This window comes from Ahaetulla prasina, chromosome 6 (assembly GCF_028640845.1).
Source record: "Ahaetulla prasina isolate Xishuangbanna chromosome 6, ASM2864084v1, whole genome shotgun sequence".
Classification (NCBI taxonomy): Eukaryota; Metazoa; Chordata; class Lepidosauria; order Squamata; family Colubridae; genus Ahaetulla; species Ahaetulla prasina.
In genome coordinates, this window is record NC_080544.1 from 30,840,619 (window position 1) to 30,899,210 (window position 58,592).

At 39.9% G+C, this 58,592-nt stretch overlaps 1 protein-coding gene across 1 annotated transcript; it reads left to right on the forward strand.

The window, feature by feature from the left end:
• The first annotated feature begins 7,833 nt into the window (after positions 1 to 7,833).
• MINPP1 (multiple inositol-polyphosphate phosphatase 1) lies at positions 7,834 to 38,386 on the forward strand. Its single transcript, XM_058188133.1, has 5 exons — positions 7,834 to 8,564; positions 21,021 to 21,218; positions 23,297 to 23,394; positions 23,862 to 23,995; positions 37,039 to 38,386. Exons 1-5 carry the CDS (start codon positions 7,937 to 7,939, stop codon positions 37,433 to 37,435), a joined length of 1,455 nt encoding a protein of 484 aa, XP_058044116.1. The 5' UTR covers positions 7,834 to 7,936; the 3' UTR covers positions 37,436 to 38,386.
• Positions 38,387 to 58,592: the final 20,206 nt, after the last annotated feature.

Below are 58,592 nucleotides of genomic sequence, written 5' to 3' on the forward strand. Positions count from 1 at the left end.
GCTCTTTTCAACCAATATATATTCTTCACAACAGATCTTATTTTCTATTAACATTTACGTGCCTTCAAGTATTTCCATTTTCCATCTTTAGTAAACATTCTGCCTGAATATACAAATACAACTACTTCTAGATGCTCTAGTTTTTTGCTATTTAGGCATATCTTGTAATCTGCCAATCTTCTTACCTGTTTAGTAGTGAATCACAGCTCTCTAAATACTTTTTGAGTAGTCTAGACAGAAGACTTCCAGACATGATTTAACTAGAACAAACCTCAACACAATAATTACTTAACCACTGCTACACAAAGGACTTAGAGACTTTATATATCTAGCAGTAGTGGGTTTCAATTTTGGCTGCTAATGGTTTGCTTGTGGGGGTGTGCACACGTGCCGCTTCTGTGCATGTACAGAGATGTGTGGGTGGGCGGGTGGGCGGAGCCTTCCCCCTCCGCTACCGGTTCGCCCAATTCAGGGCAAACCGGTAGCAACCCACCATTGATATCTAGGTTCCAGACTAAAAACCTCCCATTCTTCCAGAATAATAGATGATGGATAGCATGTTGGTTGGTGAGCTTGGGAGGTAGCCAGAGGTGGTATTCAGCTGGTTCTGACTAGTTGTGGAGAACTGGTAGTGGAAATTTTGAGTAGTTCAGAGAACCAGCAAATATCACTTCTGACTGGTCCCGTCCCCATCTATTCGCTGCCTCGCTAATCAAGTCCCAGCTGATCGGCTGGGTTTTCTTTTGTTGCACAAGTTGGAAAGCAGGTTAGTGAGGTGGGGAGGGTATCCTTCCCCTGAGTGGGGTGGAAATGGAGATTTTACAGTATCCTTCCCCTGCCACACCCACCAAGCCACGCCCACCAATTCCATGTCATGCTCATCAAGCCGTGCTCACAAAACCAGTAGTAAAAAAAAATTATTCAATTTCTATTGCTTCCCATCCCAATGACTCTGGGCGGCTTATATTGCTCACAACAGATATGATTTTGGATATCTGTTGAATGAATTAGTCCTGCCTGAAAATAGCAATTACACTGTTTGTTGCTTTCATTTGAATAAACAACATGGAACAGAATTCAGGAGATAGGGCATAACTTCCTTCCCCTCCTATTTATGTCGTCAGATGTATAGTGAGATGTTTGAAGCTTCTATGTTAAAAAAAATACTCCAGTCATTCCTATCTGGTGGCATTAAATCTTGTCTGGAAAATTTAAGAATGAAGTCTTGCATCCCTGCTCAGGTTAAGAATGAAGTCTCGCATCCCTACTCAGATATATGGCTCGCTAGGCAAACTTGGGCCTCTTTTATTTTCAGTGTAATCTCTTTCCTCAATTTGTTGAAAAGACAAAAACGAGAAACATGCTCTACCCTGCCTTGATTATACTACCTGAGACTTCTCAGGAAACAACAACTGAATGAAAAACTGCTGGTGACCTTCTACGGCTGCACCATAGAGAGTATTTTAACTTACTGCATCTGTGTATGGTTTGCCAATTGCACAGTGGCAGATAGGACAGCACTCCAGAAGGTCAATGTCATTGCCCAGAGGATCATTGGTTGCCATCTCCCCTCCTTGGAAGAGAGGAACTCCTTGAACTGCCTTAAGGAAGTTCAAAACATTCTTAAAGATCCATCTCATCCTGGGCACTCCTTTTTTTAAAAAAAACTATTACCTTCTGGCAACCGGTGCAGGGCAATAAAAACAAGGACAAGGACTGCTTATATCCCGCAGCAGTAACTATATTAAACTATACTGTATAGTTTAATATTAATGCAGTATCAGAGGTTTTCAATTCAATTGTACAGAATTTGAAGTTTGTGTGTTTTTGTTTTATTTTCATAGTTTTCTTATGTATGATGTACATTGAAGATGGCCTTTAATTTTGTTGTACGAGGTGCAATGACAATAAAGTAAACTAACTTGACATCTTGGAAGAAAAACAAGTAGATACATTCCTCTTTCATGGTTCAATTATCCCTGGAATTTTGCGGTGCAAACATTCAGATGTTTCCAGAATATATATACACCCAACTCTATGTTTGTTTATTGGACTCGATCTTCATTCAGAGTCACAGGAAATGAAATGTGATGATCTTTTCATTATATTATAAATGTGAAGATGATCCCACAGTAGTAACTGAATGGGAAATAGACATGACTCAGAGCCACATGAACACCCAAACAGATGATAATGTTTTCTCTCTCCTAAAAAGCCTTATTCCGCTGAGGTTGCAACTTTTGTGTTGTTGATACTTTATTTGCGATTATCTCCTCCTACTCGCTCCTATCGCACAGTGTTTTCTTCCCTGTGCATTAATTGTCCCATTATCTGAAACCCATATATTTGAGCAAATCTATTGAAAGGCATCTGCTTAGTCATTTTAAACCTAGTACTTTGTTGAGTTCTGGCACAGGTCAGAAGATACCAATTCTTTATCTTTCAGCAGAATTCGCAGGTAACATTTTATTGAGCCACGTAATATCTTAAATGAAAGCCACAGGATCCTACAGGAAGACTTCATTCCATTCTTGGAATTTCATCCTTGGAATCTTTCCACATCCTGGTATCATCTTGGACTTTGCCTGCAACTTATATCTGCATCACCCAGCGTGCCTAAAAGTCATGGTAATTGTCACTGTCATTGGAAAGCAAATTATAGTAACGATCTTGGCTGTTTCTGTTTGTTTTGTTTGGCGTTCTGAATATACCGAAACTTGGAATTGCCCTTTTTTTCACTTTCTAAAAAAATGAAACCCTGTTAATGAATTATAATACGTATATTGCAATTAAACAGTAGATGAGCCCTGGTATAAACCAAACAAGATTAAGGAACTGAAAAGATTTATTGTGGAACAACCTAGTATCTTGATTTAACCACTTCATTTCTTTAATGCTGACCTAACCAAGAATTCAAATATGGTTTAGTTTTAAGCCATCTGTGAAATCAATTTTTTTTAGGATAGGTCTTGTTTTTTGGGGAAAAATGTAATAGGCTGTAACAACATTGCCAAAAAGGCATTAAGAGTTGTTAACCTAATCTTGCGTAGCTTCTGCTCTGGTAATATTGTACTACTAACTAGAGCATACAAAACATTTGCTAGACCAATCCTTGAATACAGCTCATCTGTCTGGAACTCGTACTGCATATCAGACATAAATACAATTGAGAAAGTTCAGAGATATTTCACAAGAAGAGTCCTCTACTCCTCTGCTCACAATAAAATATCTTATGCCACCAGACTCCAAATTTTGGGCTTAGACAACTTACAACTACGCAGACTTCAATCTGACCTAAGCATAGTACATAAAATTATCTACCACAATGTCCTACCTGTCAATGACTACTTCAGCTTCAACTACAACAATACACAAGCAAATAATAGATACAAACTCAAGGTAAACTGCTCCAAACTTGATTGCAGAAAATATGACTTCAGCAACAGTCAATGCCTGGAATGCACTACTTGACTCTGTAGTTTCTTCCCCAAACCCCCAAAACTTTAAGCTTAAACCTCACCCCATTCCTAAGAGGTCTGTAAGGGGCATGCATAAGTAAGCTAATGTGCAAAACATTCTTCCTAAATGAAAAGTTACTTTTTGTCCTTGCTTGAATCTCATTCTTTATGCTTCAAATCTTTTTTCAGATTTGGATGATTCGGCAGAATGTATAAAACTTTAAAACATTAACGTGGACAAAAATTAACATGTAATGTTTAGTCAGCTGTTAAATTCTCCTCTCGTGTACTGTTAAATAAAAGAGTCCCAACTGAGATTATTTTGACAATAGGCATCTACTTCCTTAAAAAAATGCTAAGAAATGCAGTTTTAAGGACTAATTTTAACTATCGTGTTCTAGCTTTGCAGCAATCTAAGGCCTTTTGGGCATGAAACTATTTTCTTCTATAAAACCCATAGCCAAAATACAAACAGAATAGATATGAGATATAAGTTCTGCTGAGGACTTTCATTCTAAACAAATTTACTAAGATATCAGATGCACTACATCTAGTAAAATTTTCTTCCTTGTTGTTGTTGAAAAAAAATCAGTCCAAACTTACCATATTTTTTCGGAGTATAAGACGCTCCAGACTATAAGACGCACCTACCTTTTTTGGTGAGGAAAACAAGAAAAAGAAATCTGCCTCCCAGCAATTTTGCCTCCTTGCAGCAAGCAGCATATAACAGCCTGCTTTACTTTCATTTTCGTTTTCAGCATAGCTTGATTAGCACAAGAAAAAAAAAATCTGCTCCCAGCAGTTTACCTCCTTGCAGCAAGCAGCAGAGCCCTTCCCACAAACAAAACAGCTGAGTGTCAGGAGGCGGATCCAACAATCAACTTGTGCTGTTGTGCTGAAGCTGAAATGGGCTGTTTCTTTTTGCTGCTTGCTGCAAGGAGGTAAATTGCTGGGAACCAGAGGCCAGTGGGTGGGGGCCAGTGGGTGGGTGGGTCTACATTCAGTGAATAAGACACACCTAAATTTTCAACCCCTTTTAGGGGGGGGAAAGGTGGGTCTTATACTCCAAAAAATACGGTATGTATTGGGATTGACCAATACAATTAGAGACACCAATATTTTTTTCAGATGCACAAAAGCTTAATTCAGGGGTGTTTGGGTTCTTTACAGCTCCAGATAGCTGCGTCTTATCAGTAGATGCTCAAATACTACAAGATGCCTCCAGAGGCCTTCATCCCAGTTTCCCCACTAAACTGGAAGCTACAAAAAGACAGACTTCTATTAAACATAGTAATTATGTGACACATTCTGAGCAATACAGCTCTGCTGTGACCAGATTCCCACAAAATACTTAGGCGTATTCAGGGATACAAAAGGTAATATACATCTGTGTATCTTTCTAAAGTAGTTCTATGATCCTAGTAAAACATATAGCTGCTTTAAAGAATTACAGACAGATGCCATGTTCACATCACAGCACATGCAATTTTTTAAGCATCTTTTTTTAGTTTTACTGAACAATACAATTCACTTCCAAATAATTCTGTAAGACAGACTTTATTTATCTTTATTGGCCACCAAACTCCAGTAGACTCCGAATGGCAAAAATAACTAGAAAAAACATAAACATGGCTAAAAAGATTAAATCACATAGATAGCCTAGACCAGCTGTCACCAACTGGTGGTCCATGAGAAAATTTTGGTGGTCCGTAGAAAAATTATTTGCATTTTTTATATTGCACTAAATCAGGGGTCCTCAAACTATGGCCCCTGGGACAGATACATGCAATGAACGTTTGTGTTGCTGCAGTGTCTCCCCCTTTGGGGTCTTTGGGGTCTTCTTGTGTGGGTTAGAGGGGGAAAGAAATTTGACTTGGGATCTGCTTCAGCATCCTGATGAGGGGCTTTGGGCGAAGGCTGGAGGGAAGCGCCACTGGTGGCACAGAGCCGGAGGGCCTTGTTCCAGTGGGACTGTATCATGGCCTGGAACTGGCTGACCATCTCAGCCTGCTAAGCCTCCAGGCGCCTGTACCTGGCCTTGCACTCCCGCAGGTCTTTCTTCTGCTTTGTCGTAGTCCTCAGTGAGGTGCTTCTGCTGAGCCTCCTTCTCGGTCAGATCCAATTTGAACTGAGCCAGCTGTTTTGCCTACCAAAGGTGGTGGCAGCTTAGCTCCAACAACTGCTTCCTGTTGGGGCCCTAAGGAGCCCAGGCAGCCAGGCGAGGAGATGCTGGGAGGAGAGCGGTGAGTAGAGGCCAGCGAGGCACCCTCAACATGAGCAACATTGAGTTGGCCACCCAGTCATGTGACCACCTAGCTACACCCACACACCCGGTAATTTGGCAGATCATATTAGCGGTCCATGGAATTTAAAATTATGAATTTAGTGGTCCCTGAGATCCGAAAGGTTGGGGACCCCTGGCCTAGACCAGTGATGGCTAATCTTTTTGCCATCTCTTGCCAGGAGGGGTGGGCGGGGGAGGCATACCCACACCCATAATTCTATGCACTCCACCCCCGCCCCCCCAGCTCCTGGCACACGATGGCCCGGTAGGCCCGTTTTTCTCTCTCACCTGGCTCCAGAGCCTCTCTATGAGTCTGGGGAGGGTGAAAACGGCTTTCCCCATCCCCCAGGAGGCCCTATGGAGGCCAGAAACAGCCCGTTTACCAACTTCCGGTTGGACAGGAAGTTACATTTTTTGCTGTCCCCAGCCTCCAGATATTCCTAGTGATCAGACAACAAAACAAAATAGGGGTCATTAAACAGATAGTAAACATCAGCTTCAGACCTGGGACCAAACCAAGCTTTCAAGGCCCTCCGAAACCCACAAGCTCAGAGATTGAACCTTCACCCTCATCCTGGACCCGAGCTACAGATATTCGCCACTATTGCATAGCTAATACTCTTTCCTCCTCCTATTTTCTCACAACAATCCTGTGAGGAAAATTGTGCTGAGAGAGAATGCCTTGCCCAAAGTCATCCACTTAGTTTTCATGTCTAAGGCAGGACTAGAAATCTCCTGTTTTCTACGTCAACTCCTTCATTACTATTACAAATTGCTCACAGAACCGGTAGTAAAAAAATTTGGATTTCACCACTGCCCTGCCCCCTTGTATTTGACGTCATGTCACTGACATTTTAGCAATATCAAGTTAGCTTTTAGACCCTTCTCCCTGGAGGCCTGGGAAAAAGCCTTGCTGTTGCCTGCATTGGCCATACAGGACAAAAACTAAAGGTTTCTCACAGAGATGAGGCAGGCAAACTATTTGTCAAAGTACCAGAAGGCAAGAGAAGAACCAATGGATGGAAACTAGTCAAGCAGAGAAGCAGCGTAGAGCTATGGAGGAAGTTCCAAATGGTGAGAATAATCAACCAGTGGAACAGCTTGCCTTCAGAAGTTGTGGGTGCTCCATCACTGGAGGTCTATGGAGATTCTATGTACCCTATGGCTATCATTAAGTGTTGTACCTTAGAATTCTTGATGAACGTATCTTTTCTTTTATGTACACTAAGAGCATATGCACCGACAAAATCCTTGTGTGTCCAATCACACTTGGCCAATAAAAAAATCTATTCTATTCCTATTCCTATTCCTATTCTTATTCCTATTCTATTCTCAGCCATCCAGGTCACGGTTGTCCCAAAGGTGCTTTTTCAAAGCGGCTACTGGACTTTCTGGTTTTTCTTCGAAGATGTTTCGCTTCTCATCCAAGAAGCTTCTTAAGCTCTGCTCACTGGAGGTTTTCAAGAAGAGACTGGACAGCCACTTCTCAGGAAAGGTATAGGGCAGGCCCTATGGTCTCCTGCTCAGGGAGGGGGTTGAAGTAGATGACCTCCAAGGTCCCTTCCAACCCTTTATTCTTCTGTGTGTTATTCTATTCTATGTTTAAGTTGGACTGTGAGGCTGGGCTGCGTCATGGTTAGAACAGGGGTCCCCAACCGTGTTAAATTTAAGACTTGTGGACTTCAACTCCCAGAATTCCTCAGCTGGCTAAAGAATTTTGGGAATTGAAGTCCACAAGTCTTAAAAGTTGCCAAGGTTGGAGACCCCTGCTACTTAGAACAGGGATCTCCAACCTTGGTCCCTTTAAGACTTGAGGACTTCAACTCCCAGAGTCCCTCAGCCAGCAAAGCTGGCTGAGGAACTCTGGGAGTTGAAGTCCACAAGCCTTAAAGGGACCAAGGTTGGAGACCCCTGCTACTTAGAATGAGTAAGAAAACGATCCGGAGGAGGAGGAGGAGGGAGCGCCATGCTGACTGTGGACCAGGAGGCCTTCCAGAGGCTCAAACGCCATGCAGGAAGGCGGCCATTTTGGAGAAGGGCAGAAAACGAAGCCATGGACTGGCCGCCGCGCAGAGGCGTGGCCGCCGGTTTTTCCGGCCTCCAACCAGGGGAGTAAAACAAAAGGGAGGCGGGCGGCAGCGGCAGCGAGGATTCGCGCTCTCCTCTACGGAGCGGGTTGCCGTCCTTCTCCGCCATGTGGTGCCCAGCGACCCGCCCGCGCTTGGTGCCGATGCTGCAGCAGCTGCTGCTGCTCCTTTTGGTCAACGGGGAGCTGCCGGGCGACGCCGAGGCTGCCGAGCGAGCCGCGCTGCTGAGCCCTTTCTTCGGCACCAAATCCCGCTACGAAGAGCTGCACCCGTACCTTCAGCGGGACCCTCTGTCGCTCGGGCCGCCGCTCTCGGGCTTCCCGCTGCCGCCGGCTTCCTGCACGCCGCTTCAGCTGAGCGCCGTGGTCCGCCACGGCACGCGCTTCCCCACCCGCAAGCAGATCGAGAAGCTGGCGAGCCTGCACGGCCTCCTCCTACGGGGCGGCGGCAGCGGCGGCGGCGGCGGCGGCAAGCGCTGCTCGGTGGCGGAGCGCCTGGCGCGCTGGGAGATGTGGTACCAGCCGGAGATGGACGGGAAGCTGGCCCCCAAAGGCTCGCAAGACATGAGGATGCTGGCCAAGCGTCTGGCCTGCCGCTTCCCCAGCCTCTTGGCTCCCGGGCGGCGCCTGGCCTTCACCAGCAGCTCCAAGCACCGGTGCGTGGATAGCAGCCAAGCCTTCCGCGAAGGGCTCCGCGAGGCGCTTTACGGGCGGATGAGCGACGGCGGGAAAAACGGTGAGTCCGCTCTCCCCGGGTTTGGGAAAGGGACGATAACTCCGTGGCCGGACAATTTCACGATTCTATTTAATTACATTTAAAATATTTTTTTTAAAAAAAAATACTTATTTATTTATTTATTTTTGCCCTTCGCGTTTCATTATGTCTCTCCTTGGCTGCTGCTCCTTTCTTCAATGACTCTTATTCCACTGTTTTCTTCGCTATTAGAGTAACTCTTGTAGAGCTGACCCTGGTGAGTTAGCCTGGACAAATTGTCATACACTCCCCACAGACTTCCCCCAGGTCAGAAAGGAAGAAGAAGAAAAAAAACCCCACCTTTCCTCAGCCCCTTAAATTGCATGCTATTTCATAAAATACTTTCCCTCCCTCATTACATTGCGAATTTGTTTCATAGAACGCTCCCCTCCTTTAAATTGCACAATTTATGATCCAATTAGCCGGGACAAATTGTCATACACTCCCCCCAGGCTTCCCCCATGTCAGAAAGGAAGAAGAAAAAAAACCCACCTTTCCTCAGCCCCTTAAATCAGGGGTCTCCACCTTAGCAACTTTAAGACTTTTTTTTTTTTAATTTATATCCCGCCCTTCTCCGGGTGGCTTACATTGTGTAAGGCAATGTGGACTTGAACTCCCAGAGTTGCCAAGGTTGGAGACCCCTCCCTTAAATTGCATGCTATTTCATAAAATACTTTCCCTCCCTCATTACATTGCGAATTTGTTTCATAGAACGCTCCCCTCCTTTAAATTGCACAATTTATGATCCAGTTAGCCGGGATAAATTGTCATACACTCCCCCCAGGCTTCCCCCATGTCAGAAAGGAAGAAGAAAAACCCACCTTTCCTCAGCCCCTTAAATTTATTTATTTATTTATTTATTTATTTTATTTGATTTTTATACCGCCCTTCTCCCGAAGGACTCAGGGCGGTGTACAGGCATAATAAAACCGACAATACAATATACAAGTTTAAAATACGATTTAAAAAACTTATTTTAAATTAGCCCAATGATTAAAATTTACCATACTAAGAAAACCCCGTTTAAAATTAATAAATTTAAACATTAAAATCCCAATTTAAGCCAGCCTCGCGGATAAAAGATGAGTCTTGAGTTCGCGGCGAAATGTCCAAGGTCGGGTATTTGGCGAAACCCGGGAAGTTCGTTCCAGAGTGGGAGCCCCACAGAAGGCCTTCCTGGGGCCGCCAGCCGACATTGTTTGGCGGACGGCACCCTGAGAAGTCCCTCTCTATGGGAGCGTACGGGTCAGTGGGAGGCGTGTGGTAACAGCAGGCGGTCCCGTAAGTACCCAGGTCCTAAATCAGGGGTCTCCACCTTGGCAACTTTAAGACTTTTTTTTTTTTTTGAATTTACATCCCGCCCTTCTCCAAAGACTCAGGGCGGCTTACATTGTGTAAGGCAATGTGGACTTGAACTCCCAGAGTTGCCAAGGTTGGAGACCCCTCCCTTAAATTGCATGCTATTTCATAAAATACTTTCCCTCCCTCATTACATTGCAAATTTGTTTCATAAAACGCTCCCCTCCTTTAAATTGCACAATTTATGTTCCATCCTTGTTTCCAATACAGATACGTTTTCCGGCACCTATCCAATTTTTACTTTCCTTGAAGTTATATAATTCAACCCTGCAGAGGGGCGGGGGAAACCTATAATACTGTGGGTCCCCCCCCTCTTAAAAATATTTTAGACCTGAAAAGATTTTTCCAGTAGCTGGGTACATCTGGAGGTGGGGGTCTTTTGGGTTTTTTGGTCTACAGTTAGACCAGAACCTCTCTCCTCTCCCATGCTGTTCAGCCAGCCTGGCAGAAAGGCTGTGGATAATGGACCAGGTTATGTTTTAAAAAGTTCTTGATCCCCGAAGTCCCTTGATCTGGAAGAAACTGCATTTGGTAAACAGGAACAGATTTGCAGTTCTAGGGGTTCAGGATTCATTTGGGGTCCCTCCTTTCCCCAGTGGACTTTGCTGGTGTCACTTAAATCAGAATGGAGCTGGAAGGGACCTTGTAGGTCTCAAATCCAACGCCCTGATCAAGCAGGAGACCCATACCATTTCAGACAGGTGGCTCTCTAGTTTTCTTAAAAATCTCCAGGGATGAAGCACCCATAACTTCTGAAGGCAAGCTGTTCCACTGGTTAATTATCCTCACTGTTAGGAAAAGTTTCTCCTTAATTCCAGGTTGCTTCTCTCCTTGATTAGTTTCCATCCATTGTTTCTTGTCTTGCTTTCTGATGTTTTGGAAAATAAGTTGATCCCCTCTTTCTTCTTTGCCGCAGCCCCTCAAATACAGGAATACTGCTATCATGTCATCTCAGTCCTTCTTTTCTCTAGACTGGCCATACCCAATTCATTTTAGGGTATATGTGGGGAAAAAATACCAAGATAGAAATAGCTGAACATTATTAGGCAAGATAATAATTATTGTTTACACTTCTCTTCTGATTGTAATTAAAAGCATTGTTACTCCTTGACTGCTGAGCAATTTCCATAACATTTCAATTCTGGCTGATCACAAGCAAATCAAAGTCACTCGAATTATCAGTTATGACAGTGATAGGCTGGCTCAACAGATACTTATCAAACTTGTGTATGGCATGGCAACCACATCCAAAGACGTGTTTTAGCATGCTGCCCTCCAGCTTCTAGATACTGGAATTTCAGTCACTCAGTAACGTCATCATTAAAAACAAGATGTCACATGTTGGCTTTAAGACTGTAATCCTGTCTCTCCCTGTTGCACTTGTTAATCAAAAATTGTGGAGTGATAAATTGGGAAAATGGTAGAATATTGATTGATACACAAAATAATATATTATAATTATAATGAACACGTTAAGGCTAGAAGTTGGAAGACAAAAATTCTGTACATGTAATTGTATTATTATTGTGAGCACTGGGTGAAAAATATGTCAATGCAGTCATTACACTGTCCACAAAAAAATGTTGGTTGTTAAAGAAGAACTGTAAATAAAACATATACAAAAAAAATATTGTGGATTGTTAAGCAAGTATTCAAGCCAACCCATTCTGAGCTTGGTACCTCCCAGCCCTGACCCTCAGTACATAAGAAGCTGACTCTAATTGCCCCCACCTGCTTATCTTCCCCCATCTGTATCCTAATGTCAGGGTTCCAAGTAACACCCCCAACAAAAGAAAACTCTGAGGCTTGAGTTTCCTCATTTTATTAGAGAAGTCGTATTAGCACATCTGGGAAAACCCGAATCTGAAAGCTTCCAGGTTTTCCCCACCCACAGGAAAGTTCAAGTCCCTGCCCAACCCCCACATGCCCATCACATGGTCCAATCAAAGCACCATCCCAACTAAAGATGCCTCCCAGTTCCAGCCTTCCAGGTGCAGGGCAAGATGTCTTTGACTCCCTGAGAAAGGAATGTTGTTATGACTATATATCACCCATGCTCCATGCAATCCCCCCTTTGAATTTCCCACAGTAGTAAATGTGGCAGGCCTGAAGGCAAATGCAAAAGAGGGTTTCCAGGCCTGACACCTAGCTCATCTTAGTTTGTTGTTTTGGGTTTTTTTGCTCCCACGGTTGATGAGGCATGCCTGATCTGGCTACTGGGTCAGGTTGGACTAGGTTCAGCTGCACAGGAGTGAGTCAGGGAGTTGAAAGCAGTCCCTGGGTGACAGCATGCAAAAATGCTCCTTTTTCAAAAAGCTGGAGCATACAAAAACACCTCTTTGGATGTTGGTTGCCCTGCCACACACAAGTTCATTAGATCTCTGTTGAGCCACTCTATCACTGTCCTAATTCTTTATCTCCAGATGTCAGGGGAGGACATTCTCAAACAGTCCTAAAGCAAACTTTCATCTCTTACGTATACCTGTGTACCTTCTGTTTACAAACCTGACTCGTACCCTTCAATCAGCTGGGTTTCAGCACCCAGTCATTTTTTCCATCACTTCATTCTCCATGACAGTTTATCTGGAAGTCAAGAAATTGGAGCACAGCAAGCAAGAGAAGCATTTTGGGGATTAACTCTTGCCCTGTCAAAATCCACTTGGCCTCCTACAGGTAGTCCTTGGCTTACAACCACAATTGAGCAGAATATTTCTGTTGCTAGTTGTTAAGTGAGTTTTTGCCCGATTTTAAGATCTTTCTTGCCACAGTTTTTAATTTAGTTACACGGTTATTAAGGGAATCTGTCTTCCCTATTAACTTTGCTTATCAGAAGGTTGCAAAAGGTGGGTCACATGATCCCAGGACATTGCAACCTAAATCTAAATTAGTTGCCAAGCATCTGAATTTTGATCGCATGACCATGAGGATGCTGCAATACACACAAGTGTGAAAAATGGTCATAAGTCACATTTTCCAATGTAAGTTTAAATGGTCACTAAACAAACTTTTTTTAAGTTGAGGACTACCCTTGTTTCAGAGGTGGGTTTCAGCAGGTTCTGACCAGTTCTGGAGAACTGGTAGTGGAAATTTTGAGTAGTTTGGAGAACCGGTAGTAAAAATTCTGACTGGCCCCATTTATTCTCTGTCTCCCATGTCCCAGCTGATCGGGTAGAAATGGGGATTTTGCAGTAACCTTCCCCTGGATTGGGGACGGAATGGAGATTTTACAGTAGCCTTCCTCTGGAGTGAGGTGGGAATGGAGATTTTACAGTAGCCTTCCCCTGCAAAACCCACCAAGCCATGCCACGGCCACCACAGAACCATAGTAAAAATTTTTGAAACCCACCACTGCCTTGTTTCATCTCTAGCCATCCTCTGCTTTCACATTGCTTTCTAAATCCTGATTTGGGGCTCATCTTAATGAATATGTGATGCTCCTCTTTTCCATGCTTTCCATACTGATCCTTCTTTAATTGCCATCTCTTTCCTTTAAGAAAGATGATGTGTCTTTGAGTACCTCTTAAATTAATGCGCTGAATATGCTATTAATTTAGGAACCACCGAATTAGTTCTTTTGTATTTATACTGCCTGCAGGCTATACATTGCCGTCTAGCTGTGCAGTTTAAAAATGTTAATCATTCTAGCTAAATGCAAGCTCCATAATCCAAAGTATTCTATCACAGAAACATTCTCAATGTTCTCATTTGCAGTTATCCAGTGCTGGGAGAAAAGGTTAGATAAGATGGAGTTGGTTGGTTTTGATGATCCTCAGATCCACCTTTGACCATTGCTTTCCTAACACTTGTGGTATGATTTCTTGTAAAACAAAGAAAACAAAAATCTGCAGGGTATGTTCTAAAATAGGTCAATATAACGTACAAACACGCCCTGAATTCCCTTTAAAGCTTAGAGGGAGGAGGAGAGAGAAAATTCTGATTCCATTTACTTTGGATCATCACCCACTCATCATGGCTCTCAGTCACCCACAATATTAAATGCAGTCTCCTGCCAGCAAAAAGTTGACTTTTCTAACCTTATGTTATATATCATAGCTTTGGAAGCTGAGGTAATAGTCGCAGAAAATACCGGCATGGTATAGTAGTTAAATGTTGACCTGTGTTGTGACCAGGCCCGAGTAGATAGTAATAAACTTAGTCCGTGGAAAAACAAACTTTATTTGAACAGCTGGGAATTACTTCATTCCCAGCATCGTTCAATTCTTAAGTAAAACAAATGCCTCCCAACACAAATTCCTCAGTTATCTCACAAACCTTAGTCCAATTAGGCAAACTGCCGAAGGCCCTTCCTGGCAAACATCCAGAGGCCACAAAAACAAAGACGTATACGAAGCAGAAGACGCAGCTACGACGTTGTTTCCCTGCAAAACTAAAACGCCTGTGCTGCTCTGTTTTAATGGGAGGGGCCAATCATCTCTTGGCTCTACTTCCGAGTTGCCCTCTGTTCGTGCTGGAGCTGCTCTTGCCTTCTGGCAGCTGTTCTCATGTGTGCATTAGGAACAGGCTCCTCCTGTTCCTCTGCCTCACTACTGTCAGTCTCTGGAGGCTCTAGAGTCCGTACCTCACTTCCTGATGGCCCTGGATTCACCTCAGCCTCATCACTGTCTGACTCTGTTGCCAGCTCCATAGGCTGCTGACGGACTACAACATCTGGAACACAGAGTCCCAGATCTAATCTTCCTTCAAATGCATTTCACATTACACTTTCAAAATTTAAATTCTCCATGAAGGGAGTTATCTGGCTACTAGGGAACAGAAAAATATAGTGTTTATATGTCTATATTCACTTTTTATTTATTTTGTCCTGTTAACAAGACCTAGAGTGGAGAGGATTTTATGAGATTCGTGTATATTTTCATACATTCTTATTACACTTTATTTAAGTAATAATTATAAAGGTATTACTGAGCAGATGTTGAAATAATATTTAGATGTAGGTTGGAAAAATGCATATGAGTGAGCAGTGTGAGGTGGCTTCAATAGAAGTATTTATGTTGATTTTTATCACACTTTTATTATATTTTTATAAATAATTCAAGATGGTGCCCATACCTAGTTCTCAAACTGGAGAGATTCTCAGTCATCCAGAGATATGGTTGTCCCAAAGGTGCTTTTTCAGGAGGCAACTGGACTTTCTTGGGTTTTTTTGAAGACATTTCACTTCTCATCCGAGAAGCTTCCTCAGCTCTGATAGAATAGTGGGGAATGCAAGAAATATAAAGGAATATAAATCCTTCCATTCCCCACTATCCTGTCAGAGCTGAGGAAGCTTTTTGGATGAGAAGTGAAACGTCTTCAAAGAAAAAACAAGAAAGTCCAATTGTCTCCTGAAAAAGCACCTTTAGGATACCTAGTATTCCTTTTTCTTCCTGTTTTATCCACTACAGCGACCCTGTGTGATGGGTTAGACAGAGAAAGAATGCCTGGCTCAAAGTCACCTAGGCAGCTTTCATGCCTAAGGCAGGATTAGAACTCACAGTCTCCTGGTTTCTAGCCTGATGCCTTAAACACTAAATCCAAACTGGCTATTACAAACTTCCGAACCTGAAGTATGGTTTCTAAGTCTCAGGAAAGAGTACTTCAATATATTCTGTGCTGCTTGGACTTCAACCTTTGAATACTATTACCTATTCTTAGAGCAATCGAGAAGAATGATCGGGTGACTTGAAAAGAAGTCCTCTGAAGAGAGTACATTTAGCCTTAAGAAAAGACAAATGTGGAAAGTTACAGCAACATTTTTTGTCAAGTTCATTTAGAAGGTTAAGATTTGTTTTTAATTGTTCTGGAGCATAGTAATGTTCTTAAGTTACAGGAAGACAGATTTTAGCTAAATATTAAGAAACATCTCAAAGCATTCAACAGTAGAATCAATTTTCAAGGGAGACAATGGGTTCCCTTTCACTAAATTTGTTCAGACAGAAGCAGAGTAATCATCTGTCAGGTCTATTTTGATGTTAGAGCCTGTTGTTAGCTGTAATCAAGTTTTTCAAACTTGCAACTTTAAGATGCATGTACTTCAATTCCTAGAATTCTCCAACAGCCTACATGCCAAGTTTGAAAAACGCTGGACTAAATTATCCTTTCCATCTCTATAAGTCTGTGTTTTGTGTCGGGATGGAACAGGAAGGATATAAAACCTGTAACTAAGGTTCCAGCATCTTTAATCGTAGTGGCATGTCTTTGATTTATTTCCTTTGACGTATTTGGAAAAGAAGATAGAAAACAGCTGTAAGTTTTGAGAAACGGTGGCAATGACAGAATTTTGAGAGCAGGATTCAATAGCTACAAAATGTGGCAATGTATATCTAATGATATATTGTTAATTTCTTCACCAATTTGGCAGGTGACTGTATTTTAGGCCAATCTTTCATTTTCTGCTGTGCTTTGAAAAGTAGTCAAAAACATCAGCAAAAAGAATGTAATCCCTGCTTTGTTCCTCTTGCACATGGCAAGAGCTGGGGACAGACCAGGCCAGATTGAGAGATGACTAACAATTGCCTCTTTCCCAGCAACTGTGGCTTCATCAAGCAGTAATTAACATTAATTCAAGATAAACAGCCTTTATGACCACAACTGGGATTGGAATTTCCATCACTGAGCAAGGCAATCATTAACTGACTTGTGGCTGATTTTGCGGCCTTGATTGTTAAGCAAATCACCATGGTCATTACTGAATCATACTGCCATTAAGCAAACCTTAATCTTCCCCTATTGAATTTGCTTGTCAGAAACCCATCTGGGAGAGGGTCATAAATGGCAATTACATGACTCTGAGGTGCTATAATCATTGTAAATACAAGCCAGTTGTCAAGTACCTGAATTTTTACCACATAACTGTGGGAGATGCTGTAGTGGTCATATTGTGTGAAGACCAGTTATAAGTCCCTTTTCCCAGCACCGTGGTAACTTTGAACAATAGATAAATGAATGCCCTGAAATCAAGGACTACCTAATTAAAAGTAAAAGTGATTAATGTACTACAACCAGTGTTCCTTAAATATGTTCCAGAGGAGGCTACTGTTTTGCTTAAAACTTACAGATTGAGTTATGAGTGTGTCTAAGAATAGTTCAACTTTGCATTCCCATTCAGTCACCATGGCAGTGCAAATCATCAGAAACAGTACTCTTAAGACATTTCAAGCAAGGAAATTGTAACACTTAACCTTCAGCTCCATAAAGTATTGCAGCTTGAAGCTATATAAGTGGCTGCTGTATTGTGATTAAAAACATCTTTTGTACCTTTGCAAAATTTCCTGTAAGGTGCCACAAAGTGTGGAATTGATGGTTGCAGTTACCTAGCCCAGTCTACCTAGCCCTATCCAGGTCTGTAGGCCACAGAATGGCTAAACAGAGAATACTGAAAAGAATCAAATTGTAGAAGTACACCTAGTTCCCGCAGCCAACCATTGCAAATAGTAGAAGCAGATAGCTCCATGACCATATCACAGCGTAAAACCTGGTCTACCATGCAGCTACCAGGTTGTCCAATCCAAGAGCACAGTTTGAAAAAGTCCTTTTTTGGTCTGGCACTTGGCTCAAGTTGGACAATGCCAAGCTATCTGGACTTCTGGATAGAGGAGGGGCCAGCACCATCACATTCTAAGGCCTAGTTGCTATGTTAGGGCATTGTTCCATCCAATCAGTTGTTCAGTAGAGTCAGCCTGGTGCTTGGTCAGCTGGACCTGCTGCTGTTGCCACTTCTGATTGCATTCTTTTTGGCCAGTAGTTTCAAACCTGCTCCTCTCCTTCCAAGCCATTGGATGCCTATCATCCAGTCTTTGGGCCCGGAATTATTATTATTTTTTGGTAAACAATATTGCCTTCCCCAAAACAGGCTGATCACACATTTCCAACAACTACTCCTTGATAGCAGGATAATCCCCCCCCCTTTTTTTTTTTACAATTTCTTAGTATTCTTTCTGCTACCATCAATGCTTGATACATTCACAATTCGTAATAAACAGTCAAATCCCAAAGTTTTGGTATATAATTCAACATTGCACTAACTTTATTAACATTCAAAGATTTTCTCATAAATCTACTAATGTAGACAATGCACTATCCCTGTGACAGCCATATGATTATAAAGCCCAATATCACGTAACCACATTGCTTACTGTGTTTCCCCGAAAATAAGACCCTGTCTAATATTTTTTTGAACCCTGAGATAAGCATTTGGCCTTATTGCCATGTGCTCAAAAACCCCAATTGGGCTTATTATCAGGGGAGGTCTTATTTTTGGGGAAACAGGATAGGAACTGCAATCCCAAAGTCCCATTTTCTATTGCAACCCCAGGATCATACAGGCCATTAAGCAGGAAGAGCCAGGAGTCCAAGCAAGTAGAAGGAGTGGGGGTGCCACGGGTAGGCGCTATGGAATGTGGTCATATGCCACAGGCAGTGCTACAGACTATGGTCAGGTGAATAATTGGCAAGAACAAGAGCAACTTTCAACTTTCTGCTGGCTCCCCCATTGACATTACTTGTGGGAAGCTGGCTGGGAATGTCAGAAATCACGATCATGTGATCATGGCTCACTACAACATAATTGTGAGCCAGGATCAGGTGCCCAGATCATAAACACAGGTCTGCAGGGACATCACGATGGCTGAAACTCTTGAGGACCAGTTGTAAGTCCCCCTCATTCAGTGCTAATGTAACTCTGAACAGCCATTGAATAAGTAGTCATAATTCAAGGGCTACCTGTTCTAAATGATATAAGGTAGTTCAGTGAACCCCTCAAATTTCTTACACCTTCAACGTAAAATATCTGATCTCCATCTTTTTGAGTACTTTATTGTCTTTCTCGAAACAAACAATTTCATAAGATATTATGGGAGAGGGGTTGTTTTGGAGCTCAAGGCTCAGTTATAGAAGGTCTTATTTAAATCAAGTAATAATAAGCAAAAGATGTTCAATAATAGTTATATGCAACTGTTAAGTATCATAACATAATAACAGAGTTGGAAGGGACCTTGGAGGTCCTCTAGTCCAACCCCCTGCCCGGGCAGGAAACCCTACACCATTTCAGACAAATGGCTATCCAACATTTTCTTAAAAATTTCCAGTGTTGGAGCATTCACAACTTCTGCAGGCAAGTTGTTCCACTTATTGACTGTTCTAACTGTCAGGAAATTTCTCCTTAGTTCTAGGTTGCTTCTGTCCTTGATCAGTTTCCACCCATTGCTTCTTGTTCTACCCTCAGGTGCTTTGGAGAATAGCTTGACTCTCTCTTCTTTGTGGCAGCCCCTGAGATATTGGAACACTGCTATCATGTCTCCCCTAGTCCTTTTTTTCATTAAACTAGACATACCCAGTTCCTGCAACCGTTCTTCATATGTTTTAGTCTCTAGTCCCCTAATCATCTTTGTTGCTCTTCTCTGCACTCTTTCTAGAGTCTCAACATCTGTTTTACAGCATGGCGACCAAAACTGAATGCAGTATTCCAAGTGTGGCCTTACCAAGGCATTATAAAGTGATATTAACACTTTACGTGATCTTGATTCTATCCCTCTGTTTATGCAGCCCAGAACTGTGTTGGCTTTTTTGGCAGCTGCTGCACACTGCTGGCTCATATCTAAATGGTTGTCCACTAGAATTCCAAGATCCCTCTCACAGTTATTACTATTGAGCAAGGTACCACATATACGGTACCTGTGCATTTTGGGTTTGTGTTTTTTTCCTAAATGTAGAACCTTACTTTTTTCACTGTTGAATTTCATTTTGTTAGATAGCGCCCAATGTTCAAATCTGTCAAGATCCTTCTGTATCTTGAGCCTATCTTCTGGAGTGTTGGCTATTCCTGCCAGCTTGGTGTCATCTGCAAATTTGATGAGTTCCCCATCTATCCCCTTGTCCAAGTCATTGATGAAGATGTTGAAGAGTACTGCGCCTAAAACAGAGCCTTGGGGTACTCCACTGCATACTTCCCTCCATGTGGATGTAACTTCCCTCCATGTGGATGTATCATTCTGCATCGAAGTGTTACGGGATAGTCAACCACTTCCAGTGATCAGTCAGTTAATACCAATGGGTAGATTAAGATACCAATTATAATAGTTGCAACAAATGATTACTAGCTTCCAGTTCCCCTGGATCTTGCATGGAAAACTAAAATGTTGGACTGAGTTATGATTTCTTTGTTTTTGCCAGATGGCCATTGAGGTCCATGTGTATTCTCCTAATATTGAATATTAAATTGATATGATACCATTGCACTTTAATACAGATAGTTCTCAAGTTACGAATGTAATGGAGCCTGCCCATTCCATTCGTAACCCGAGGAGTCGTGGGAGTGAATTTCATACCTTGAACGCAATTGCTCCTTCCTTTCGCCCACGCATTCGCTAATTGAATGTGCGGCTTATTAAGTGCACATGAGGTATTTCATGGTGGGGAAGGCCATGGGTGGGGGGGCTAGTTATGGAACAGGCCATCTACTTAAGACCACCCAAGGCCTCCCCGACCCACTGAAATATCTCATGCTCCCCACAATTGCCTGCCCCCCCCAGCCTGCCACACTGGGTCACTTACCATGCAAAGATCTAGCAAGCTGTCTCTTCTCCAGCCTCTCAGTCACATGCGCCCCCCGATGCTCTGTTTAGGCCTCTGCAGGCCGACATTTTTCTGGCCAAAATGGAACTCCGTTTAGGCCTGAATAGGACCCGCCCCTCCTAACTTCCATTTGGCCGGCAAAGTGCAGGACGAATGTTGCAGAGCCTCTGGTTGTTCGTAAGGGTGAACAACTGCAGTAGTGCTGCAAGACTTATAGTTTCGGGACTTGTTCATAAACACTAGGGGGCACTGATCGCATAACTTCGAACTAAGGGAACACTCATAATCCAGGGATTAACTGTATCATACTATTTGTGCTACATCCAGCGATGCTGGAAATGCTTCAATGGATATATAGTGAAATCTTCATCACTAGGAGAAGAAATTTTTACATAACCGATTTAATGAAATTAACTCTCTTAAGTGTACACTAGTAGTTACAACAGCAATGTGATCACATAATGATGAAATAAAAAAAATTGCTAACAAGACTTCTTTTATTTTCAGTTACATTGACAGAAACATTTGAAATCAATGATAAATTGATGAGATTTTTTGATCACTGCGAAAAATTTGTACGAGACGTTGAAGACAACGACACAGCCTTGTATGAGGTTGACGCCTTTAAGGAAAGACCTGAGATGATGAAGATAGTGAATAAAACCGCACATACTTTGTGTCTACCAGCAGACGACTTAAATGCAGGTAATACTCAGTCTTTGAACTTTTGAAGCTTATTGTGTTTGCTATCTGTCTTTGGTTATTATAAGGATCAGGTGGACATGAAATGTTGAACATGATAATACCACTTGAATTTGAACCTCTTCAATACCAAAGTGTCCTGGTTCTGGGTACTATGTTTCATATGCACAAAGGTAGTCCTTTACTTATGACCACAACTAATAAGGAACTCCCCTCAAGAACGATGCAATCATTAAGTGAGTTATACATGATTTTATGACCTTTTCTGCCACACTTGTTGAGCGAATCACCCATGGTCATTAAGCAAATACGACTTTTCTGATTGACTTTGCTTGTCGGAAGCTTCCTGGAAAGGTCACAAGCGCTGATCATGTGATCCTAGGATGCAGGGATAGGATAGGATAGGATAGAATAGAGTAGAGTAGAATAGAATAGAATAGAATAGAATAGAATAGAATAGAATAGAATAGAATAGAATAGAATAGAATAGAATAGAATTTTTTATTGGCCAAGTGTGCTTGGACACACAAGGAATTTGTCTTGGTGCATAAAGACAATGTACATAAAAGAAAAGATACGTTCATCAAGAATCATAAGGTACAACACTTAATGATAGTCATAGGGTACAAATAAGCAATCAGGTACCAATCTATATCAATAGAAGTCATAAGGATACAAGCAACAAAGTTACAATCATACAGTCATAAGTGGGAGGAGATGGGTGATGGGAACGATGAGAAGATTAATAGTAGTGCAGATTTAATAAATAGTTTGACAGTGTTGAGGGAATTATTTGTTTAGCAGAGTGATGGCGTTTGGGAAAAAATAATTGAAAATACACATCAGTTTCCAAGCACCCAAATTTTGATCACGTACCATGGGGCCTGGTATAGTTGTCAGTATGAGGATTGCTTGTAAGTAGCTTTTTCAACACAGTCATAACTTTGGTCATTAAATGAATGGACAAAAATCAAGGACTACCTGCACACTTGCCACCAAGAGTAAAAACTGAAACTTGATTCATGTTTATGTGGTAGCCTGGAGAGAGGAGACAGATGTTTACCATTGAGTCCCACTGGTTGGAAAGGCTTTGTATGATCAGGTGTGGAGGACAGAAAGGAAGTAATCTATCAGCAATTTTCATGCAAAGCTCAGGTAATTCAATCCCCAAACATGTAACTGCTGTAGAACATTCACTGCTAACAAGCTGAGTAGCTAATAACTAATATTATCTTTGCCATCAGTCATTGTTTTTACTTCCGTTTAGTAAGGCTTGAGTATATGCACGCTACAGATATTAGGATCACTGTCTTTTCAAAAACCCGAATAGGAGAAAAATCTTAAAATTCATCAGAGTAACAACGTGGAACGTATAAGCAGTGGGCTTTTTAATTAGAATATCATGAATGACCGGAAATACAGTAAGTACAAAAGTAGGTAAATAATTATGTTGTCCTATATAGTATACATGCTTATTTTGTATAGTATGTTAGTGTCTGCCTACGTATGAGAATGTAGAAAAGATAATATATTAAGTTTCAGGTTTCACACTTTGCAGCTTAAATGGACAAGCATTTGAACCAAGTTTGCAAGCATCTCCAGAAAATAAGGACCTATCAAAATTCGGTTTTTGCTTATACTAATCAAACAAGTTCACTGCAAACTCTTAACAACCATCTGCATATCATTTATGAATAATATAGATAAGTTTATATTAAACATCTGCCAGTTCGTACTTTACATTTTATACATCTTGACATCTGACTGCAAATTGTAGATGCAGAAATTGTAGATAAACCAATAAATTCTGTGTGGCCCTATACATTCAGCGGAATTGCAAGTTGTCTGAGAAAAGATGTAACAACTTGGTTTGTGGTACTTTGTGTTCTACTATCAAGTTGTTTCTCTGTAGGGCTCTATCCCTGGATTAATTTTTCAGTTTCCTTTTTTCTTCACTGATATGGTAGTATTGTAAAGAAATGTTTTCTCCTTTTTTGAAGTTGAATTTTTCATCTTGCCATTTTTGAATAAGTATCTTAAAAACTGAGTTAGTTTATTGCTATCTTATTTTTTCCCTGCAGATTTGGTTCAAGTGGCATTTTTTACTTGCTCCTTTGGACTGAGTATAAAAAACATTAGCTCCCCCTGGTGTTTGCTGTTCAACAAAGAAGATGCCAAGGTAAGTGTTAAGTTCAGGTAGTCCTCAACTTATGACCACGATTGAGCCCAAAATTTATTTTGAGTTTTGCCCCATTTTATGGCCTTTTTTTACCACAGTGTTTAAGTGAGTCACTGCAGTTGTTAATTTAATAACACAGTTGTTAGATGAATCTGGTTTCCCCATTGACTTCGCTTGTCAGAAAGTTGGTCACATGATCCGAGGACACTGCAATCGTCATAAAAATGAACCTGTTGCCAAGCATCCAAATTGTGATCATATGATCATGGGAATGTTGCAACGGTTGTAAGTATGAAAATGGGCATAAGTCACTTTTTTCAGTGATGTTGTAACTTTGGTCACGAAATGAACTGTTGTAAGTTGAGGACTTACCTGTATTATCTCTAAGCCATGTAATGTGAAATGTCAGAATATCACATCTAAACTGGCATTTTTAATTCAACAGAATGTTTAATATTTCTTTCTAGGCACTTGAGTATCTGAATGATCTCAAACAGTATTGGAAGAGAGCCTATGGATATAATATTAACAGTCAGTCCAGCTGCGTACTTTTCCAAGATATCTTCAAAAATTTGGACAAGGCAGTTTCAGAGAGTAAAAGGTATTTTTGAAGGGGAGGGGAACATTACTTTGGGACTGATAATTGGTAATAATAGATGGGCTGATTGATACTTGATAGCAATAAATTGGCTCTGACCACTTGAATGTATTTGTATCTAGAATTTCTATCCAACAATTAATAGCATTTTAAAGACTTTAAAAACAAAAGTATGATTTTATTTTTTTTGTGCTGAATAAGCCATAATCTAACATACAGGATTTTTTTAAAGTGCTGTTATAGCAGTTTCCCACTGTTTAAGCAAATAGGGGGTCTCCAACTCCTTACTCTATGCAGTCTTTAAAATGTATATAACAAATTGATTGATCAGTAATACCCTGTTTTCCTCAAAATAAGACCTCCCCTGATAATAAGCCCAATTGGGCTTTTGAGCGCATGGCAATAAGGCCAAGCGCTTATTTCAGGGTTCAAAAAAATATAAGACAGGGTCTTATTTTCGGGAAAACACGGTAGGTACTTATAATGACTACTTATGGTTGTATTTGCCTCATGGTATTTAATGAGGGAGGATGCGGTGGCTCAGTGGCTAAGACGCTGCACTTGTCGATCGAAAGGTCGGCAGATCTGTGGTTTGAATCCCTAGTGCTACGTAACGGGGTGAGCTCCTGTTACTTGTCCCAGCTTCTGCCAACCTAGCAGTTCGAAAGCATGTAAAAATTGCAAGTAGAAAAATAGGGACCACCTTTGCTGGGAAGGTAACAGCATTCCATGTGCCTTTGGCATTTAGTCATGCCAGCCACTTGATCACAGAGACGTCTTCGGACAGTGCTGGCTCTTCGACTTCGAAACGGAGATGAGCACCGCCCCCTAGAGTCAGGAATGACTAGCACATATGTGCGAGGGAAACCTTTACCTTATTTAATTATCACTTCTAATAAATTTGTTTCTTTGAAGATAAAAATGCCGCAGATCCAAATCAAGACAGCAGTAAATATCCCAACTGTAAACCCTTTAATGGCTTCCTTATTACACAGTATCTTCTTACGTTCAGGCACAAATACTAATAAATACATTGATCACCAAAATAAAAAATCTACTTTGGATTCCTAAGTTTTACCTAAATGGTTAACCAGCACATAACATGTTATTGAATAGTAACTATTATGCCTAATTGAAGCATTATTTGGTATATTTAAATTTCATGTGTTATTGCATGAACACTCCCTGGAAATAATGCTGCTAACAGTTTAAAGCTGATGCTACATGTCATGGTCAACAGTTACTATGGATGGATGGATGGCTAGAAGGATCAATCTTTATGCCAGTCAGTAGGCACTTAATCCTAAATAAATAGAGAAGATCAATAAAAAAGGACCTTGAATCATAAAAGGTAGTGGATATAATTTAATTAATTACATTTTTAGAAAAGTTTTTTAAATTACCTTTTTGGAAGTCTTTGAAATAAATATTATGACCAAAAATAAAAAGTAAATTGCCAGTGAGTGTGAAATAATTCACAATTAATTGATTGGGAAATTATGGAAATAAGGTCCATATGTTGGCATAATTGTTGTCCAAAGGATCTTTTTTTCCTCTGTGGGAATATATCTTATAAAAGACAAGTTCCAGAATTGTTGGGTTTTTATATAGATGCCAACATAAAAGTTGTTTATCCTTTTTATGCATTAATAAGATGATTGAGTTTGCGGATGACTCAGGAACATAACCAGCATTCATAATAGTACTAGGGACAAGTGTCCTCTAAATAGACTTTATGTAATGGGTTGCTTATGTTAGGGCTCAAAATGAGATCGTGTGATCGGGGGGGGGAGGGGGGGGGCTCTTGAAGATGATAACTATCTTTTGGGGGGGGGAAATCTGTTGAACCACTAAGCAACCAGTTGTAAGTCGAGGATTACCTGCACTTTCTTCTGCAGTTAAAATTCTAGCCCAGTCTATGACTAGAGGCTCTGACCTTTGATTCTTTGTTAAAGCCCACATGAAAAATCCATGCATGGTGTATATTTCTCAGGAGTTGCCTACACTATTTAACAGGCTTGATTTTGCATATACAGAACGTTTAAGCCTGACTGCAAAGTGGGTGCTGTGGTACAATGACTATTGGAACAGGGTTTTGTACATATCAATTGTATGGCTCACAACTTCTCAAATTGCCCTTGCCTTCATTATGGATGAAGAGTGGAGACCAGGGCTAGAAGCAGCACCACTTTGGCTGTTTCCATTTTGATCCTGAATTCTTACAAATACCAATCAATTTTACCCTGTAAAATTATTTAATGTAAATAAATAAATAATAAATAATACCCATCATTTAACCTGAGTACAAGTAAAACGTTGATACTACACCTCTTCCGCTGTCTCTCTTATAGCTGTTGTATGCAGATTGGCTTCTTCGTTCCATTTATGGTCCAATAACTTTGAAGCTCTCACAGCACAGTCATGGTGGAGTTTGTTCAAACATGCAGTGTGAAAGGAAGGATGTGCAGCAAAGAATGTTTCTGCTTCCAAGCTGCTCTCTGAAGAATAGTAAGCCAAAAGATTACAGAAGCTAAGCTTAGTTGGCTGAATTTGTCATGATTCACGGTAGATAGGCTGTGTTAAACCTTGGTAATCAGGGAACATATTAATGTAGCCATAGTGCTTTCAGAAAGCTATGGAATGAAGGGGTGAATTTCTACTTGAGAAAGAAAAACCAAAATACTCCCAGCCTTTCAATTATGATTAGGAATGCTGTATATGTGTTGGCCTCAGTTTATATTGAAACCATTTAAGGCTGGAATTACAGACGAGTTGTGTACACACTGTTCCACCGCTATTTGGGTTTTAATGAGACTTTCAACCAGGGTGGATTTGATTTAAACCAAGTCAATTTAAATCACAATTTAAGTCATGATTTAAATCACTAGTAAAAAGGCTTGGTTTAAATCAAGTCGATTTAAATCATAATTTTTAAAGAGCAGCTATCATATCTGTCCCCCAGTGGCTCCTCCTCTGAACCACTGTTGACTCACTGACAGTCCCATTCACTTTAATGGGACGGCTGGCAATGCGGCAGTGACACAACAAAGTGAGGGACATGGCAGGCAGCAGGTGAGTGGATGCCCGCTAACAGGCACTGCCATGATGGATGTGAAATGACAGGTACAGATGCATTTCTCTTCAGTCATAGAGTTTGTATTGTACATAGATTTGCAAAACAATGGGATAAAGGAATATTCCTGAACTTTGTTTTATGCTTTATCTCACAGTTACTGCGAAATTGTGTGAATGGATCAATGAAGTGCATGTTATCTCAGCTTGCAGAGCTTGGATTCATTGAATGAGTTTACCATAAATATAAATATTGCAGCATATACAGCCTCATGCTACATAACTAAGCTCCATTTCATGTTTAATAAACAACTGTAAATTATTAATGTATCTTAAATAGAAATCTATCTTTAGTTACATTTTTACTCCAAAAGCATTTTATTAAAATAAATTCGTTAAAAATAAAAAAATCTGATTTAAATTTTTTAAAAATCCGATTTTTTAAATTTGTTTTTTTTTTTAAATCAATTTTTATCCATTTTGCTTTCAACATAGGGTATTCTATCTCCTAACACTTGATGGCAGTGTAAATACAAGATGTTAGCATATATTTTCATAATGCTGCCTTAGGTTATGTTATTCACTGTGTCCATTTCTTCTTTATATTTCTGAACAAATATAAGCCTGACATAGGAAAGGATTAGGTAATTTGGATCTTTTTTTAATAAAGTAGGATAAAGCACAATTGGGTTGAGTGACTTAGAATGTGTAACTTACAGAGTCAAGGTGGTAATAAAGCTACACCTAGAAGACTAAGAAAGGACTAATGGATCAAAGCTAATGTTGCCTTTCTGCTGTTTGAATAGCATCCCATTGAGAAAATGCTCAAAATTGGCTTTGCTGAGACTGTGGCAGGGAGGCAGAGAGGCAGGGAGCAGCCACGTAGTTGGAAAATACAGAGCACATAAGAAAAAAAAAAGACTTTAACCCTAATCCTGTTCAATTCTAAATCAAACAATATTTCAATTACAGAGATTAGGAGTAAAGTTCAACATCCTTTTGGCCTTTCCTTCCTTGATGAGCAAGCTTTCCTAAGAACACTTTCCAGCCTAAACTGAAATGAATGAATTCTTATTCCCAAGGAGACTGATAACTACAGAGACTATTTCAAATGTATTTGGAGTAGGGGACAAAGGGAGCTTTACTTACAAAAACTCAACTAAGCATTGATTTAGGATCTAGTTCCCTGTGCCCTATTGTATCTGATCATCCTAGTACCGTGATGGCGAACCTATGGCACGCATGCCACAGGTGGCATGCAGAGCCATATCTGCGGGCACGTGAGCCGTTGCCCTAGCTCAGCTCCAGCATGCATGCACACGCTGGCCAGCTGGTTTTTGGCTGGCTGCACCCATGCCACACCTTCCCCTCCCAGGAGTCGCCAAACGGCCCGTTTTGGATGCCAGTAAGTACAAGGCAGAGCAGAGCAGAGGCTCTGGGAGGGCGTTTTTGCCCACCTCAGGCTCCAGGAAAGCTGTTGGAGCCTGGGGAGGGTGAAAAACAGGCCTTCCAGAAGTCAAAACTGGGTGTTTCCAGCCTCGGGAGGCTTCAGGGAGGCCTGCTAGGCCCAAAATGAAGTGTGTGGGGGGGTCATGCGTGCATGCGCGGAGGGGGGGAGTAAATTATTGGTGTGGGCACATGAGTGCACAACCCACCCACCCCCGCGCTCCCTCCACTTTTGGCAAACAACGGCAAAAAGGTTAACCATCACTGTCCTAGCAGATGCCGGAACTCAGTGGCTCAGGTGATTATGACACTGGTCAGATGATTAGCAAGCTTGTGTTTGTGGCCCAGTGGCTGCCCCATGGTGGAGTGAGCTCCCATCACTCACTTCAGCTCCTGCCAACTCAGTGGTTTGAAAGTGGGCGATCTCAAGTAGATAGAAGGGTATCACTTTGCAGTAACATAACGGGACATGAAAAGAGCCCCAACTGGACATACCCTGGGCAATAGCACTTCAATGCTTCGGGCACGGAAGTATAGCATCCTTAGAAGATAAACTTCTTGTAAGGCATGATGCATTTAGATTTAAATGCATCTATTAAAAAATTAAGAGAGGCTTATGGTAAACTTTGTTTGATTTTGCTGAAAAAGCATTTCGTAAAGTGGTGTAGAGGTTAAGGTATTGTGCCAGGAAGCCTTAGTCATTCATTAGTTACTCAGCCTAATCTTCCTCATCACGTCTGCTTGCTGTTATGGGAGTAAAAGGAAGGGAGATCCTCTTGTAAGCTGCTTTGAACTCCTGGAGAAAAGGCAGGATATAAATGTAACAAATAAGTAAAATATTGTAAGAAATAATTGTTGAAGCGTGGTCATATTTACCTGCAGAGGCATTTTTTATACTGGATTAGAATCCCTCCATCTATTTGGCAGGAACCACATGGATAGAATAGAATATAAACTTTATTACCGTCATCGACCAGCAATAGACATACAATAAATTAAAAATAATACTGGCATTAATCATGAATAATAGCATCCCTGTTATGAAAATACATGATCTCAAACCGTTAGTGTCACTCCCTAATTTATATGAGTGGAGAGCCAATAAGTATGTGGGTAAATGTATTTTTTCAAAAATTGTTATAAATATCTCCAAAAAATTGGTACAAGTTGACATTTATAATTCTGTAACCAATTTTTTCTTGTGGACATTGCAGCGACACAGAATTTTGCCACTGCACGCGTGGTAGCCGGGTTTGAGTCTCAGAGGAGAAAGCCTACATAAAGTCATCTGTCCTCCCTGGCAATCTCTCTAGTAAGGGGAGAATATATATTGACCTACATACTCTGTCTAACTCACAGTACAATAAAACAGGAACCACATGGATGATTTTGGTGCTCAGATGAACTGCATTTATACAGAATGGAAACTGAATCAGATGATTGAAATACTGGCTCTGGGAGTTGAAGTCCACAAGTCAAAAAATGGGCCATAGTTCCCCGTCCCTGCTCCGTACTGAAACCCAAGAGATCTTTAAATTGATAGTTAGTGGTGTTTGCAGAGAGGAAAGAGGTTTTACTTATTGTACTTCTACTTATTTTCTTAAAATGTTTACATAAAACAAGTACAGGTAGTCCTCAACTTAAAATCGTTCATTTAGTGAACGTTGGAAGTTATAGTGGCACTGAAAAAAGTGACATATGCTCATTTAACGGCTGTTGCAGCATCCCCATGGTCTCATCAGCAAAATTTGGATGCTTGGGGACTAGTTCATATTTATGATGGTTACAGTGTCCCAGGGTTATGCGAGTTTTGTGACTTTCTGACAAGCAAAGTCAGTGGAGAAGCTAGATTCACTTTATGGCTGTATTACTGACTTAACAACTGCAGTGATTCATTTAACAACTATGGTAAGAAAGATAAAATGGAGTAGAATTCATATAATTATCTCGCTCAGCATCGAAAAAATTGGGCTCAGTTATGGTTATAAGCTGAGAACTGACTGTAAAACTATAGCAGATTAGGGGGCTATGAGTGAGCTGGGTGGTCTATAAGTATTCTACTATTAAAACCATCATCCTCTTCCAACAAGAGATGAGGGTGAAATTAATGCGGAGAAGTTAGAAGTTTTGTTGTCTCCAATTAGATGGTTGAGCTGGAAAATCCCACAGCAAAAGAATGTAGGAGCATATTTTTGCCCATTATATCTGAGATTCAGGATGGGGCCAAAAAGTCTTGGGATAACTAGAACCAACAATGTCTAGCATTGATGGTGTTACCTACTTTGGGTAATGAAATGTATGCAAAAAAACCAACCAAGCTCAGGGAGCACCAAGGACACTTCAGTTCAACCCTGAGCCACAAATAGTCTCTTTTATTAGAACTAGAACTAGTTAAGGTAAAATTGGTAGGGGAAGTTTGAGTAGACACTTCAATAGCCTTCGGTCCCATTTTCTGCCACTGTAATTCTTTATTTCTTTGCTCATCCTGTTAACAGGTTAATGATTTCTGGCTTTCATATGCAGATTCAACCTTACCTGCTTTGTGTACTTAATCTGTATCTTACATGTTGGCTTTATTACTTTTCTTGAAATACAGATGCTTTATTCTTACGCTCCAAAACCACCGGAGCTTGGTAAATTTGGTTAAACGGAAACACTGGAGCCTTTTAAGTGAAAGTTTAATCCTTGGGAAGGGGAATTTTCTCTCATTATTTCCCAGTTTCCAAATGAGAGGGAACCTTTCTACAATGGAATGCAGAAAATATATCTATTGTCCTAAAATATTTATAATGACAACAGAACAATGACCTTCAGTAACATCTCCATTTGTGCTTTTGATTATATGCAAGTTTTTTTCATGAGGGCCATTCCTAAAACAGAAGGTAGAGGCAAGACAAAAACTAAATTGGATTTAATTTAGTTTGTATGAATTTTATATAGTTACTAAGTGGTTAAGGCTAGAAAGATAAGGGACAGTGATTTTTAATGTCATCTGAAAGCTAACTGAGTCACCTTGAACTAGTAACACAGTCTCGGCCCAACTCACTTACCTCACAGAGTTCTTATGGAGAAAATAGGAGAAATGTGTTGAATATGTTCACTTCATTGGATTATTTGTTAAAAAAAAAAATAAAGGCAGGATACAGATGATAAATAAAAATAGTTACGTTCCATTTACATATATTTTCTGCCATTGGAGCCAAAGAAAGGTAACAATATTGTAAGGAAGTAAGAAATAATTAAATTTTATTATCTGTCACATTAAAACTTAACAGTTCAACAGTACCTATTGGAAGACTTCTAGAGATTACACCCAAGGCTTTGGCAGCAGATTAGGGAAGCTTATGATCTTCTGATTTATAATGTGGAAGGAAAACTCATTCTTGTTGACCAGTTAGTACATAGAATAATCTAAAAATATCAAAACGGCAAATTGCCTTAAAAAAAAAGATAAGGTAAAGTAAAGGTAAAGGTTCCCCTCGCACATACGTGCTAGTTGTTGCCGACTCTAGGGGGCAGTGCTCATCTCCGTTTCAAAGCCGAAGAGCCAACGCTGTCCGAAGATGTCTCCGTGGTCATGTGGCCGGCATGACTCAACGCCAAAGGCGCACGGAACGCTGTTACCTTCCCATCACAGGTGGTCCCTATTTTTTCTACTTGCATTTTTATGTGCTTTCGAAACTGCTAGGTTGGCAGAAGCTGGGACAAGTAATGGGAGCTCACCCCATTACACGGCAGCACTAGGGATTCGAACCGCCGAGCTGCCGACCTTTCGATTGACAAACTCAATGTCCTAGCCCCTGAGCCACCGCGTCCCCATAAAAAAAAAGATACTGTAAAACAAAAAACAGTTCTAGACAATTTTATTCTTGGCAGCTCTGCGGGTTCACACACCAAAGAGGTCCAACCTAATCATTAGAAAAACATCAGTTTGTTAGCTCAAATTGGATATTTCTATCCAGGCTGCCAGCTTTCTTTCCCTCAAGTTCAGACCCTGGTTCTCTGGAAGCAACTCCTTCTATCCATATGAGTTGTCAGTTGTCCTTAAATGCAGGTAAAAGAAAAGGTTGGAGTTAAAGTTAAAACTTTGTGTTGATTGATTAGATACTTTTGCTTAACATGCTTTTGGGGAAGTGAATGTGTTCCAGGGAAAATCCTTATGAAGAGTTGAGAAAGACATATTTTTTGAATAGCAATCAAGGTTTGTTGACCTAAGTGGGTTGGGACCCTTATGTTGTTATGGTTCAAACAGGATTGTCAAACATAACCCTTTGCCTTAATAAAATAAAAAGAACATATTTGTGTTTATAGCTTAATACACAGAAAACTTATTACAGAAATCTGTCTTTCTAGGGTAATTTGTATCTGTTTTGGATCATTTGTTCAAGAATCGGAGCTCATTTATATTACTTTAGGAAACTACTTAATTGAATCTCTGTTGCATAGAACTGGTCAATATTTTAGTAAATCCCAAATCCTCCTAGTCATGGGTATTATGAGAATTTAATATTAGAGTGGTGAGGAACTCTATTTTCAGTAAAGGAAATAAGCCAGGACTAAATGCATCCTGACTGAAGACTCTAATATTGGTTGTTACAAAATCTTGTAAATGAATTTGGCCGACTACAAAATTGTGCCCCACTAATATATTTTAGAATGGAAAATGTGGATTGATTATATTCAAAATAAGTATCAGATAAAAAAATATCGAATAGCATATGAGTAAATTTAGGAAATATTTTGTATTAGATATATTTCTGAAGGAGAGGGGAATTGAGAGTGTGATTATGTGTAGAGTGACTAGAGATTATAATTTAGGATTTATTTTGGATTATGATTGTTAGTTTTGATACCCTGCATTTTGTTCTGGGAAGTCGGGGTGGGGGTAAGGGGAGGGAATTGGGGGTTGAGGTAGAGGATGGAGTGATGGTTAATGTACAGGGATTATTGAAGATGTATAAATATAATTAATGTAGGGTCGGGTCTGCCCAGTTACCATTTTAGAACGGTGGGGAGGGAGAAAAGAGGAGAGAGTAGGAGGTAGGAAAGAGGAGAAGAGGAAGGAAGAGGGAGAAGGAAGGTGTAGGGTGGAGGGAGGAGAGGATGTAGATAAGAGAAGGAGAGGAAGGTCTGGAAAGTAGAAGAAGGTAGAAGAGGGAAGAGTGTTAAAAAGGGGGGTGGTGACTGGGCAAGCCCGACTAATTGTATATAACTGTACATTGGATGAGCTGTTTGATATGATTGTAAAAATAAAACTTTTCTATGAAAAAAAACAAAAAACAAAATTGTGCCCCACTATATTTGTTGAGTCATTGATTATTACATAAAGTACAGTTCGCTCATTCATACAGCATGTTAAGCCAAAACTAATAAACTTCATTATGGCTTAGTGCAATCACAGTAAGTTTCTCACCCTTCCTTTCCTTTCAGAAATATATCTCTTGACTAATTGTGCTAGCCTGATTTTATATTAAAATAAGTATATCAGTAATGCTGTGTAATGAGATAATAAAAGCAATATACCGTATATACTCGAGTATAAGCCGAGTTTTTCAGCACGTTTTTTGTGCTGAAAAACGTCCCCTCGGCTTATACTCGAGTATATACGGCTTATACTCGAGTTTTTTTTTTTCTTCTTTTTTTCACATTATACCGGATGGTGCAAACTTGGCGGGCTTTTGCATTAGCGCGGGGAAGCCCTGCCGGTGCAGTGAGAGGGCGGGGCGGGGGAGCCGCCAGCCTTCTCGGCTGAGGGAGGGAGGCTTTCCCTGACCGGTAGCTGCCTCATTTCCCTCCCTCGGCTTATACTCGAGTCCCCAGTTTACCCCAGTTTTTTGGGGTAAAATTGGGGACCTCGGCTTATACTCGGATCGGCTTATATTCGAGTATATACGGTACTACAAATGTGGCAATCAAACAATTAACTGACCTTTGTTGCCTTTTACATGATATTATAGACCAGCCCATATAACTAAAAGCATTCCTTTGATAATTTTAAACTATGGACTTGTTAGCTCAGAATGGCAAATCTGCAGGATGTTGTGGCTTGTGAAAACATCCTCTGAATTTTCCCAGTAATATGAGCAGCTAAACAAACCAGAAATAGAATGTATGTAGTATTGGGTTAAACTATGGAGTCCTTAGTGCTCTCTAAGCTTGGTTGTTTGCTTACAGATTCCAAAGATGCTTTTTTTTCCCCCAAGAGTCAACTGGTCTTTTTGGGGTTTTTTTGAAGAAGTTTCACTTCTCATCCAAGAAGCTTCTCCAGTTTGACTGATGGTGGGGAATGGAAGGATTTGTACTCCTTGCAGACAGCTAGTCATTTACATTCTTTTAAAGAGTCGTTGAGGCCACTTGGAGGTTTATCTGTGTCCTCAGGGTCACCTGAGTGGTGCAAATGGGTGTGGAACCTTCTTGGAACTGTTGAAAGGACTGTGTTGTAGACTGGAGATAGATCATGTCGTATCCCTCCCCCTCTGTTGAGAGAGAGGGCTGTTCAATTTTGAGATAGATGGCAACCAGAAAGTCCATTTGCCTCTTGAAAAAAAGCACCTTTGGGACAACCAAGACCTGGATGACTGAGAATCTCCATAGACATTTGCTTGCAGAGGTTTCATTACTCAACTAGGTAACTTTGACTGACTGTGGAGTTTGATTACTAGCACTGAGGATGTTACCTAATCAGAAATGAAGCAACTCTAAGCAAACAATCAAGGTCAGAGAGCATCAAGGACTCCATAGAGCAGAAGTAATTTGTTTTAATGTATCATCTGAATTGGGTAATTGATCGTATCAATCTCAAATAACACAGGATCCAAAAACAAGGGCTTCCTGGGTTACCATCTGGTTTGTGTCGGAACAGTAAGCTACGACTTCTAGTCTTGATAACGTATCTAGCCAGACTTCCCTACCCTTCAGATCCCATCATCTTACAGTCTGTATGGGCTTTGACTGCTTGGTTGAATAGAGAGAGTCATAGTCTACCACATTTAAAGAGTACCAGGATAGGAAGGATTAAGGCCGGTTTCTAATTTGTAATCCACTCCAGATCTCAGTAATCTGTGCACTAATCCATATTGTTAGCATATTCAAAACTTTAAACGAAGTACTAGTGCACATATCACATTAGGCTGTTAAAAAAAATCACTTTAGATGTGGCTTATCTATATACTTAGAAACCCTCCCAGAATGTAGAAATGGGCTCAGCCAATAGGTTTTTATAGCAATGAACTACAGATTGGAATTTATGTACCTACAGTATTTTATACTGTACCATCTCTGTAATGCTTTATAGTATTCAGGCTTTGTATCATCTGCTTTCTACGGCACCCTTATCTTAGGGACTCACAAAATTCCAAAGTTTGCATGAATAGCTTATTTATAATCTAACAAAAGGGCTAGCAAATGCATTTTCAGCTTAACTAAATGTGGCAGACCCTAGAAAAAATGCATCTTGAAAAGCGTTTAAAGGAAAACTATGTTTGCTCTCACGTGCATATTTAAAGAGGCATTTTGTGAAGCAAGGGAGACTGGGTGCAATAATTTAATGGAACCAGAGAAATTAGAAATACATAAAAGGAAGTCATAGACAAGAATATCTTAAGATACCCTAGCAGGGAGGGTACCTTTGTTTTTATGAATTGCCATGAGCAGCCTAGTAATTGTATGAGATAGGCAGCCACATAAATCCTATAAATAAATAAATGGATGAAAAGAAAGCAATCAGGGCTTTAGGCATTTCTTAAAGTAAGGACAAGCTGTATCTGCAGAAAAAAACCCCCAATCCTTTAGAGCAGGGGTCTCCAAGCTTGGCAACTTTAAGACTTGTGGACTTCAACTCCCAGAATTCCTCAGCCCACTTTGCTGGGAGTTGAAGTCTACAAGTCTTAAAGTTGCCAAGGTTGGAGACCCCTCCTTTAGAGCAGAGGTGGGGAACAACAGCCCCTTTATGACTTGTGGACTTCGACTCCCAGAATTCCTGAGCCAAGCTGGCTCAGGAATTCTGGGAGTTGACGTCCACAATTCATAAAAGGGCCATCATTTCCCACCTCTGCTTTAGATATATAAATATGTAGAGTCTCATCTTTGTGTACTGGTTAAGATGCTGGGCAAAAAAACCAGGATATTGAATTCTAGGCTTTCTTTAAGCATGAAAACAGGATGGGTGACTTGGGCCAGCCACTCCCTCCCAGCCTAGCCCACTCAAGTTAGTTGCAAATATGTCAGGAAACTGGCCTCTACCAGAGACTGTGTTGTTGTTTTTTGAGGTACTTAAGGTAGGATTTTAAAAATGAGCGCTATTTTGAGGAACTGGCCATTATTTGAATGTATTATTTGATCAAAGCATGACTTTTTTGCAACTGAATTGATCCTCTTAGCTTCAAATCACTACGATTAAATCTAGGTTTTCTACTACATAGCAGATTTGACTACAGCACCTACCATCATCACAAAATAGTAGTTTCCTATTCATCCGAACTTGGATAAATTTGAGTAATCATTTCTTTCTTGATTTTTTAACTTTCCAGGTCAAAACCTATTTCTTCGCCGGTGATCATCCAATTTGGACATGCAGAAACTCTTCAGCCACTACTCTCACTCATGGGCTATTTTAAAGACAAAGTGCCTCTTAATGCCAGCAACTATCGCAGTCAGTCGAAACGCAAGTTCCGTAGTGGTCGTATCGTCCCTTATGCCGCCAACTTGTTATTTGTGCTTTATCATTGTGATCAAGCTAGTTCTCCTAAAGACGAGTATAAAGTTCAAATTCTTCTCAACGAGAAGCTCCTGCCATTTACGTACTCGGGGAAAACCGTTTCTTTGTACACCAAACTGAAAAACCATTATAAACGTTCCCTTCAGAATTGTGACTTTACCAAAGTGTGCAGTATCAAAAAAAATGGTACTAGCATTAATTCGTTATAAAGGAACATTGTAAAAAAAAAAGATCACCAATGTTTCAGCGTGTGCATATTTTTGGCAAATGGTAATATTTTTGATTTTGCTGTTAAGACTGGTGCACTGCTGATGCTGCAGTATTTAGAAAAGTCCTTAAATGTATATTTTCATTTTTTAATAGTGGCATCAAACCTGGAGCCTGAAAGAAAGAAAGGCATACCGGATATTTCCAAAGCTTGAAAAAACTGATGATCTGTTCATCAAAAATAACTCTCTCTCTCCCTTTCCTAAATCAGGAATGATTCAAAAGTAATGCACATTCAGCTTATTCCATTATGCTGGCTGTGGTCTACTGTGAATAGTTCTAGAGTTAATGAAAATGAAAAATGGTTGCTGGAATGCTACCTTATTAAAAAAAAAAAGGTGGATTTCAACAAGTATTTCTTACATTTGATTCCAAGGGACTTTCACATATTCCTATTAATTTCAGGGGACTTTTGAGGCCGTGTGAATTGCCTAAATATTTATTTCTCTTTATTCCATTTCAAAGGTTTAGCATACATTTGGGCAGCCCAGTGGTAACTGACCATTCCATGATGCAGTTGTTTGTTTTTAATGGTAGACTTTGTCCAGTAATAATGTTCATCTTTTAGGACCAGAAAAAGAAGGCTTGTGAACTTGCCATTTGGACAAAGGCCATTCCAGTTTCAGTATTTAACTATTCCAATTGTCTTCTTCAATATTCATATTGAAGTTGAAGAATTAGTGGATTTTATTCCAGATTCAAAAAGATAGTTATTTTGTACAGCAGGTGATTTAAAAAAACAACAACATGAAAAATGGCCTGAAATTTTTGGGTGTGAAAGAGAGGACTTACAGTGGGAAATGAGAAATGTCTACCATTCTAACTCCGAAACATCACTTCAAACCCCAAAGACAACATCAAACTTTTGAAATAAAGTCCATTTTGCTTCTGTATCTCTGCATTTCAACCTCATAATGTTAGAGGGACAAATACAAGTTATTAAGACTGCTTCCAGTACAAGGGCGATTAGCTGCCAACTCCTGTTTAGAGAGTAGGTTCTATTGCATGTTATAAAGACAGTATATGGTGCTTTTGTGAAAATTCTCATATATCAGTATTTTTCAAACTTGACAATTTTAAAATGAGTCAGTTTCAATTTCCTGAATTCCCCAGCCAGCATGCTGAATTCATTTTATCAAGAAAACGTTTTTTAGATTCTTTCTTTTAAAGAATCACTTGTGAACAACAGTTGCTACCTTAAAATGTTGAGTATGTATGAGTATGATATGTATATAAGATCAAATATAGAAGCAAGAGGTTTCATGCTTAAGCAAAAATCTGATTAGAATTCATTTTAAATCAGCTTGTGTGTCTTAACAAAAGCAATTTGAATTAAATGTACTAAATTAGAATTACAGTAGAGTTTGAAGAAAGCGATTTTAAACTTGCTTTACGGTAGCAGGGTAGATAGACTCAGAGGAGTGATGAGTGTACTACTGAAAAATTGGAAAAACCAGGTTGGAAAAAAATCTTATTTCTGTGGTTACTGAGAATTGACACTAATTTAAAGGAACATAGTCAATTAATCAAGAACCCTGTTTCAGAATATCGATCATTAAACCTATTAGTACAATTAAAATCATTATTATAGGCAAAAGACTCATAGCTGCCTTGATTTTAGAACATTCCATTGCTTTTGTGGTCTTTCATTAAGTGGAATATAGCATGTGTGTTAAATATGTTACTGAATGTAAACTGGATAAGGCTTTAAGAGGTATATAGTTCTCTTCTTGCAATTCAGGTTTTCCTTTTGCAAGCCCTTGTTAAACAGATAATTCATCATATGACTCAAATTCGCTGTCATTTGACAGTATATTATATTGGCAGTATATTAAAGTCTTATATTGAGGTTTAACTATGTGAGGGAAATGTTTTGATGGATCAAGAAGTTCAAGTATAACTAACATTGCCAAGCAGTCAGTTATGCAGGTTAAATTCAAACAAGTTTAATTACTATTTTCTGCTTGATCTGCTTTGTGTGGGAATTTGATGCAGATTAAAGGTGAAGATGGATTCCAGGACACACATTGGCAATAAAAAAATTTAGAGAGTGGGAAGACAGGAGATTTCATGCAGAGAGGAGGACTTAGTGAATGGGAGGTGGGGAAGCAGCTGCCTCCCCTCCCATTCCTTAAGTCCTGCATGAGATCTCTTATTCCCATTTACTCATGAAAAATAAACTCAGATGAGGATAATTATTGATTATGGAGAAAGGACTTCCTTTTGTGCTTGGAGTTGAGTTTTGTTCCTTCTCTCCTTATTCTTCTTTGGTGACAGTTTTTTACAGCTGTTGAATTTGCAGTGTTATGAAAATCAAAGCCTTGATAGAAAGTACATTTAAAAAAACTATGTCTAGATTTATTCCATTTAGAGTGCTTTAGCAAAGGCATTATGTTACATTATTTCTGCTTTATAAATAATCCATTAGGGGACAGGAAGAGAGTAACACCTAAAATGTTTACCTAATTTTGCCTAACTTTGCATTTGTTTAAATCAAATATTGGTCTGAAAAAAAGGAGACTCAACCTCGTGTAAAGTGTGCAGCAGAGAAGTGCTTCTCTTTTCATTCTCTAAATGTAGAACATTTTAGCATTGCTTTAAACAGGTCTAGATGGACACAGATTGTTTTCAAGGTTTTTGAAATGTTATTGAAATTCTTTCCCATAACTAAGAACAGCTTGCCCCTGTCAGATCTAATTGTTCTGAAAGCATACTTCATCCGTTTCACTTAAAAACAAAATCTTAGAGTTCATCAAAGAAGAGGGAGCCAAGCTATTCTCCAAAGCACCTGAGGGCAGGACAAGAAGCAATGGGTAGAAACTGTAATCAAGGAGAAAAGCAACTTAGAACCAGAGGTGGGTTTCAGCAGGTTCTGACCAGTTCTGGAGAACCGGTAGCGGAAATTGTGAGTAGTTTGGAGAACCGGTAGTAAAAATTCTGACTGATCCTGCATCTATTCTTTGCCTCCCAAATCCCAGCTGATTGAGAGGAAATGGGGATTTTGCAGTATCCTTCCCCTGGATTGGGGAGGAAATGGAGATTTTACAGTATCCTTTCGCTGCCATGCCCACCAAGCCACACCCACAGAACCGGTAGTAAAAAAAATTGAAACCCACCACTGCTTAGAACTAAGGAGAAATTTCCTGACAGTTAGAATAATTAATCAGTGGAACAACTTGCCTCCAGAACTTGTGAATGCTCCAACACTGGAAGTTTTTAAGAAGATGTTGGATAACCATTTGTCTGAAGTGGTGTAGGGTTTCCTGTCTAAGTAGGAGGTTGGACTAGAAGACCTCCAAGGTCCCTTCCAACTCTGCTATTCTGTTCTGTTCTATTCTGTTCTATCTTATCCATTTAATGTTCGTGACAACATGTTGTGTAACAGTCCCTTTTCATTATGATGAAAATGTTTACTCAAGATAAATTACTGTAGACTATTGGAAGACCTGAAGGACCAGGTTGGACACAGATCAAACTGGAAAAGGTCTAAAGTATCTGTGGTCACTAAGAGCCAACACTGATTTGTTGATATATAAGCAAATGTTGGTCATAGGAGTTAACTTCTCTATAAAAATGGATCATGTGTTTAAAACGAGGAAGAGCGGTGGAGATCTGATTCAGTTGATGACTAACAAACCACAAAGAATGGCTGGAGAATCTCCTGGAGCAAGAGAAGCATTTTTGTAGCAGGAAAAAAAATATTTCGGTCCTTTTATACTTTGTAGAATTGCAAAGTAGGTACTTGAAAGCAATAAATACATATTTGAATGAGAGTAGATAATGGAACTATGAGAAGGTTTCAGTTTCTTTCAGAATAATATTCCCAATATAGAGGGGAGAGATTAGGGCCGAATTATGTACTTCTAGGCAGGAGCTGGAATGACTGACAGGAGCTTGCCCCACCATTCAGCAGCACTCGGGTTGTCTTAGGCTAGCAAACTGAGTATTGAGGTGAGGTTAAGTGACGGACCATATACAATAATGAAAACAAATCTAACTGTTTAAAAATAGTATTTTCCAAACTTGGCCACTTTTAAGATCTATGGAATTTCCCAACCAGCAAGAACAAAGAAATGTTGGAGAGAGTTGTTTATATTGGGCCATTAATTCCCTCTCTACAACCAGTGAGAGCTGCAATTTGAACATCTCTAAAGCTTGATAAGTTCCTCTCTTCTGGAGGATGCCAATGTTGGAAAGGCACCGAAGACAGTTAACCCAGATTTGTGGTGTTCTCTCACCGCCACGTTTAAGAGCTAAGCAGAAAGCAACATGGGTTTTCCCCCTAGTCAAACTTCTTGAATCATTCCGTTCTTTTTTATCTATCTCTTGCTATTTCCTTGTTAAAGGAGGGGGGGAAAGTCTGCAAAAATTAGGTTTAACGGCATCCTGGGTTTTTATTTCAAACCCAGGAATTCTCTGATTTGGTCTTAAAAAGGAACACATATTCTCGGCTGATTTGATTAGAAAAGAAATTATCACCTTAAACATCACAAACAATATAGAGCCTGATAGATTGAAATGATGGAAGCATGAAATGGTGATTACAGCTACCAAATACATAAGATTCAGTTTGCAAATTACAGTACTGGTACTAATACATTGTGGGGTGTGTATTTATTGGATGAGCAATGTTTTCTGCATATCTAATCCACATGACATGGGAATTTAGCGTGCGGTAATCATGACATAGCAATTCAGGTTTTCTTGTAAGTATTGGATCAGTACTCAACTACGGCAAGAATGAGGGACTGGTGCCCAATATCTTAGTGAATCACCACCATTCCTATGACTTTGTCTTACACTTTTATAATTACGTCAAACTGTTCTGAGATTTCTTTAAAAAATTATATGTATAAATACTTTTAATAAAATGACCAGTTATAATTTAATTTATCGGGTTCATCCAGACTTCTGGTTTAGCAAGATCCAAAGGATCCAAGTTAGCCACCTTTGACATATTGTCTGTTAAGCTTGGAACATTAAAGTTTCTCAAAAAGCAATATAATAGGTGTGGTCTACTGCTGTTAAAGTGTTGTAAATGTTTTAATGAGAGGACATGTTTTTTATACCTGTCACTATTTTTACACCAGAGAATGCAGCCTCACACCTTCCATACACATTTCTGAAAAGTCTTCCACCTGCTTTATATGAAGATGACTATAATTATTTGCTTTAAACACTGGGACATTTGTTGTTACATTCTGTGTATTTGAAACAGCAGCTGCTTTGTTGTGCAGAAAGATTTCTTATGAAGAAAGTAGAAAAAGATGGGTGGCCAACATTCTGGGATTTGTGCCCCTAGGCATGCAATTATATAGGTAGTCCTTGACCTATGACCACAATTGAGCTCAACATTTCCATTTTCTTATCTTGCTAAGCAAGATAAGTGAATTTTGCCTCGTGTTCTGACCTTTTCTGCCAGAGTTGTTAAGTGAATCACTACAGTTGTTAGTAACACAGTTGTTAAGTGAAGTGGGCTTCCCCATTGACTTTGCTTGTTACAGGGTTGCAAAATGTGATTACATGAATCTGGGATACTGCAACTGTCAAAAATACATGCTAGTTGCCAAGCATCTGAATTTTGGTTACGTTGTGTGGATGCTGCTACAGTCATAAGTGTGAAAATGGTCAGGAGTCCCTTTTTTCACCGCCATTGTAACTTCGAACAGTCACTAAACGAATGGTTGTAAGTAGAGGACTACCTGTATGCATATATATATATTCTATTTTCTCTTTCCGTTGACTTTAATTTCAATAGAACCAGAAGAGATAAAGACATCTTAACCAGCTTTGCTGAAATTGATTTATCAGGGAAACATTCCAGAATATAACAGTATTCCTATAATACTGTAAGAAGTTAGCACCCACGCCTCTCCTAGAAGAATGAAATATTTTGGGAAATATTAAAAAGACAGAATATATTTCCCTGGATGAGAAATGGTGAAACATGTTTTAAAGACAAAGCAGCTCCCACCTTCTTGCCTCCCCCTACCTTTGTCAATGGGGCAGAGGCAGAAACCCAATCCTCCCCCCACCTTTGTCAATGGGACCATTATCTGCAACACAGTAGGACCCATCTAGCAACAGAAACTCCCTACATGGCACCTGGGAAGATTACATCAGCCAGCAAGGCTAGCTGTGGCCTCTGACAGCAACCAATCAGGATACTCTTCCTGTGCCCCAGGAAATTCAAAGCCAGACAGGGTATAAAACCCAGGGACTGTCAGCATCTCAGCCCTTTTCTGTTCAGGAACTCAAACCATGTGACCATCTTTCCAAGCAGTCTCCATGTTTCCAATGTCTTTTTCCCCACTTGGAACCGAACCCCGATGGACATCTCTTCCAACAATACTCCTTCTGCAGTTCCTTCAACTACAGTTCCTTAAACTGTAGGGTTTCCCCTCACCCTTGTGTTCAGTCATGTCCGATTCTCAGAGACTGCCAGGACAAGTCCCTCCACTTTTTTTGACCAGGTGTTTCAGAAGACATTTGCCATTGCTCCCTTCCTGGGGCTGAGAGAAAGCAACTGACCCAAGGTCACCCAAATAGCTTTATGTCTAAGGCAGGACTAGACGTCACAGACTTCTAACCTGATGCCCTAACTACTATACCAAACTGGCTTTCTTAAATTGTAGGTAAGAGTTTTGCAAATCATTGCCAAACAGAAGAAGAAATACGAAAAATGAATGAATCACTCACTGCAGAGCTCCTAAACAACTTTGGATCTTCGCAAAATAAAAAAGACGAGACATTCATTCACACACATTATTTTGATCCTCTCTGACTATCTACATAAGCCAGACATTAGAACTCTTGTTGATTGACCACTGCTCTCTCAAACCTGTTAATAATGTGCTATAATTCCTACTATTACAGACTTTTTCCCAGATTAGGGGGAAATGTTTATGTTCCTTACTCTCTCTTGCCGTTCCAATGAGTTACAAAGCATAGCAAGACAAACTTGGTTCCAGAAAAATCTGCTGGTTGTCCTATTATTCCAATGCAGTTTAAGTGAGCCATTTGAGATAAGCATGTTTCAATGCTATACAGTTCCTCCTACAGTGGTGTATTATAGAAATAGAAATGGCCACATCGTGTATTTTCCAGCTGTGCTCCAAATAACAGGAAAGGTACATGACCAGAAAACATCACAAAAAGAGTTGCTGCTACTTGCAGTAACACAAGTTCTGTCAACTGGACCTTCTGAAATTAAAAATTAAGAACACTGAATAAATCGACTGATTTCGAAGCAGGATCCATTTTTTTAAATAGATTCCTACCATCGGTTTCTAGATTCCTTGAAGATGCCATTTGATTTATTTTACAGACTTCCTTGTTCCTCTTATCCAACTAAAAGATAAAAGGTATTCGCTTAGCTTCCCAAGCATGAAAATACAAGTTTTGCATTCATTTTTTCCCTGTTAACTTCTATCTTCCCCTATCCCCCCAACAAAGAACGTATTCAATTTTTTGCCCCAACAAAAAAAGCAGTTGCAATAGTCAAAAGAACTGCCCAAATGTCTCCGCTATCTAGACCAGGGATCTCCAACCTTGGCAACTTGAAGACTTGTGGACTTCAAGTTGCCATGGTTGGAGAGCCCTGATCTAGACCAGTGTCTCTCAACCTTGGCAACTTAAAAGACATGTGGATCTTCAACTCCCAGAATTCCATAGAATAGAATAGAATAGAATAGAATAGAATAGAATAGAATAGAATAGAATAGAATTTTTATTGGCCAAGTGTGATTGGACACATAAGGAATTTGTCTTGGTGCATATGCTCTCAGTGTACATAAAAGAAAAGATACGTTCATCAAGGTACAACATTTACAACACAATTGATGGTCAATATATCAATATTAATCATAAGGATTGCCAGCAACAAAGTTACAGTCATACAGTCATAAGTGAAAAGAGATTGGTGATGGGAACTATGAGCCAGCATAACATTGCAAAACCCGTACTATCGTGCTTGGGACGCCTTCTATCTTTGAGTTAAGAGGAACAAGGAAGTCTGAAAAATAAATGAAATGGTTTTATCATGGAGTCTGGAAACTTGAGATGGGAATCCATTAAAAATGGTCCCACTTAGCTATCAATTGATTTATCTCAATTTCCTATTTTATTTTAAATCCATATTTCAGATGAGAACTTTTGTTACTACCGTGGTAAGTAGACATTCCAGTTTAAATTTCATGATTCTTGGGTGGGGGTGAGGAGCCTTCATCTCAATGGTATCTTTAACACTGGGGAGTTTCAAAGGTAAGTTGCAACTTACCTGGTAGGTATTTGAAGCAAGCAGATAAATTGCAAAGGAGGCTCTCCGTGTTCATTAAGTTTTTGGGTATATTTAAATGATCTTGGGATTGTGCGGGACTCTGACAATCTATCGCACAGGATTTAGGCTATAGCCGTGATGGTGAACCTTTGGCATGCGTGCCACAGGTGGCATGCCGAGCCCTCTCTGTGGGCACACCAGCTATCGCCCCACCCCAACTCCACTGTGCATGCACGTGTGCCTCCCATCGGCCAGCTGGTCTTTGGGTCTCTACCACGCATGCACAGGGGGCACTCACATTGCATTTTGGGGGTTCAGGTTCTCACACATGCATTCCAGTGGTGGGTTGCTACAGGTTCACCCCGGTTCGGGTGAACCGGTGGCAGCAGAGGGAGGCTCCGCCCACCCACTCGGACGTCATCAAAAATATAGCAAACCGGTAACGAAGAAAATTGAAACCCACTACTGGTGCATTTGCGTGCACACTTTGGGCACTTGGCACCGAAAAGTTTAACCATCACTGGGTTATAGTATTTATGCCCCATGCTTGAACATAACCTGAAATATTTTCCTATGAATGTCGGGATAGTATTGCATAAAGATTTTTCACGTTGCAGTAATAAAATTTCTTCAGTTTCAGAGGCCTGCCAACAGTTTTTATGTTGTAGTTTGTTTCTAATTCAGTCATCTCAGTGACAGTAATTCCCTTGCCAAACTGACAACTCCCTTTGCAAATTTCCTGCTGGTTAATGATGCAATATTCTGTCAAGGACAATGGGCCTGAACAGCCTTAATTTGAATTCGTCATGTGTATCTCTCCAAAGTTTCCAAATAATTTTTTTCAAGATTATACAATGCCCTGAACATAATTTCCCAAGATAAATATAAACGTGTTCAGTTAGCCATATTTGGCCTCTTTAAAGGTAAAGTTCCCCTCGCACATATGTGCTAGTCGTTCCTGACTCTAGGGGGCGGTGCTCATCTCCGTTTCAAAGCTGAAGAGCCAACGCTGTCCAAAGACGTCTCCATGGTCATGTGGCCGGCATGACTCAACGCCAAAGGCACACCTTCCCACCAAAGGTAGTTCCTGTTTTTTCTACTTGCATTTTTTACGTGCTTTCAAACTGCTAGGTTGGCAGAAGCTGGGACAAATAACGGGAGCTCACCCCATTACGCGGCACTAGGGATTCAAACTACTGAACTGCCAACCTTTCAAGGGCCGTAGTAGCTCAGGCTGTTAGAAGCCTGTTATTAGAACACAGCAGCCTGCAATTACTGCAGGTTCAAGCCCGGCCCGAGGTTGACTCAACCTTCCATCCTTTATAAGGTAGGTAAAATGAGGACCCAGATTGTTGGGGGGGGGCAATAAGTTGACTTTGTAAATATACAAATAGAATGAGACTATTGTTTTATATAGTGTCAAACTTGTCCTTTAAGACTTGTGGACTTCAACTCCCAGAGTTCCTCAGCCAGTTTTGCTGGCTGAGGGACTCTGGGAGTTGAAGTCCACAAGTCTTAAAGGGACCAAGTTTGGACACCCCTGCCTTATACACTGTAAGCCGCCCTGAGTCTTCGGAGAAGGGCGGGATATAAATGTAAATAATAATAAATAAAAAAAACCTTTCGATCAACAAGCTCAGCGTCCTAGCCCGAGCCACCGCATCCGCTTTAGGCCTCCTGACCTTTTTCAGAATGGAGCTAAGTCAATCTAGCAGGGAAAAGCATGTGCCAGAATATTGCTCCCAGTTCCTGGTGTTTAAATCATGCGTGCATTGTGAAGGCAATGGGTGTCAGCATTGTTGCAGCCTAGTCTCACTTACGATTTATAGCTGCATTTAAATGCCTGGCAGTCCCATTCATGCTTGGATAGTCCTTGCTGGAAGAAATGTCATTCTGGGTTCAGTGGCTGCTTGGAAAGATGGTTTTATGGTGGACAGGATCACATGCCTTGAAGATCTTGGGTTAAGAAAAAAAAAAGGGAAGAGATGCTGAGAGTGCCTGAGTTTTAAACCCCCTCTCACTTGTATTTGAGCTTGTATTCTGATTGGTTGTCAGACTCCCATGGGGCCATAAAGGGGTAACTTTGTAGGTTGTGTTTTTGAGTCCCAAGCTTCGTTGAGCTTTGCTGGGTGATAATGTAATGAAAGGGCTTTGGGATTTCTATTATGGCTCTGCCTGCAGAACGTAGATCTTTGTTATGTAGAATAGACTGGCCCAGGCTATTAATCACCCATTGACAAAGGTGGGGGGGGGCTGAGTTTCTGCCTCCCTCTTAGGGTAAATATTCTGCCCTTTTAATATCTCCTAAAATATTTCATTTTTCTAGGAGAGGGGTGGGTGCTAACTTCCTACATCCTGCTCCTATTTTGTTCCCTGCACTTGATTTAAATGTTGTTTTCTCACCATGCCATGTCCTGAAACCTTCAGAGCCTTTAGCACAGTGATGAAATCCAATTTTTTTTACTACCGGTTCTGTGGGCGTGGCTGGGTGGGCATGGCAGGGGAAGGATACTGCAAAATCTCCATTCCCACCCCACTCTGGGGTCAGCCAGAGGTGGAATTTGCCGATTCTCCAAACTACTCAAAATTTCCGCTACCGGTTCTCCAGAACCTGCTGGATTTCACCCCTGGTTTTTACCACCTGCCTCTGATGGGACAGAAAACATATTCATGTGCCTCAACCTGCCCTTACTATAACTGCTTAAATCCTGCTCTTAAGGCATATTACAATACAGAAGGGACATTATAGTAGTGTCCAAAATTGTGGAAACCTTTTGGGAAAAGTGTATTTTCTAAAACTAGCTAATAACACCACTTTTTTTTTTGAGTAGTACCATAAAATTATATATCAATGGAAAGATAATTTAATCAAGAGTGTAATGCAATAACTTTTATGAAGGATTTGCTATTAGAATAGCAGTTACAGTATAAAGAAGAAAAGGGAAACACATCTGCAGGAAAAAAATGAGATATACAAAAATTATCACCATGACCGCTAATGCTTAGTTGGGTAACCTTTAGCATGAATTATGGCCTTACAACGTCTTCCCATGGAGTGAACCAAGTCTTTTAGTTCTGCAGCAGTTAAAGTGTGAAACCAAGATTGAATGATTACTTCTATTAACTGGGTCGTTTCTGACTAACAAGTTTCTTTAGTCGGCTCCATAGATTTTCAATTGGGTTAAGATCTGGGCTATTCCAGCAGTGGAATACGATTATCTTGAAACACCAAAAGAAAGTGGTGTTATTAGCCATCAAACCTCAAAAATACACTTTTCTCAAAAGGTTTCCACAATTTTGGCCACTACTGTATACAGTAGGGAAATGACTGTATAATAGGAGAGTCCCAAAATCAAACATTCACACCTGTAAACAAAAGATTTGATTAGCCAACAATAAGGGTCAGGATACTGTAGCACTATTTTGAAGAAAAAAAAAACCTTCAAAATGTTGGTTCTGCTAAGAATGGTTAGTATAGAACAGGGTGACAAACTTGTGGCCCACGTGTCACACGCTAGCCATGTACACTCCCAGTTTAGTGACGGGGGAAAAAGTTGCAATACATCACATGACGACTTCATGACGATGCAAGTTTGACACCCCCGGTATAGAAAGTTTACCCCTATATAATATTGTTTGTGTCTTTTCTACACCTCTGCGGGTCCATTTTTAGAAACTGAAAATATCATATACCGAATTATTACAAATGTCAAAATAAGAAATCAGACTAAATCATGAAAGCAAGTGAAGGTGGCCTGAAGGGCTTGATTCATTTTTTAACTAGCATTCCTAAAATGTCTGGAGAGCCACTTCTTCTCTGCTATTTGACAGGGAAGAAATCCTAATCTTTTTTGGTAGCAATTGTTCACTGACTGATCTTATTCCAGACAATCTCTGTCCTTTTCAGGATTATGCCTTCTGATAGGTCTGTGTACGTGGACAGACATACAGCAGACATATTGCCATATGTTTATTCATATAGATTATACAAGTATGTTCACTGGTGGGTTTCAAAAATTTTTACTACCGGTTCTGTGGGTGTGGCTTGGTGGGCGTGGCAGGGGAAGGATACTGTAAAATCTCCATTACCTCCCCACTCCAGGGAAAGGAATTGGATACTGTAAAATCTCCATTCCCTCCCTAGTCCAGGGGAATCTCCATTTCCTCCCCATCTGCTGGGACTCGGAAGGCAGAGAATAAATGGGGACGGGGCCAGTCAGAATTATTACTACCGGTTCTCCCGAACTATCAAAATTTCCGCTACCAGTTCTCCAGAACTGGTCAGAACCTGCTGAAACCCACCTCTGAGTATGTTACGTGTGTGAATTTCATAGTGACAGAAAAAATAATTGGGATTGGTTTCAACTGCCGTTAATAACTCAAGGTGACAATTTGAGGAAGGTGGGCTTCACACAGGAGTTTTCATTATGTAGGTATACACATATATACACATACTGCCTATTTTCTCTTTGAGGAAGAGCATTGTAAAACAGATATTTTACAACAGGAGTCTCCAACCTTGGCAACTTTAAGACTTGTGGACTTCAGCTCCCAGAATTCCTCAGCCAGCTTTGCTGGAAACCCTGTTTTACAATGCTATTTTAAAAAGTATAATTCCAACTCTGTTACTGTTACACACATTCACACCAACTTAAAGCCTAAAAGGCATGGCAAGGAGATACAGTCATTACCACAGAGGACCATATTCCAAGAATAACCAACTCAGTCTCCAATCTGCAGCCGTGGATGGAAGGACTTGAGTACGAAGATACAGAGACGCTCTGTTTTATATTGTTTTTACATTAAACTAAGTCCCCTAATAACATATAGGAGGATAACAGGGAAGTAGGCCAGTGGTGGGTTTCAATTTTTTTTACTATCAGTTCTGTTGGTGTGGCTTGGTGGGCGTGGCAGGGGAAGGATACTGTAAAATCTCTGTTCCCACCCCATTCCAGGGGAAGGATAATGTAAAATCTCCATTCCCTCCCCACTCCAAGGGAAGGTTACTGCAAAATCCCCATTTCCTTCCGATCAGCTGGGACTTGGGAGGCAGAGAATAAATGGAGGCGGGGCCCGTCAGAGATGGTATTTACCAGTTCTCCAAACTACTCAAAATTTCCGCTACCGGTTCTCCAGAACTGGTCAGAACCTGCTGAAACCCACCTCCGAAGTGGATCAAAAGGTCAGCAGTTCAGCAATTCGAATCCCTAGTGCCACGAAACAGAGTGAGCTCCCGTTATTTGTCCCAGCTTCTGCCAACCTAGCAGTTTGAAAGCACGTAAAAATGCAAGTAGAAAAATAGGGACCACCTTTGGTGGGAAGGTAACAGGGTTCCATGCGCCTTTGGCATTTAGTCATGCTGGCCACATGACCACGGAGACGTCTTCGGACAACACTGGCTCTTTGGCTTTGAAACAGAGATGAGCACCGCCCCCTAGAGTCAGGAACGACTAGCACATATGTGCAAGGGGAACCTTTACCTTTACCTTACTGGGTGAACTTAACTGCTTACAGCTTATTAAGTAAATGATAATTGTACAACAATCACTAAGTGCAATGCTGGATCCCATTGCAGTTTTGTTTCTTATTTCTCTTTAAAATGCCCAGTTCTAATTGCACCAAAAGAACAAACATTCACATGCTATAAAGACTCTTGAGAAATGTTCTGGATGAATAAAGTACACAATCTTGTGAGTTGGGAGATATCATGGAACAACCCCCTGGTAATTCATTCTTTGGATTAGGCCACTTATCCTAACTATGAGAATCTTGGCAAACATTGGATGCATTCAAACTACAAACCTAATCCTTGAAAACATCTTCCCTTCAGATGTAATATAAACAGAGTCATTCTCTTTGCAGCTACAGTAAGTCTTTAATTTGAAGGAAGGAATAGATGCATTTTCTGAGAAAACTTGTTTGTAGACATTATTAGCTGGTTATCTAAGTTCACACAAAGTTCACAACCTGATCAAGGTACATTTTTATTTGCTCATTATTTTGTTAGGACACTAAACAGAATTGTGGAAATAGCCAACTCAGCTGTTTTTCATTCAAATCAAACCCACTGAAATAACACAATTTTGACAAAAAGATTTAAAATTTAAATGCATACTGCTGTATAGAGATCAAGTTGTATAATTATCCAATTAAGACTGTATTTGTCTCCAAGTTGACTTAATTCAAGCAGGAATGCAGTGGAAGAAGTCACTTACATAATGATGAAGTAGGTTTTAAAGAAACGTGAAATCAATACTGCCTCTGGGCAAGTACACGTAAGTTGAAATTATTGATTTAATTATAGTTGTGCCAACTTTTCAGATTAAAATCTTACGTAACAAACCAGTCCAATTGGTAAATCCCAGTGCTGATTGGTTTTTTCCTCCAAGTAACAGCATGCAGAACATTTGCAAACATTGGCATTGTTTAAATCACATCACAATTTTTTTAAAAAAATGTGTTAGGTTCTTATAAACTAATTTTTTTAGCAATGCATCTCACTATAGTTCAAGTGAGCATTTTCTAAATATATATTAATATATCAATAATAGTATAATGGAAAAACGTTTTGTGTTTCGTATGTGAAAAGAAAATCTTCACATTGACAATCTTCAGACAACCCTCTTCAAGTTGGGCTCAACACTTTTGTAACTTTATGGATATATCCATGAATTGTTTTAGAGGGGAGATACATTCAATTCAGAGGTGAAATGCTTCTGGTTCGGACCGGATAGCCTGATCCGGTAGCAATCTTGGCCGGTGGTTCGGAGAACCGGTTGCAATCGCGGTGCAAGACTCCGCCCACTAGCCCGGCTGTCGTTACTTCCTGGTTTTAACCAGGAAGTAATGTGTTTTGTACCCTCTGCACATGGGCAGAAAGGTTTTGCGCATGCACAGAGGGTGTGTGCGTGCATGTGACGCATGTGCACTTCCGAAGCGGTAAGGAAGATAAGTAGATTTCACCCCTGATTCAATTCCATTCAGTTCTATTCCATTCAAAGGTATGACTTAATGCTGTTCATTTTATGCTAACTGCATATTTAACCAATTTCCCTATTCTAACTACAACTCATACTTTCACACTCAAGTGATTCTAGTTTTTTAGAATGGCCAAATTCTGACTTGTAATATGCAAAGTGCATAGTACGATTAATATGCTTACCTGATTTACTAATTAATTATTATTCATTTTACATACGTAGGGCATCTTATGGATCAGTCACTGACCATATTAAAGAATCTAATTTACGGATGCATCTATGTGACTTTCTTTCAGCAATGCAGAAACAGGTGGTCACTGATAAAGTGAAGGTCATTAGCAGAATAATAGCAGACTATAATAGCAAAAAGATGGGATGAATTTATTCTGGCAACTGTTGGGGAAAATTATATGACATATATTTAATTCTCCTAATCAGTATATCAGATTTATTACATTAAAAAGGATAGGAAAGATGGAACAACTGTTTCCTGTGTTAACACTTTTAAGATAGGAGTAAGCTCATAGAAAATATCTATAGCTATATATATCATGAAGGGACGTGGTGGCTCAGGGGCTAGGACATTGAGCTTGTTGATCGAAAGGTCAGCAGCTCGGCGGTTCGAATCCTTAGTGCTGCCGTATAACGAGGTGAGCTCCCGTTACTTGTCCCAGCTTCTGCCTACCTAGCCGTTTCGAAAGCACGTAAAAATGCAAGTAGAATAAATAGGGACCACCTTTGATGGGAAGGTAACAGCATTCTGTGTGCCTTTGGCGTTGAGTCATGCGGGCCACGTGACCATGGAGACGTCTTTGGACAGCACTGGCTTTGAAACGGAGATGAGCACTGCCCCCTAGAGTCGGCAATGACTAGCACATATGTGCAAAGGGAATCTTTACCTTTTATATATATCATCTAAACTTCCAATTTTGTATTGCTATCTCTCGTTTTCCCTGTACCAACAGGAGGAACAGGAGGAACTGAGGCAATGAAACTGAATAAAATAACCAAAAAAGAGAATGCATTAAGATCACCTTCATTACTATCCACTATCTTTCTCTCTTAACTATTTCAGCTCTAAATCAAGAGAGACTAATGGCCACTATTAACTAGGCATTTAAATGAATTAATGTATATCAAAGATTGGGATTGGCCATCCTGGGTCGACCAAATATTATAGAACTCTCAAACGTCTGCCCAAATGTCAACGTAAATAGGAATTGAAATCCAACAACCGAAGGACTGTAGGCTTCCTATTCTTTGAGCATTTGAAAGCTTTCTGTGACATTGCTTCTTATCAATTTATTCATACCATTACTTACTTTTGCTTCATTCTTATGATTATTGTAGAAATCAAGTGATTCATCTGTTGATAGGTTCATGAAAAAAAAAGAGGGGGGAATCCATTCCATTGTTAAAACTCATATATATCAACCATCTCAGCAGGATGGGGCGCCCATGTGTTGGCCCAACTTCTATAATTCCCTTTATGGAGAATAGTAGGTTAGGATATTCATGATTGTACATCGTTACTACTATTTCCTAACTCGTCTCTTTGCAAATTGGAGACCCCTTGCAACACCAAGGTAAACAGAGAAGAAAAGCACAACCACTTTCCCAAGACATTCCATTTAATCTTATTAATATTGAATGTCATGTTTGAATAGCATTTTTGGCCTCAGATAAGCTTGTCACGCATTTGAAAATCTATGCTTACTGTGGATTATTTTTCCTCAGCTACAAGGATCCTATAATAATGACTTCTGTATAAATTTACAGCAAAAAAAAAAGATACAGCAAAAAAAGTAAATTCTTACAGACTTGCTTGATTCTTTAGCGCTGTTAAAATGCACTAATTTTAAAAAAACAGACGTTATACAGTTAGAGAGGTCAGATTTTCTCAAACCAGCATATCATTCATATTCAGATATTATTCAATAAGTGATTTATAATGTTAGGTGTCATTTAGCCAATGTATTCATATAGTGCTAAACAAAGGCATCAAAGTTTATGGAACTAGAAATAAATTAGAACTATATTGCCAAAAATGGTTCATAATCGGGCTTCAGCAATGGGGAAGAATTAAAGGTCATAGCTGCCATTTTGAATTTTTTGACACTCCTCCACTCAAGGAACAGTTACCAAAAACAATTCAAGAACATTTGAAATTAGAATTCAGTCTGAATTAAAAAAATATTTGAAATATTTTAAATCAATAGGCATTCATAAAAGTGTTACAGTTCTCACACATACACACATACATATGTATACACATATGCAGCTCTAGTGCCATTACGAGTGCCATTTACAAAGTGGGAAATCAAATAAATTATTTTAATAAAAAGCTATTTTATTAAATCATAGGTTCCCAGAGGAACATTCTTTAGTTTTCTTTTGGTGCATAAATCTTGAGTACTGTAATTCGGTGTTTCTCAAAAGTGTGGTCTGAGGAACCCTGGGGTTCCCCTGCCCCACCCTTCCCAAATATTCTCAGCAATCTATCAAATCAGAATATTTGCCAGCTTATGTTGAAAAATAATACAATATTAAAATCCCATCAAATAACTGTGAGAAGTGGCAGTTACAGAGAATGTGTCAATACTGATAGGCAGTAAGCATGTGATACTTACTTCCTTTTAGCAGTTTTGGGATGAGATAAAGAATTTGAGTTTTACAACTTCCTAGCACCAGTGAACCACTAAGTTCCAACTAAGCCATAATGAGATTTGCTCAGTTCTGATGTGAAATGTAGTAGGAATCCAGTCATCATGTCTAATATACCATGATAAGCAACTGCAATGTATGAATCTAGCCAATAATTGATTGTTAATTGGAGTTAAACAAGCTATGCTATTGTGCTATGTTAGTCCAGTTATCAAGTTTATTTGCGGGATAAAAATTAGATCAGAGAAAAGAACAATACTGTTTTGGCCATGCATGATTCTTTTAGATTGAAAAAGACTCTCTTTCATTTTACAAAGGTTAGCGTAAGAATGACTAGGAATTGCTTTCAGATGCAATCCCTAATTGAGAAGTAACGAGTTGGCTCTGGAAGGTTAGTGAAAAATATTGCAATCCTGACAACTATTATTTCAAATTCTGTGATGGCAAAACTCTGTGGCCAAAAAACCCCCCAAACAAACAAGCACTCGTGTGCATCAAACCACATGAATATGGCTTAAATTCTATGAAACAATGCAAATATTAAATATAATAATAGTCTTCCAGGAATTAGCTATTCATTTTATATAGCAAGTTTTTTATGACTTTATTTAGGCCAGAGGATATAGGAACAATACAACATGTTCTCCTGACTAAGATAAATGCATGGTGATATAATTATTAATTGTTCAAAGGGTTCATTTTAATACAATGAACCTTATGACATATGACAGATTAATTTGATACAACTTTTTTCTTGATTTATTGTCTCTTGATTTATTCCAATGTGCAAGCTTGACTAATAAGTGCAAGATGTCATCATATTTTTCCAAAGTATACATAACTATACACTAATGAAATCTTCTATTTTCATGCATTCTCAAAAGCTTTTTGGGATCCCTGCTTGCAGCATTATCAAACCAAGCCATCAATAGAACATAACCGTCTTGAGCCCACATGAGGTTCTGCTTCCTCCCTGATTAAGGCCAAATCAAATTCTAGACTAAAGTCTTCCTTTTCAAAGTTGCATATGTGAAGGTCCCACCAATTTTTATCTTTTCCACAAACATTTGTGTTTTAAATTATATCTATAACACAGTGGTGGGTTTCAAAAATTTTCACTACCGGTTCTGTGGGGGTGGGGGTGGCTTGGAGGGGGTGGCGTGGCTTGATTGGCATAGCTTGCTGGGCGTGGCAGGGGAAGTATACAGTAAAATCTCCATTCCCTCCCCACTCCAGGGGAAGGTAACTACAAAGTCCCCATTTCCTCCTGATCAGCTGGGACTTGGAAGGCAGAGAATAGATGGGGGTGGGGCCAGTCAGAATTTTTACTACCGGTTCTCTGCACTACCCAAAATTTCCGCTACCGGTTCTCCAGAACTGGTCGGAACCTGCTAAAACTCACCTCTGCTACAACAGGGTTATATAATCCCTGCCTGTCAAGCTGCATGAAAGGAGTATGTCTCAGTATATGGGCATTGGCTCCAGCTGGAATAAGAAAATAGTAGGCGTTCTGTGCAGAAAGAAAAATTAAGGCATTAAGAAGAGATGTAATCTCTATGTGTGTACATGTCTATGCATATGTCAGTATGTGATTTATTATGTATACGTTCCATGTACAGTCAGACGTCAATGAGGAATAGAATATATGGTTTTCCATGTTTGCATATTTGCCATATATCTGCAGTTCATAAAAATATGTCAACTTCCTGGAAAAAAAAAGAATTGTCTGCCAAACCACCACAAGAAAACTTTTATAAATCTGGATTTATAAATTTTTATAAACATGGGTTATTAAGTACCCATAATATGCTGCACATTTAAGAGACTGTAATTAAAAAGCAGGCATTCAGCAATATACATTAAATTGTAATGTTTTGATATTGATGAGATATTGTTACCAATATTACAATGAGTGAGTCATTTGTGATTTAACTAAATGTGGATCTTTAAAATGGTGATTACTGCTATTTTATGTGTTTCAAAGGTTTACACACTGAAACATTAATTTCAATGTATTGTGGCTTGCGAATGCAGTATATTATATTAAGCTGCCATCCTAAACATTAATAAGCAAGATCGAGTCTGGGTCAGTCACAGGGACCAGAGGTTTTGTCTTCTCAGACTCGTGCTAGAGTCCATCCTCAGGGAACTTCTCTCTGGCAGAGTGTATTAATTAGCAAGTTAATTAATTAGCAGGCTCTTTTGAGCTAAGTGAAACTTAGTTTTGAACAGATATGCATAAGATGTATAGAAATGTATTGGGAATATCAGCCATAAACAATGATTAGTCAACAACTGAACAAATACTTCCAGTTAAGATCACAATTTTTTTATTATACTTGGTTGAAACTCCACAAAAGCAGGAAACTGGAAATTCAGAGGCGTGGTGTATGGTACGGAAAGGTATCCAGTATCACATATCAGGTTTAAATGCTTCATAAGAGGATGGAGGACCTGAACACTGAGAGCATTTTAGTTGGCCTTGGGGGAAAAAATGTGGAAGCATAGAAGACTTATGGTATGTAAATGTAGTATAGGGCACTGCATAGCAACATTAATGATCATGGGGTTGATTTTTAAGGCATATTGTAACATTCAGTATTCTAGCTTGCTGGTGCTTGGTCTATTGCGAGATAGTTTTTAGACTTGATTTAGTGTGGGCTTTTTGATATTTGAATTTAAAAATAGGTTCGCTGGTGTGCTAAAAATCTTTCCTTACCACTGATCTATTTTCTTGCAACTTATATATGGGTGTCTGGGATGGAAGCGGGTAATGGAATATGTGTTAAGATGTAAGTTTCACCCTTTTGCAATTGTATTGTGAAGTTGGATGTGGATATACCAAATAGAACTTGCATCATGACATTATGACTCAGTTAATCATTCTGATGAAACCTTGTAAACACTGCTGAATACTTACAATAGACGGAATTAATGACTTAACTTTCAGCTTTATAACACAAACAATAAATGCAAGTAGCATGTTTGTTTGTCATAGCAGCGGGACATATCATCATGACAGCCAAACTTTGAGATATCTAGAAAGATGATCTTCTTGTATTCAAAACTTTTTTTCTCCTACAGCAACTCTTTAGGGCCAGAACATAATTCTTACCCTGGCTTCTTGAGTATATAATTAATTAGGTAATATCGAATAATCTTGTTAGTACAGTTGAC

Excerpts from the sequence above, each read along its gene's own strand:
- MINPP1 (XM_058188133.1), top strand. The coding sequence starts at position 7,937 with ATGTGGTGCCCAGCGACCCGCCCGCGCTTGGTGCCGATGCTGCAGCAG. Across the intron at positions 23,395-23,861 it reads TCAACAAAGAAGATGCCAAG|GCACTTGAGTATCTGAATGA; the intron begins GTAAGTGTTAAG and ends ATTTCTTTCTAG. Across the intron at positions 23,996-37,038 it reads GCAGTTTCAGAGAGTAAAAG|GTCAAAACCTATTTCTTCGC; the intron begins GTATTTTTGAAG and ends TTAACTTTCCAG.